Source organism: Bombina bombina, chromosome 1 (genome assembly GCF_027579735.1).
Source record: "Bombina bombina isolate aBomBom1 chromosome 1, aBomBom1.pri, whole genome shotgun sequence".
Lineage (NCBI taxonomy): Eukaryota > Metazoa > Chordata > Amphibia > Anura > Bombinatoridae > Bombina > Bombina bombina.
This window is the reverse complement of record NC_069499.1, coordinates 805,157,900-805,229,988: the sequence shown is the minus strand read 5'-3', so window position 1 is coordinate 805,229,988 and position 72,089 is coordinate 805,157,900.

Sequence of the window (72,089 nt, the reverse complement as noted above, 5' to 3'; positions counted from 1 at the left end):
AAAAAACTCGATGGAATCAATGTCTCTGACAAGACCATTTTGGTCTCGTTGGATGTTGAATCCTTATATTCTTCAATTCCCCACTCTATTGGAATTGCAACTTGTGAAAAATTTCTCAATACAAGAGGAGTGGGCTATAGCAAACATTCTAAATTTGTAAGTGAACTTTTGAAATTTGTTCTGGAAAACAATATTTTTATTTTTGAAAGCAAATACTATAAACAGAAACAAGGGACAGCAATGGGGGCTACATGCGCCCCAACCTATGCCTGTTTACACCTTGGTGGATGGGAAGATCAAATTGTTTTTGGTGAGCAATCTGACATAGTTGAGGCGCATGTAGCCCTCTGGATCAGATATGTGGATGATATCCTCCTGCTATGGGATGGCAGTGAGGAGGATCTACTTAAATTTGTTTCCCTCCTGAATAAAAATAATTTAAATATCTTCTTAACTTGTAGTTATGATTCTACTACCATCAATTTTTTGGACTTAAAAATTAGTAAGAACGAAGGTAAAATTGAAACAGAAGTGTTTCGAAAGCCGACTGCAACTAATAGCCTTCTTTTGGGAACGAGTCATCATCCTGAAAATCTTAAGAGGGGTATCCCCTATGGGCAATTTCTGCGGCTTCGCAGAATTTGCTCTAGAGATCAAACCTTTAAACAACAGGCCAAAGACATGGCGACTCGTTTCCTTGAGAGAGGCTATTCAAAAAGATGTGTAAAAAGAGCACTCTATAGAGCATCTCAGCATCAAAGAAAAGATCTCCTGTACAAAAAGAATACCAAAAGTGAGAATGTGGAAGACACTAAAATCAGATTTATTACTAAATATAATGCCCATTGGAGTAAAGTTAAAAGTATTCTTAATAATAACTGGCATTTGCTGACTAATGATTCCACATTACATCAACATGTGGGGGATTATCCCCTAATGACAGCAAGGAGACCTAACAATTTGAAAGATCTCCTTGTTAAGAGCGAATTTAACAAAGTGCCTACATCTAACTGGTTAGAACGCAATGCCCAAAAAATAGTCGGCAGTTCCCCCTGTAATCACTGTGTCTGCTGTCAATTCGTGCAGAAAACTAAGACTTTTAGCACGAATACAGGTGTCACATATAAAATCAATTCTTTCATTAATTGTTCCACAAAAGGAGTCATATATCTTCTCTATTGCTCGTGTAAATGTTTTTATGTGGGTAAAACTTTTAGAGAATTACGTTCCCGCATTACAGAACATAGAGACGATATAAAGGACTTCAATATTGACAGCCCAGTGGCGAGACATTTTGCTCAATTTCACAAATCAAAAATTGATGAACTCCACTTCATTGGAATAGAATCAGTCAAACTGAGCATGCGCGGGGGGACATTGATAAAATTCTTTTACAAAAAGAAACAAGATGGATGTATAAACTAAACACCCTATCTCCCAATGGCTTAAACGAAAAATTGGAATTTGCTTCCTTTTTAGGCTAATTCCTTATACCTTACTTTGTCTACACATCTCCATTTATTTCCATATATGTAGAGACTATGGGATCTCAAAAGTAACAAAATAAATCAAAATTGTAAATATATACTACTATGATGAGCTAAAATGCACATATTTGTTGTTAGAGTAATTTGACACACATAACATTATAATTAAGTATTGTCTTTTAAATATTGCACAATGGTGTATTGAAATAAAATAGTTTTTAGCATATTTTGTATATATGATTTGTTGCGGATGTGTGTGTGAGTGAGTATCTGAATCATTTAATTGTATATAATCAACTTCTGCTATTGAATACCTCACCTTGGTTACTTGAGAAGCCCTGAATTTAGCTGTATTTAAAAGTAACAATTGCAAAGACATTGCAACAGCGGCTAATTGTGATTGACATAAATTTCATCAAATGGAAAAGATCCTGGAAACCGGTATCCAATAAAAAGGCTGGTAATCAAGGTGTCGTTAGCACCTGGAAGAAGCTCCATGCTGCACTGACTGAAGGAGCGAAACGAGCGTTTGGACTCGTCGTGCTTGGCAGCCCTTACAGCAGATCCCCTGCTCATCGTGACTTACCCCTGATGTCTAGACACTCCATGAACAAGGCAGCTAGGAGGAGCGACCGCGTGAACAAATACAGGTAGAATATGTTATACGCATCTGTACACCGAATATTACTGTCCTAAAAGAATACAGCACCTGTGAATAAAGACGCGTGTTTCTATTGCTCCTCCTATGCTATGCCTTTTAAGCACCTATCGACTCAGTAACTCTCTGGGTTCAAGTCTGAAGTAACTGGTCTTTATACACCGGGGACTGTATAACTGCATCCATTTCTTGCATTAACGCTGCACTCATTGGATTACAAATACCTGCAAGTTCTAAACGGACTGTTTTTGGTCTATTTCCCCTGGTGCACCAGATAATAACTTTTTGGCCAGTACTTTATAACACTGCTTTGTGTGGGATCCACTGTATGAATGTGAATGTGTGTATTGTGCATTTGGTTAATAAATATTTATATTGTTTTTGACATACAAGCTTTTTGTAGTGCTTTTATTCAATTTTACAGTCGTGCTGGATTTACCTAGACTTTTGGGAATTTCTTATTGTGAAATCCCCACTTCCTTTTCTATGTTGTTTTCATATATATCTGACATAATATCATTTATATATCTTTAGTATTTGTAGCGCAGAATTTCTTTCGATATTTCTCTTGTATGTAATTTTTCTATCAGTGTCAGGGGTACACTGAATCGTATATGTTCATGCAGCTCAATACCTACACCCATCAAGTCTAAAAGAGTTCACAGGGAACATATATATCCCATATTTACATTTCTCTTAGACAGGCGCAGAAATCTATATACAAATCCTTAATATAACACAACATTTATTTTTGTGGAACAACTGAGCGCTGGTAACACTCCTTAATATATTCTAACATCCAATAATGTACACTAACATCCAGTAATGTAACCTAACATCCAATAATGCAACTTAACATCCAGTAATGTAACCAAACATCCAGTAATGTAACCAAACATCTAGTAATGTACACTTACATCCAGTAATGTAAACAAACATCCAGTAATGTAACCTAACATCTAGTAATGTACCCTAACATCCAGTAATGTAACCAAACATCCAGTAATGTAACCTAACATCTAGTAATGTACCCTAACATCTAGTAATGTAACCAAACATCCAGTAATGTACCCTAAAATCTAGTAATGTACACTAACATCTAGTAATGTACACTAACATCTAGTAATGTACCCTAACATGCAGTAATGTACCCTAACATCTAGTAATGTACACTAACATCCAGTAATGTACCCTAACATCTAGTAATGTACCCTAACATCCAGTAATGTACCCTAACATCTAGTAATGTATCCTAACATCTAGTAATGTACCCTAACATCTAGTAATATAACCTAACATCCAGTTATGTACCCTAACATCCAGTAATGTACCCTAACATCTAGTAATGTACCCTAACATCCAGTAATGTACCCTAACATCTAGTAATGAACCCTAACATCCAGTAATGTACCCTAACATCCAGTAATGTAACCAAACATCCAGTAATGTAACCTAACATCCATTAATGTAACCTAACATCCAGTAATGTACCCTAACATCCAGTAATGTACCCTAACATCTAGTAATGTACCCTAACATCCAGTAATGTACCCTAACATCCAGTAATGTAACCTAACATCCAGTAATGTAACCAAACAACCAGTAATGTAACCTAACATCCAGTAATGTACCCTAACATCTAGTAATGTAACCTAACATCTAATAATGTTCCCTAACATCTAGTAATGTACCCTAGCATCCAGTAATGTAACCTAACATCCAGTAATGTAACCAAACAACCAGTAATGTAACCTAACATCCAGTAATGTAACCTAACATCCAGTAATGTACACTAACATCCAGTAATGTACCTTAACATCTAGTAATGTACCCTAACATCCAGTAATGTAACCTAACATCCAGTAATGCAACTAAACATCCAGTAATATACCCTAACATCCAGTAATATAACCTAACATCCAGTAATGTAACCTAACATCCAGTAATGTACACTAACATCCAGTAATGTACCCTAACATCTAATAATGTACCCTAACATCCAGTAATGTACCCTAACATCCAGTAATGTACCCTAACATCCAGTAATGTAACCTAACATCTAGTAATGTAACCAAACAACCAGTAATGTAACCTAACATCCAGTAATGTACCCTAACATCTAGTAATGTACCCTAACATCTAATAATGTACCCTAACATCTAGTAATGTACCCTAACATCCAGTAATGTAACCTAACATCCAGTAATGTAACCAAACAACCAGTAATGTAACCTAACATCCAGTAATGTAACCTAACATCCAGTAATGTACACTAACATCCAGTAATGTACCTTAACATCTAGTAATGTACCCTAACATCCAGTAATGTAACCTAACATCCAGTAATGCAACTAAACATCCAGTAATGCACCCTGACATCCAGTAATGTACCCAAACATCCAGTAATGTAACCTAACATCTAGTAATATACCCTAACATCCAGTAATGTAACCAAACATCCAGTAATGTAACCTAACATCTAGTAATGTACCCTAACATCTAGTAATGTAACCAAACATCCAGTAATGTACCCTAGCATCTAGTAATGTACACTAACATCTAGTAATGTACACTAACATCTAGTAAATTACCCTAACATCTAGTAATGCACCCTAACATCCAGTAATGTACCCTAACATCTAGTAATGTACACTAACATCCAGTAATGTACCCTAACATCCAGTAATGTACCCTAACATCTAGTAATATAACCTAACATCCAGTAATGTACCCTAACATCCAGTAATGTACCCTAACATCTAGTAATGAACCCTAACATCCAGTAATGTACCCTAACATCCAGTAATATAACCAAATATTCCATTAATGTAACCTAACATCCAGTAATGTACCCTAACATCCAGTAATGTACCCTAACATCTAGTAATGTACCCTAACATCCAGTAATATAACCAACTATTCAGTAATGTACCCTAACATCTAGTAATGTACCCTAACATCCAGTAATGTAAACTAACATCCAGTAATGTACCCTAACATCCAGTAATGTAACCTAACATCCAATAATGCAACTTAACATCCAGTAAATGTACCCTAACATCCAGTAATGTAACCAAACATCCAGTAATGTAACCAAACATCCAGTAATGTAACCAAACATCTAGTAATGTACCCTAACATCCAGTAATGTAACCAAACATCCAGTAATGTAACCTAACATCTAGTAATGTACCCTAGCATCCAGTAATGTAACCAAACATCCAGTAATGTAACCTAACATCTAGTAATGTACCCTAACATCTAGTAATGTAACCAAACATCCAGTAATGTACCCTAAAATCTAGTAATGTACACTAACATCTAGTAATGTACCCTAACATCCAGTAATGTACCCTAACATCTAGTAATGTACACTAACATCCAGTATTGTACCCTAACATCTAGTAATGTACCCTAACATCCAGTAATGTACCCTAACATCTAGCAATGTACCTTAACATCTAGTAATGTACCCTAACATCTAGTAATATAACCTAACATCCAGTAATGTAACCTAACATCCAGTAATTTACCCTAACATCCAGTAATGTACCCTAACATCTAGTAATGTACCCTAACATCTAGTAATATAACCTAACATCCAGTAATGTAACCTAACATCCAGTAATATACCCTAACATCCAGTAATGTACCCTAACATCTAGTAATGTACCCTAACATCCAGTAATTTACCCTAACATCTAGTAATGAACCCTAACATTCAGTAATGTACCCTAACATCCAGTAATATAACCAAACATCCAGTAATGTAACCTAACATCCAGTAATGTACCCTAACATATAGTAATGTACCCTAACATCCAGTAATATAACCAAATATCCAGTAATGTACCCTAACATCTAGTAATGTACCCTAACATCCAGTAATGTAACCTAACATCCAGTAATTTACACTAACATCCAGTAATGTACCCTAACATCTAATAATGTACCCTAACATCCAGTAATGTACCCTAACATCCAGTAATGTAACCTAACATCCAGTAATGTAACCAAACAACCAGTAATGTAACCTAACATCCAGTAATGTACCCTAACATCTAGTAATGTACACTAACATCAAGTAATGTACCCAAACATCTAGTAATGTACCCTAACATCTAATAATGTACCCTAACATCTAGTAATGTACCCTAACATCCAGTAATGTAACCTAACATCCAGTAATGTAACCTAACATCCAGTAATGTACACTAACATCCAGTAATGTACCCTAACATTTAGTAATGTACCCTAACATCCAGTAATGTAACCTAACATCCAATAATGCAACTTAACATCCAGTAATGTACCCTAACATCCAGTAATGTAACCAAACATCCAGTAATGTAACCTAACATCTAGTAATGTACCCTAACATCCAGTAATGTAACCTAACATCTAGTAATGTAACCTAACATCTAGTAATGTACCCTAACATCTAGTAATGTAACCAAACATCCAGTAATGTACCCTAACATCTAGTAATGTACACTAACATCTATTAATGTACACTAACATCCAGTAATTTACCCTAACATCTAGTAATGTACCCTAACATCTAGTAATGTACCCTAACATCCAGTAATGTACCCTAACATCTAGTAATGTACACTAACATCCAGTAATGTACCCTAACATCTAGTAATGTACCCTAACATCCAGTAATGTACCCTAACATATAGTAATGTACCCTAACATCCAGTAATATAACCTAACATCCAGTAATGTAACCTAACTTCCAGTAATGTACCCTAACATCCAGTAATGTACCCTAACATCCAGTAATGTACCCTAACATCTAGTAATGAACCCTAACATCCAGTAATGTACCCTAACATCCAGTAATGTACCCTAACATTCAGTAATATAACCAAACATCCAGTAATGTAACCTAACATCCAGTAATGTACCCTAAACATCCAGTAATGTACCCTAACATCTAGTAATGTACCATAACATCCAGTAATATAACCAAATATCCAGTAACGTACCCTAACATCCAGTAATGTAACCTAACAACAAGTAATGTAACCTAACATCCAGTAATGTACACTAACATCCAGTAATGTACCCTAACATCTAATAATGTACCCTAACATCCAGGATTGTACCCTAACATCCAGTAATGTAACCTAACATCCAGTTATGTAACTAAACAACCAGTAATGTAACCTAACATCCAGTAATGTACCCTAACATCTAGTAATGTACACTAACATCCAGTAATGTACCCTAACATCTAGTAATGTACACTAACATCCAGTAACCTACACTAACATCCAGTAATGTACCCTAACATCCTGTAATGTACCCTAAAATCCTGTAATGTACCCTAACATCCAGTAATATAACCTAACATCCAGTAATGTACCCTAACATCCAGTAATGTAGCCTAACATCCAGTAATATAACCTAACATCCAGTAATATACCCAAACATCCAGTAATATAACCTAATATCCAGTAATGTACCCTAACATCCAGTAATGTACACTAACTTTCAGTAATGTACCCTAACATCCAGTAATGTACCCTAACATTCAGTAATGTAACCTAACATCCAGTAATGTACCCTAACATCCAGTAATGTACACTAACTTTCAGTAATGTACCATAACATCCAGTAATATAACCTAACATCCAGTAATGTACCCTAACATCCAGTAATGTTACCTAACATCCAGTAATATAACCTAACATCCAGTAATGTAACCTAACATTGAGTAATGTACACTAACATCCAGTAATATAACATAACATCCAGTAATGTACCCTAACATCCAGTAATGTAACCTAACATCCAGTAATGTAACCAAACATCCAGTAATGTACCGTAACATCCAGTAATGTAACCTAACATCCAGTAATGTCCCCTAACATCCAGTAATGTCCCCTAACATCCAATAATGTAATCTAACATCCAGTAATGTACACTAACATCCGGTAATGTACCCTAACATCCAGTAATGTACCCTAACATCCAGTAATGTACACTAACTTTCAGTAATGTACCCTAACATCCAGTAATATAACCTAACATCCAGTAATGTACCCTAACATCCAGTAATATAACCAAACATCCAGTAATGTCCCCTAACATCCAGTAATGTCCCCTAACATCCAGTAATGTAACCTAACATCCAGTAATGGACCCTAACATCCAGTAATGTACCCTAACATCCAGTAATGTACACTAACGTTCAGTAATGTACCCTAACATCCAGTAATATAACCTAACATCCAGTAATGTAACCTAACATCCATTAATGTAACCTAACATCCAGTAATATAACCTAACATCCAGTAATGTACCCTAACATCCAGTAATATACACTAACTTTCAGTAATGTACCCTAGCATCCAGTAATGTAACCTAACATCCAGTAATGTACCCTAACATCCAGTAATTTAACCTAACATTCAGTAATGTAACCTAACATCCAGTAATATAACCTAGCATCCAGTAATATAACCAAACATCCAGTAATGTAAACTAGCATCCAGTAATATAACCAAACATCCAGTAATGTAACCTAACATCCAGTAATGTAACAAACATCCAGTAATGTACCCTAACATCCAGTAATGTACCTTAACATCCAGTAATCTAACCTAACATCCAATAATGTAACCTAACATCCAGTAATGTACCCTAACATCCAGTAATGTACCCGAACATCCAGTAATGTACCCTAACATCCAGTAATGTACCTTAACATCCAGTAATCTAACCTAACATCTAGTAATGTAACCTAACATCCAGTAATGTACCCTAACATCCAGTAATGTACCCTAACATCCAGTAATGTACACTAACGTTCAGTAATGTACCCTAACATCCAGTAATGTAACGTAATATCCAGTAATGGACTCTAACATCCAGTAATGTAACCTAACATCCAGTAATGTAACCTAACATCTAGTAATGTACCCTAACATCCAGTAATGTAACCTAACATCCAGTAATGTACCCTAACATCCAGTAATCTAACCTAACATCCAGTAATGTAACCAAACATCCAATAATGTACCCTAACATCCAGTAATCTAACCTAGCATCCAGTAATGTACCCTAACATCCAGTAATGTAACCTAACATCCAGTAATCTAACCTAACATCCAGTAATGTACCCTAACATCCAGTAATCTAGCCTAACATCCAGTAATGTAACCAAACATCCAGTAATGTACACTAACTTTCAGTAATGTACCCTAACATCCAGTAATATACCCTAACATATGGTGCTTTTAAGCTCTATACCGCACAAAATACAAGCGCTTTTTTGACGTACTCGTGCACGCTTCCCCCATAGACATCAATGGGGAGAGCTGGTCAGAAAAAAATCTAACACCTGTGATCGCAGAAAGAAAAGCTCTGTAACGCAGCCCCATTGATGTCTATGGTGGAAAGAAACTAACGTTTAAACCTAACACCCTGACATAAAGCAGATGAGTTACTCAAGAATGTCATAGACAAGGGTTGCGCTTTGTCTCTAAAAGGAACATTACAATTGGGAATCAGGTGTCACCCAGTGCATTAAGAAAACCTAAGAAGCAGAGCAGCTGGCTCACATGTAAGATTCATTTTAAGTGCAGAACACATAGCCATACATTGATAAGTAAGGTGTTTCAGTCACTCTATACACAACAGGTTTTTGATTGTAACTTCTGCACTAGTTGCTGTTCAGAATATGCAGTGTATATGATAACCTTTACCTCCTGTGAAAAACAATATGTAGGGTGTACGACACGGGAGATGTGTCAGGATATGTGAACACCTAAATGACATAGAGAGAAGCAGGACGGTAAACAGGTGCATCAAAACACTTCATTTATGAACATGAAGGAGATATTAAGACATTTACCTGGATGGTCATAGATCTAATTTCCTCTAAACCCAGGGGTGGCAGCAGAATCACAGAATTATATAAAAAGGAAGCATTCTGGATCTTTAAATTACATACACGCAGGCCACATGGTATGAATATTGAGGGGGATCTAATAAACTACTGGCAATAACATGTTCTTATACAGACAGTGTCTACACAGGTTATAACAATCTCATTATAAGAATTGACAATAAACTAATGTAGCCACATTGATCCAGGACTGAGAGTTTAGAGTACAGTTGGTAATTAGCTATTAGTTAAACCAATGTATTCTAGATAGATAACAACATACACATTAATGCTAACTAGATCATACTAATGAGTAGCTCATTTTATATGTAGGATAGAATTACCTTCCTATATGCAAATGTAACATCATAAATGAACTCTAAATAGCTGCAATTGTAATATTGAGATCTATTCTTTATGTAGTGTTACATAGTATCATATAGGATAATTTTTAATTATGGTATTGGTCCTTTAATAATACGTTGGGCATATGAGTAGGGATAATAGTTAGTATATAATTCCGATGAGCAAGATAATTATAGTGTTTACCCATATGCTACATTTTGAGTAAGCTATTACTGATTAATATGTTTTAGCAAAGATATTTACACATACATTTCTGGAATAGGCATATATCTAATCAATAGAGATTATCAGTGACAGCACTATAAGTATCTGTAAGGCATACAGAGTACAAACTCTATTGGAATATTATGCACTATATATGTTTATACATGCATGTCAGAATCTGATGACAAAGAGGACAATATTACATAAATGTTCTAGCATATAATAGATATAGAGTTTCAATTTGATATGTATACCCATAGGTGTAGGGAGTGCTATTTCTTTAAATACAGGGGCAGGCACATGTCAGAACATCCAATCAGATTGTAAGGAGGTGTATAAAGCCTCCTAGGTATTAGAGACAAATAGAGTCTATGAATAAGGCCACTTGGGGCCGAAATGCGTCAGTCTAGTCTGTTCCACTTCTGTGCCATAAGGGATTAAATGCCATATCCTCCTCTGTGGGAAAAATAACCTTAAATAACTATTTACATTCTTAGTTTAATATAAACTCAACTTAATTTCTAACATAGAAATAAAACACAGACAACTTCTTGGTTATAAAACCCGCAGGTCACGTTTATTGTGGCAACACAGGAATTTGGCGGCGCTATACAAATAAATGATAATAATAACCAAACGACCAGCATGAATAAACATGGACCAGGGGGGCGGCAATCAGGTACTAGCTAATGCGTAGTAACCCATGCTAACAAGATGGGCAGTACCAGGGCGCAGGAGAGGAAGCAGAGCGTAGCTCAATACTGGAAACTTAGGGAGTTCTCTGCTTTGAAATCACACGGGCAGGGAACACCCCAGACACGCGTCTGAGGACTTCACCCCTGGCCGGAAGTGCCGTCACTCTACCTCGATCACATCCTGCCCCCGGACACTGTCCACCCGCCATCCCAGGGTGCAAACCCACCACTCTGTACCAGTAGGACCAGGATCAACAAGGTGGTAGAGCGCTGGTAGAGCGCTTCTCTCTTTGTATGCAAATTATTATGACCCTGGGGAAGTCTCCCTATGGGTGATGGGGGAAACCAGACGTGGACTCCTTGCCCAGTGTGCTTAGAGGAATGTGGCTGCACCTCACTGACGAGGCCCATAGGAGGCCGAAACGATCGTCTGGGGTTGTCATGTTCCTTGTTCAGAGGAGAATTGCTTGGTATTTCGGGGCTGGACTGACCTTACTTGGCGGGATCAGACTGATATACTTCAGGAAAGTTTTCTTCTGTGAAAAGCACACTGGTCTAAAAGAGGCTGCTTCCGGGTGGTAAATCGCCATAGAACAAGCCACTGAGCTGTTGTTCGTTCCTGGTAGAGCGCTTCTCTCTTTGTATGCAAATTATTATGACCCTGGGGAAGTCTCCCTATGGGTGATGGGGGAAACCAGACGTGGACTCCTTGCCCAGTGTGCTTAGAGGAATGTGGCTGCACCTCACTGACGAGGCCCATAGGAGGCCGAAACGATCGTCTGGGGTTGTCATGTTCCTTGTTCAGAGGAGAATTGCTTGGTATTTCGGGGCTGGACTGACCTTACTTGGCGGGATCAGACTGATATACTTCAGGAAAGTTTTCTTCTGTGAAAAGCACACTGGTCTAAAAGAGGCTGCTTCCGGGTGGTAAATCGCCATAGAACAAGCCACTGAGCTGTTGTTCGTTCCTGGTAGATCGCTTCTCTCTTTGTATGCAAATTATTATGACCCTGGGGAAGTCTCCCTATGGGTGATGGGGGAAACCAGACGTGGACTCCTTGCCCAGTGTGCTTAGAGGAATGTGGCTGCACCTCACTGACGAGGCCCATAGGAGGCCGAAACGATCGTCTGGGGTTGTCATGTTCCTTGTTCAGAGGAGAATTGCTTGGTATTTCGGGGCTGGACTGACCTTACTTGGCGGGATCAGACTGATATACTTCAGGAAAGTTTTCTTCTGTGAAAAGCACACTGGTCTAAAAGAGGCTGCTTCCGGGTGGTAAATCGCCATAGAACAAGCCACTGAGCTGTTGTTCGTTCCTGGTAGAGCGCTTCTCTCTTTGTATGCAAGGTGCAAACCATATTGAACACCTGGGGAGCTGAAACTTAACGTCCTCGGGCTTACAGAAATAGGCTGGCTAGCCCTCATCAAGCCTTGGACACCCCTAATCCTAGGGACCACCATAGGGATGGATCCCCCTAATGATTGCGGCCTAAAATAATCAACAAGGGAGGGACAGGGTGGGGAAAACTTTGAAGAAACCAGCAGAAAGAGGAATTGTGCTTCCTGTACAGGGCTTAAAAAGGGTAAGCTGGAACCCCTCCTCTCTTTCTGCAACATTGTTTCACACACACAACACAGCACTCCCACTCCTCCGTCTTGCCCTTAACCCTTATGTGCATTCCAGGCAATTTGCCTTACATTTCCTTAAGTTTTATCTCAATTGTGAGCCATGTTTTAAATCGATTTTTGGAATAAAGCAAGTTTTATGTATCATACTGGCTTTTGGACTGTTTAGTTTACCCTGACATAAACCCCACGTCTAAACACCCCTAATCTGCTACCCCCGACATTACCGCCACCTACATAATGTTAATAATCCCTAATCTGCTGCCCCTGATATCGCAGCAACCTAAATAAAGCTATTAACCCCTAATCTGCCGCTCCCGATATCACTGCCACTATACTAAAGTTATTAACTCCTATTCCCCTGCACCCCAACATCGCGCACACTATAATAAATCTATTAACCCCTATCCCGCCTCTCCCTGACATTGCCACAACTAAATAAAGCTATTAACCCCTAAACCTCTGGTCTCCCACATCACTGCCACTAAATTAACCTATTAACCCCTAAACTGCCAGCCCTCCACATCGCAAAAATCGAAATTAAACTATTAACTTCTACACCTACCCCTAACCCTAAACCTAACCCTAAACCTAACCATAACACCCTTAACTTTAACATAATTACAATAGAGCTAAATTAAACTTACAATTATTAACTAAATAAAATACCTATTTAAAACTAAATACTTACCTGTGAAATAAAACCTAAGCTAGTTACATTATAACTAATAGTTATATTGTAGCTAGTTTAGGTTATAGTTTTATTTCACAGGTAAGTTTGTATTTATTTTAGCTAGGTAGACTAGTTATTAACTATTTACTAACTACCTAGTTAAAAAAATACAAATTAACCTGTGAAATAAAACCTTAGCTACCATACACTAAAACCTAAAATCACAAAAAATAAAAAACCTACCATTAAAAAAAACCAAAACGAAATAATCCAAAAAAAAATAAAAATATTCCTATTCTAATACCCTTTAAAAAAAACAAAAAACAAAAAAACACCCCAAAATAAAAAAGCCTAATCTACAATAAACTACCAAGGGCCTTTTGGGGGCACATAAAAGGACCTTTTGTAGGGCATTGCCCTAAAGTTAACAGCTCTTTTGCTACAAACACAAACAGTATACAACCCCCCACCACCGAACTACAAAGGGCCCTTAAAAGGACCTTTTGGGGGCCCTTAAAAGGGCCTTTTGTAGGGCATTGCCCTAAAGTTAACAGCACTTTTGCTACAAAAAAACACACACCCTAACAGTATACAAACCCCCACCCCCCAAAATAAAAATAAAGTAACACCTAATCTACCCATTGCCTTGGAAAGGGCATTTGTATGGGCATTGCCCTTAAAAGGGCATTTAGCTATTTTGCTGCCCAAGCTCTAATCTAAAAATAAAAACCCACCCCAAAACGAAAAAAAAAAAAATATATTACACAAAATAACAAACAAATTATCAAAAATAATTAACATTATTCCTATTCTAATACCCATTTTTTTTTTAAAAAAAAACACCCCAAAATAAAAAACCTAATCTAGAATAAACTACCAATAGCCCTTAAAATGGCCTTTTGCAGGTCATTGCCCTAAGTTAAACAGCTTTTTTACCTGAAAAAGAAAATACAAAGACCCACTAACATTACAAACCCCCACCCCCACAAAATAAAAAAAAAACTATCTAAAAAACCTAAGCTACCCATTGCCCTGAAAAGGGAATTTGGATGGGCATTGCCCTTAAAAGGGCATTTAGCTCTTTTACAAGCCCAAACCCTAAACTAAAAAAATCCACCCAAAAAAACCTTAAACAAAAGCCTAACACTAACCCTCGACGATCCACTTACAATTTTTGAAGTCCCGCTTGAACGATCTTCATGCCGGCACCAAAGTCCTCATCTAGGCAGCGAGAAGTCTTCATCCAGATGGCCTCTTCAATCTTCATCCCGGCGGCAAACTCTGCCCCTTTGAGCACTTTTAAACAAGCCGCTCTTTTCTTTCTGATCACTATACTCATTTTCATATAATTTATTTGCTTTGAGTTCAGTCCCACAGGAGCAGCTGCAGCGTGTAGCGTGAGTTGCAGAAAACATCATTATGGTGTTCCTAGGTCCCACAGTAAGGTCTGGAAGGTGAGCTGCTCACCACTGTGTACATTTCCTGGGTGCCTGCAGTGTCAGTCAGCTGGGGAGCCAGTGAGCTTATGAACCACTGATCTGTGCAAATTAACTGGATCCCTACAGTTTCAGGTTGCTGGGGCTCAGTAAGCTGATGAACCACTGATTTGTATAAGTTAAAGGGACAGTTAACACTAATTTTTCTACCCTTTAATTTGTTCTCAATGATCCATTTTTCCTACTGGAGTGTATTAAATGGTTTACAAGTAGCTACTCTATTTTGTCATTTGAAATAGCTGGTATCCATACCTATACTGAAAGTTTCTATAGGTTATTGACAAGCTATGTAAACACAGCCAGCAGAAGAAATTACACTCCCAGTGGGATGTAGGAGAGATAAGTAACAAAATGTTAATTGCCCATTGTTGTCTGTAAGTATAGGTTTTGGTATACAGACAGAGATAACATAAGGAAGCATGTGCGTGTAAGCTCAACCCTCAACCACTGCAAGCTCAACCCATTTGAATTATTATTATTATTAGCCTTTAATAAAAAAATGTCCATATCTTAAAAAAAATAGTTTGCTTTATATAAATTGGAAATACAAAGCCTGTATCACTCTGTGTATATTCCAGATTCCTGTGTGTGTCTCAGAAGTGTTTCTGTGTGTCTGAGTTTTTTTGTGTGTGTGTGTATTTCTGTGTGTCTGTGAGTGTGTGTGCCTTTGAATGTTTTGTTTGTGTGTGCCTGAGTGTTTCTGCAGATTTTTAAGTATCCAATAATTGAACCCTTGCACCCCCTCTTCACAATTACTATTGTTTTATATACACACACTGAGGGGCCTATTTATTAATGTGCGAGCGGACATGATCCGATATTGGGGATCATGTCCGCCGCACATCGATAAATGCCGACAGCATACGCTGTTGGCATTTATCATTGTACCAGCAGTTCTTGTGAAGTATTGCACCATAAGTATAGATATAACACTCGTCTCTTCAGCCTCCTCTCTGAGTGTTCTTCATGGTTCACTGTTATTAACCCCTTCTGCTCTTACCCACAAATTATACAGCTCCAGCAGAGGAATAATGCCCACTACACCATCTACACATTTCAAATAGCTTTGTTAAGATGTCGTCTAAAAATAACAAGCAGGATCATTTAAACTCATTAATCTCAATCTCATTGTTTCATTATCTATATTCATCTTATTTTCCTTCATACTTAAAGTGACAATGTTCAAAATAAAACAATTGATACGTTCAATTGAAATTTTTATTCAAGTTATCCAAATCCAAGCCTTAGTTGATAATAAAAAACAATAAGCACAACTTAAAGGGGATGGAGATTTTACAGAAACATATACAGATATGAGTAAATAAGTATATTTTATTGGAGAACATAAACATCACATTTAAATTAATTTAGTAAAATACACTATTCAAGTCATATACAAAATATCCATAACCTTACATCAAAGGGGTTACATCTAACTCTGAGTTAAAGGGACATGCTGATCAAAATTTAAATGCACATATAAAACATATTTTGATAGAAATATATTTACAATAAACATATATTGGCAAATGTGCTTCTAGTAAAAGTTATCACTGTTTTAGTGTTAACATTTATCTCTGCATGTGCATGTGAAGCATAACTAGATATTCTCAGTGCACCAGCATTTTAAATAATGCAGCTGCTTAGACAGCCAGTGGGGTTTGTATTATGTCAGCAATTTTGCAAATTGAGTCTTTACCAGATGATACAATCAACTAAAGCTCTCGGAGCATGTGCTGAGTTTAAAATGCTGGCGCACTGACCACACCTTAATACACTCTTGAAACAGCTATAGCTTTTACTAGAAGCGTTTTTGGCAATACATTTTTATTGCAAATATGTTTCTATTCAAAAGTGAAATGCAACTGTGTGTATTCCTGTTTTGGCTGAAATTTCCCTTATTCCTTTTGGATACAGCGTATCCGTTACAGATATTAATTCTTTTTTAAGAATTTATTTTCAAAATCTCCTCTTCTACAATATTTCCTAATTTTATATATGCTCCAGTACATGAAATCTTTAATACAATTATTGTGCTTCTCCCTGAAGTGCTTATACAAATGGGTGTCCAAATTCCTCATCTCTATATTGCACAAATGTTCTTTAATCCTTTCTCTTACAAGTCTGGTGGTCTCTCCTAAATATTATTTGTTACATTATTATTATTATCATTTATTTGTATTGCGCTGACAACTTGGGTAGTGCTGTACATGAGCACTGTACAGGACCAGACTTGGAATAAAAAGCAGCCCTGGAAAATTTGGAGATCCGCCCTATTTTCTGATCACTCAGTATAATGCACACACACACCATTTTTGTCAAAAGGGAATTACGGGGCTACTCCATCCCCCAATATTTTGTTTCAGAATTATTTTATATTAGTTTGTATTAAAAAAAAAGTTTAAAATGGTTGTTATACTCACTCTAAAGCCCAATTGCATATATTAATCACCCCTTTAAATTGTATCTTTCCAGCCCCAGCTTCTGCAGCCCACCGGGAAATCTCCTGGTATCGTGGTAGGCCAATCCAGCCTTGGCACTGTAATAAATAAACTATACCCTTATCTGTACATCTAATTGTATCCCTGATTCTAACCTCTTTAGGAGGATACACATTCCTTCTTTTTGAACTAAACTGACATGTCCGAAAGCAAAAGCAAGGGAAGGAACTGTTCAGTTCCTTACTATGCAAGTTCTGTTCTATAAAGTGATTTTGAACAGTCTGTTTCATTGTTGTAATAAAAAAAGCACTAAGCAGTTGCTTAAACTTAAAATAAATCATTACAATATGTATTATTCATCCATTCAAATGGATTTTACCTTTAATTTATTTGTTTTACATTACATTTGTGCAGTGTCTATTACTTCCTGTCACAGCCTTACAAGGAGGAGGAGGCCTTGGGAGGAAGGTTAATCTTAGGTTAATGCCGTAAAACGTCTAGGCTGGTTTAGTATTAAGTGAATAGACGATAACAGTGAGTCAGATTTGCTCACACTCAGAACTGACAGAATAAAAAAGGGTTTAAAAATTATCCACTCTTTTTACACTAGGGGTAGGGACTACACTGAGAATTTCTAGGTGCTAATTTTGCAAGAAAACAAGTGAGTTGTTTGCTGTTTTTTTTTAAAGTAATCTGTTTCTTTTTATGTTTACTTTGATTGAACACATTTGTTGTTTACCAAATGAGCACTGTTTAATATCCCTTTAAATGTCAATGCCCTCTGTTGAAATTCACTTGGTGCCAAGCCACTCGGGACCTTAAAGAAGTAAACCTTAGAAGGCTATTAATCACAGTTAACTCATCATTTAAATGATTTTATTTTGTAACTGATATTGATTACTATTTTATTATATCTTATTGGCAAAACCAGCTTAGCAAAATAGTATTAATCATCAATGGAGGATCAAAAGATTAGCCTAGATTCTCTAGTGCTCAAGATGAGATAAATGTATCTACATTTTAGCTGACAGACATTTTGGAGAGCCCTCCTCTGCTCTGCTGACCATGCTCTGTTCAATTAGCATCATGTTATAACATATAAAATAGACTGTTTTTCTCTTTCTGGAGAGTTGTTTAAAATATTAATGAATATAGACCAGGCAGTGTGTTTTACATACATTTTTTTTCCTTTTGAAACAGCTACACTTTTGTCCAGCTTACAAAATATATGAGGCCTACAGTAGAGCTTTCCAAATCCTTCTTACACTCAGGACTATTATACAGAGAAGTACAATTTTGTACAGTGCCCATTGTACATTGTATAGACACTCCCCCTACAGTTAGCCTACATGCCCCAGGCCAATTTACAGTCGATACTTCCTGCTTAGCTTACACACAGCACTGCTCACCCATTGTATATACAATTCTCATCTGTCCACATGCATCTCCCTCCTGCAGCTCCCCCGTGCAAGCTTACAAGCAGCTTCTATTGCTCCCTATGTGCTGCCTACGAAAAATATATTCTGTTACTTCCCTCTGCACAATCTACTATGTTAATACTATACAGAGCACAAGCTGATGTACCAACAACTCTCTTCATGTCTGTCCTATAGAGAAAACAGCTGATTTATTAGCATTACTGTCAACTTATTGTAGACAGCCCATCCTGCATTGACGTAGGTGTCTTACTCATTTTCTGACATCGTCCCCTCCTCTCACATTCTCTCTTCATTGTCATTTCAGATCCTCATTATCTCTCCAGCCTACAATTTTCCACACTCTCTTACTGATGACTATCCCATACTTATGCCCATCTTACCTTAAAGGGACAGTCAACTCCCAAATGTTTATTGTTTAAAAAGATAGATAATCCCTTTATTACACATTTCCCAGTTTTGCACAGCCAACATGGTTATATTAAAATACCTCTTTTGACAGCCCCCTGATCACATAACTATTTATTTATTATCTATTGATTGACTTGCATTTTAGCCAATTTGTACAGTCATCCACAACCCACGGGCGTGAGCACAATGTTAATTAAATGGCCCACATGGATTAGCTGTCTCCTGTTGTGAAAAGCTAATAAAGAAGCATGTGATAAGAAGCTGTCTGTAGTGGCTTACAAACAGGCAGAAATTTAGATGTTTAAATGTTATAAAGTATATTAATATAACAACGCTGGTTGTGCAAAGCTGGGGAATGGGTAGTAAAGGTGTTATCTATCTTTTTAAACAATAACAATTTTGGTGTTGACTGTCCCTTTAAAGTAATGGTAAAGAATTCATAGTTTAAAGGGACATTAAACACTAAATAAATGCTACAGTAGATAGAATGATGGATTTAAAGAAAATATTAGTCTGTGAATAGAATGTAGATTAGCTGTTAGCTGTTTAAATATTGACAAAATAAGTGTCAAGTTTTAGTGTCTATAAAAAATGGGAGCTGCCATGTTGTAACTTAGGTTACCTTCTCTGCTTTAGCCAATTAGGGACAGCTAGCTATAAATAGGTCACTAGAGTGGAAAAGGGGACAACATAAATAATTAAAGTATATGGCAGAGTTTTTTGATATATACGATTTATCATTTTATATTAACATCTCAAACGGCTAGATTTAGAGTTTTGTCGGTAACGACCCGCGTAGCTAACGCTGGCTTTTTTCTGGCCGCTCCTTTAAAATAACTCTGGTATTGAGAGTCCATATAATGTCAGTGTTAGGCTCCAAAAAAGGAGCGTAGAGCATATTTAACGCAGCTTCAACTCTCGATACCAGAGTTGCTTACGGACGCGGCCAGCCTCAAAAACGTGCTCGTGCACGATTCCCCCATAGGAAACAATGGGGCTGTTTGAGCTGAAAAAAAACCTAACACCTGCAAAAAACCGCGTTCAGCTACTAACGCAGCCCCATTGTTTGCTATGGAGAAACACTTCCTACGTCTGCACCTAACACTCTAACATGTACCCCGAGTCTAAACACCCCTAACCTTACACTTATTAACCCCTATTCTGCCACCCCCGCTATCGCTGACCCCTGTATATTATTTTTAACACCTAATCTGCCGCTCTGTAAACCGCCGCTACTTACATTATCCCTATGTACCCCTAATCTGCTGCCCCTAACACCGCCGACCCCTATATTATATTTATTAACCCCTAATCTGCCCCCCACAACGTCGCCTCCACCTGCCTACACTTATTAACCCCTAATCTGCCGACCGGACCTGAGCGCTACTATAATAAAGTTATTAACCCCTAATCCACCTCACTAACCCTATAATAAATAGTATTTACCCCTAATCTGCCTTCCCTAACATCGCCGACACCTAACTTCAATTATTAACCCCTAATCTGCCGACTGGAGCTCACCGCTATTCTAATAAATGTATTAACCCCTAAAGCTAAGTCTAACCCTAACACTAACACCCCCCTAAATTAAATATAATTTTAATCTAACGAAATTAATTATCTCTTATTAAATAAATTATTCCTATTTAAAGCTAAATACTTACCTGTAAAATAAATCCTATTATAGCTACACTATAAATTATAATTATATTATAGCTATTTTAGGATTAATATTTATTTTACAGGCAACTTTGTATTTATTTTAACCAGGTACAATAGCTATTAAATAGTTAATAACTATTTAATAGTTACCTAGTTAAAATAATAACAAAATTACCTGTAAAATAAATCCTAACCTAAGTTACAATTAAACCTAACACTACACTATCAATACATTAATTAAATACAATATCTACAAATAACTACAATGAAATAAACTAACTAAAGAACAAAAAATAAAAAAGAACTGAGTTACAAAAAATAAAAAAATATTTACAAACATAAGGAAAATCTTACAACAATTTTAAACTAATTACACCTACTCTAAGCCCCCTAATAAAATAACAAAGCCCCCCAAAATAAAAAATGCCCTACGCTATTCTAAATTACTAAAGTTCAAAGCTCTTTTACCTTACCAGCCCTGAACAGGGCCCTTTGCGGGGCATGCCCCAAAGAATTCAGCTCTTTTGCCTGTAAAAAAAAACATACAATACCCCCCCCCAACATTACAACCCACCACCCACATACCCCTAATCTAACCCAAACGCCCCTTAAATAAACCTAACACTAAGCCCCTGAAGATCATCCTATCTTGTCTTCACCATACCAGGTTCACCGATCGGTCCTGGCTCCAAAATCTTCATCCAACCCAAGCGGGGGCTGGCGATCCATCATCCGGCGGCTGAAGAGGTCCAGAAGAGGCTCCAAAGTCTTCATCCTATCCGGGAAGAAGAGTAGATCCGGACCAGCAACCATCATCTTCCAAGCGGCATCTTCTATCTTCATCCGATGAGGACTGGCTCCATCCTGAAGACCTCCACCGCGGACCCATCTTCATCCGGCGACGTCCAACTGAAGAATGACGGTTCCTTTAAGGGACGTCATCCAAGATGGCGTCCCTCAAATTCCGATTGGCTGATAGGATTCTATCAGCCAATCGGAATTAAGGTAGGAATATTCTGATTGGCTGATGGAATCAGCCAATCAGAATCAAGTTCAATCCGATTGGCTGATCCAATTTTTTTATTTTTTGTAACTTATTTCTTTTTTATTTTTTGTACTTTAGTTAGTTTATTTCATTGTAGTTATTTGTAGGTATTGTATTTAATGAATGTATTGATAGTGTAGTGTTAGGTTTAATTGTAGGTAATTGTAGGTATTTTATTTAATTAATTTAATGATAGTATAGTGTTAGGTTTAATTGTAACTTAGGTTAGGATTTATTTTACAGGTAATTTTGTAATTATTTTAACTATTTTAGCTATTAAATAGTTCTTAACTATTTAATAGCTATTGTACCTGGTTAAAATAAATACAAAGTTACCTGTAAAATAAATATTAATCCTAAAATAGCTATAATATAATTATAATTTATATTGTAGCTATATTAGGATTTATTTTACAGGTAAGTATTTAGCTTTAAATAGGAATAATTTATTTACTAAGAGTTAATTTATTTAGTTAGATTTAAATTATATTTAAGTTAGGGGGGTGTTAGTGTTAGGGTTAGACTTAGCTTTAGGGGTTAATACATTTATTAGAATAGCGGTGAGCTCCAGTCGGCAGATTAGGGGTTAATGTTTGAAGTTAGGTGTCGGCGATGTTAGGGAGGGCAGATTAGGGGTTAATACTATTTATTATAGGGTTAGTGAGGCGGATTTGGGGTTAATAACTTTATTATGATAGCGGTGTGGTCCACTCGGCAGATTAGGGGTTAATAAGTGTAGGCAGGTGGAGGCGACGTTGTGGGCGGCAGATTAGGGGTTAATAAATATAATATAGGGGTCGGCGGTGTTAGGGGCAGCAGATTAGGGGTACATAGCTATAATGTAGGTGGCGGCTCTTTGCTGTCGGCAGATTAGGGGTTAATTATTGTAGGTAGCTGGCTGCGACGTTGTGGGGGGCAGGTTAGGGGTTAATAAATATAATATAGGGGTCGGCGGTGTTAGGGGCAGCAGATTAGGGGTACATAAGGATAACGTAGGTGGCGGTCGGCAGATTAGGGGTTAAAAAAATTTAATCGAGTGGCGGCGATGTGGGGGGACCTCGGTTTAGGGGTACATAGGTAGTTTATGGGTGTTAGTGTACTTTAGAGTACAGTAGTTAAGAGCTTTATGAACCGGCGTTAGCCCAGAAAGCTCTTAACTACTGACTTTTTTCTGCGGCTGGAGTTTTGTCGTTAGCATTCTAACGCTCACTTCAGACACGACTCTAAATACCGGAGTTAGAAAAATCCCATTGAAAAGATAGGATACGCAATTGACGTAAGGGGATCTGCGGTATGGAAAAGTCACGGCTGAAAAGTGAGCGTTAGACCCTTTTTTGAGTGACTCCAAATACCGGAGGTAGCCTAAAACCAGCGTTAGGAGCCTCTAACGCTGGTTTTCACGGCTACCGCCAAACTCCAAATCTAGGCCAAAGTGTTTAATGTCCCTTTAAATGTTGCTATGCATTATTTACCTAGTATGTAAAACTTATTTTTTTTCAAATAAAATATTTATATACCATATAAAAATGTCTCATACCCGCACTTGCTATAACAGCATCAGCCCCCTTCATTTAGTTCTCTGTAGTGTAGCGATATATAGTAAGTGATTCCACCCACTCTATACTTTCTACTAAATGCGCACATCTGTCCTCTGTCAGGCAGGAAGGCTATCAGGCAGCAAGTCCTGTCCCCTTGACTCTTTATCAGGAGCCTACCTGCATAGCTACAAATGGGCTGTGCGGCCTTTACATCGGATGTCCCGGTGTTCTGTCGAAAAAAGCTACCTTGTGAAGATTTGCTACCTCGACCTGCGCATGCTTACAATTACGTAATCACACTCCACATATGTTTGAATGGAATGAGTGGAATGCGATTATGCACAGATGCAGATAGCAAATCTCGCCAAGAGAAGTGAGTTGTTGCTTCCATTTAATGCTGTCACAGATATGCACGCATGCGCAGTTCAAGTTGTTATCTGTAATTCCCCCATGTCCACTATCTTTTTTGCCTCAGCCTGGAGGGGTTCAAGGGGGCGAACTTGAGGTGGATGCCAGAGGATCTACGATTGGAGCAGCACCACACTGATCCTCTGGTATCCACCATAGGTAAACCTCAGGGAAACATATGTGGAGTGTGATTACGTAATTGTGAGCATGCGCAGGTCGAGGTAGCAAATCTCCACAAAGTAGCTATTTTCAACAGAACACTTGCTGCAGTGTCATGAAAAAAAACAAAAAATGCAGATCTCAAGGTGGGCAGGCAGCGGGAGCAATAATAGGTAAAGTATTTCAGTAAAATAATAACAGAAAAATCTTTGGAATTTAAAAAAAAAAAAAAAAAAAAAAAAGCATTCAAATGCTTTTATTGATGAGTGTTATCAAACACTATAATTTGCATGCACCAAAATTACAAGTGTTGCGGTACGGCTATACCGCTGAAAAATTGGCCATTGTGCACGGAATATGCAGGTCTCCCGTATTACAAGTCGGGGCGGTACGGCTATACCGCTAGCATTTTACCCTTTACTCAACTCTCCATTCCGCACTCAAAAAATGGCTTTTGAGTGTGGAAATTTGAGGTCTCCCATATTACAGGTTGTGCGGTCCGGCTATTACGCTAGCGTTATAGCTTATACCTCCACGATCCATTCAGCGATAATAAAGCTATTAACCCCTAAACCGCCAACCCCCCCCGCATCACTACTACTATAATAAACCTATTTACGCCTAAACCACAGACCCCCCACATCGCTACTTCTATAATAAGCCTATTAACCCCTAAACTGCCGGCCCCCACATCACTAATACTAAATTAAAACTATTAACCCTTAAACCACCGACCCCCCACATCACAACACACTAAATTAAACTATTAACTCCTAAACCTAACACCCCCTAACTTTAAATTAAATTTACAAAATAACTACCTTTAAATAATTAAAAACTTACCTGTGAAATAAAAAAAAAACTAAGCTTAAACTATAAATTAACCTAACATTACTATATTAAAAAAATAAATAAACGAAAAATAAAAAACCTAACATTACAAAAAAACAAACACTAATATTACAAAAAATAAAAAACATTATCCAAAATAATACAAATTAAACCTAATTTAATACCCCTATAAAAACAAAAAAGCCACCCCAAAATAAAAACACCCCCTAATCTATCAATAAACTACCAATAGCCCTTAAAATGGCCTTTTGTAGGGCATTGCCATAAGTTAAACAGCTCTTTTACCTACAAAAATTACAAAGCCCCCCTAACAGTAAAACCCCCACACAACCAAGCCCCCAAAATAAAAAAAAACATGTCTAAAGAAAAACTAAAACCTAAGCTACCTATTGCCCCTAAAGGGGCATTTGTATGGGCATTGCCCGTAAAAGGGCAATCAGCTCTTTTGCGCCCATCTAAAAAAAAAAACAGCCAAAAAAAAAACCTAACACTAACCCTAGCAAATCTACTCACAGTTCCTGAAGTCCAGACATCCATCTTCATCCAGGCAGTGAGAAGTCTTCATCCAGGCGGTGACATCTTCATCCATCGCAGGGGCATCTTCTATCTTCATCCCGTGGCATTATTTTTTAATGGGCTCTTACTTAACTCATCCTCCACCTTTTAGGTGGCACACTGTAATCATTCCAATCAAATATGATCGGGATGATTGACACCCCCTGCTAGCGGCCGATTTGTCTTGAATGTGTAGGGGGCGGCATTGCACAAGCATTTCACCAGAAATGCTTGTGCAATGATAAATACTGACAGCGTATTATGTCGGCATTTAGCAATGTCAGGTGGACATGATTCGCTACAGCGAATTATGTCCCCCCGACACTTGATAAATCGGCCCCATTGTGTACAATTAAAAATAAAAAATACTTCTGTTTTAAAATGTATCTTTTTCTTTTGGTATTCTTTGTTGAAACTTTCCTTTCTATGAGAGCATACTGAGGTAGGCTGAAAAGTGTGCACATATTCTATGTACTGTATGTATAACATTATTTTAAATATTGTTGCAAACCAGATCTAGAGATATATAATCTGATTCTGTTGGGGAGAATTGTAGTTGGTTCGGATGTGGAATTCCACTTATTGTTCACATTTTGAACTGGAAGAAAATGTAATTTACCCTTATTCACCTATCTCAATTGTCCACTGTAATCCCAAATCCCTCCCCAAATCAATTAAAAATCTAAAATCTATATATAATTTAGTGACAGCCTGGCGTAAGATCTGCTCACTATTAGCAATTAATTATAAAATTTCTAACCACTTACTGATTAGGGGTAATCTGGAATTTCCAGCAGGAATTCACTCTTCAGTATTTAATAGATGGGCACTGATTTAGCTCAATTTATAGACTTATCGACTAAAGCTGTTAAAACATTTTCTGATCTGAAAGAGGAATTTGTCCTGCAAAACAAAGATTTATTTGCCAACCTACAGATTAGACATTATATTTCTGAAATTTTATTTTCATATGGGTGGGACTGGGGTTGGGACATATTAGATTCGGACATATTAGTTGGGACATATTAGATTCATGGATTTCAAAGATCTTTTTTCTATATCCCCATGGTTCAAAATGCTCTCCTCAGTTAAACGAGATGACAATCTAGGTAGTATTGCCTCTAAATGGCAAAATATAATTGAAGATGTAGATGCTAATTTTATTGGGACTTCTATCATGAAAGTTTATGATGTGACACTATCAGCATCTTTGAGAGAGTCACATTTGAAGGTATTACTTATGACATATTACACACCTAAGATGGGCTTTAAATGGCATAATGTAAATTTCAATAAATACCCCAAATGTCAGTTACAGGGGGCAGATCTATTACTTACATATGCTTTTGGAAATGCCCCAAACATTTCTGAATTAATAGAATTTACTAAAAAACAATGTATTATTGAACAGAAAGATACAGAGATACAGTATTGCAAATTCATTTGTTTTCTAGGAAATGGTACATTTTTATTAGAAACTTGACAAAAGAGGAACAAGATATTATTATACGTCCATTCAAGAACTCAGACCCTAAGGGGTCGATTTATCAAAGACTTTGCAAGCCTTTTGACCCCCTACAACTGCAGGTTCTCACAAGAGAACCTGCACGCTGTATTTAACAAGCAGCTGCTTTTTTGTTTCAATCTCCCCGGTATCGTCCGATGGGGGAGATTGACAGCTCCTGCCCGGTAGTGATTGGCTGTGCACGGGCAGGGGGCAGGATTGCACGGGAGCGCAAAATAGCACTCATGTGCAATGCTGAATTCCGCCAGGGGAATTCAGCCCGCCCACAGCTTGATAAATCGACCTCATAGTGCTTCTTCGGACTTGGGAATTCTGGAGAGATGGGGAGGCAAGGAATGATGGGAGGAAATAGGAGTGCCCCTCCCTCCCTTTTTTTCCCTTTCTCTATCTTTTTCTTTTTGTTGTTGTTTTTCTCGATGAGTTTAGGTTAGTTATGTATCTTGTACAAACCAATATCCATTTATGAGTAAATATTATCGGTGTAAAGAAGGCTTACATACAGCCTTTTATTGGACATTATTTGAACTTACTGTTATTACAAGAATGTTGTTGTATTCTTTTTTCCCTATTTCTCCTTTTTTTTGTTTTTTTGTACCCTGTCTGATTAAAAAAATAAACATTTAAAAAAAAAAAAAAATACTTCCATTATAAAATGTATCTTTTTCTGATGGTATTCTTTGATGAAACTTTCTTTTCTGTGAGAGCATACTGAGGTAGGCTGAAAAGTAAGCACATATCCTGTGTATTGTATGTATAACATTGGTTTAAATATTGTTGCAAACCAGGGGCTGAACTACCATTGGTGCAGTAGGTATAGTGTGACCAGGGCCAAGTAATGGAGGGGGCCCATAGAAGCCAGTCTCTACATAGGTATGTGCAGAATGTGTACAATCCTAATGCAGGGGAGCCTTTTATTAGTGCAGAATGCAGGTCTGTCTATCTATCTATCTATCTATCTATCTATCTATCTATCTATCTATCTATCTATCTATCTATCTACCTAGCCTTAAAATAATTATACAGAGCAGCATGTATAGTATTACTGTTTAAAACAACTGAGTTAGATTTGGGGGGGGGGCTTGTTCAAGACACGTGCACGCTTCTGAGCCTACCTCGTGGTAGGTGTACTGTCACGGAAAGGTGCTAACCTTTAACAGAGGATAGCAAGAGAAAAAAGATAAATGTGATAAATAAGAGCTGTCTGAATTTAGGTTTAATTTTAAATTCCATTCCCCTTCACTTTTATTGATCTCCCGTCTTCAATAAAATTCCTCCTTCCCCATTTACATACACTCCCCAGCTTTTACACACTTCCTCTTCCACGTTCTCAGTGTGTGACAATACAATATACTAGCGTGTCCTGCAAAGTGGCATACACAGACAAACATACAGATACAGTCACATACAGAAAGTTACTCACACAGTCAAACTGTCATTCAAAGTCACAAACAGCTATACCTACTCACAGTAATACACACACACAGCCGTAACATCGTGTACACAAGTCACACACAAACACATTTTCACTGAGCTACACAATCTCACTGATATACACACATACACAATCACACTGTCACACGCACATACAAATTCAACCATATAAACACAGTTATATACATACACACTCTCACTGTTGCATAAAGTGACACACGTACACACAATTTTAAACACAAACACCTATACACACGACCACTCATATACACACTTTGGCCTCTATTTATCAAGCTGTCAACCAAAAATACGCTGGAATTCCGCAGCGTATTTGTGGCGAGCCTGATTCGCCGTAGTTATCAATACCTATAGACCAGCAAAAGTAGAATATAGTGATGTAACATATGATCCGCCGGACTCAGTCCGACACAGATCGATGGTTACATCACTACAGATGTTCCGAACGCAAGTTCGGCACAATATGACTACTTTTGGAAGTTATAAAAAAACTAGCAGGTACGCTCGCCACTATTCCGGCCCAGCGTACCTGGTTTTCAATCCGCCACCCTGGAGGCAGTGGATGCCATAGGAATCAATGGGAGTCTGACAGCAGCGAAAGCTCATGTTCGCTGCTGCCCGATATCCCATTGATTCCTATGGGAACATCTACACCTAACACCCTAACATGTACCCTGAGTCTAAACACCCCTAATCTGCCCCCCCTACACCTCCGCCACCTACATTATATTTATTAACCCCTAAACCGCCGCTCCCTGAGCCCGCCGCAACTAAATAAAGTGTTTATCCCCTAAACCGCCGCTCCCGGACCCCGCCGCAACTCTAATAAATGTATTAACCCCTAAACCTCCCCTCATGGAGCCCACCGCCACCTACATTATACCTATTAACCCCTAATCTGCCGCCCCCTATACCGCCGCCACCTACATAAAGTTATTAACCCCTATCCTGCCGATCCCGGACCCCGCCACAACTAAATACATTGTTTAACCCCTAAACTGCCGCTCCCGGAGCCCACCGCAACCTACATTATATTTATTAACCCCTAATCTGCCCCCCCTACACCGCCGCCACTATAATAAACATAATAGCCCCTAAGTCTAACCCTAAACCTAACACCCTTAAATATAATTTAAATAAATCTAAATAAATATTCCTATCATTAACTAAATAATTCCTATTTAAAACTAAATACTTACCTATAAAATAAACCCTACGTTAGCTACAATATAACTAATAGTTACATTGTAGCTAGTTTAGGGTTTATTTTTATTTTACAGGCAACTTTGTATTTATTTTAACTAGGTACAATAGTTATTAAATAGTTATTAACTATTTAATAACTACCTAGCTAAAATCAATAAAAATTTACATGTAAAATAAATCCTAACCTAAGTTACAATTACACCTAACACTACACTATAATTAAATTAATTAAATAAATTAACTACAATGAAATACAATTAATTAAAATTAAATAAAATTAACTAAAGTTCAAAAAACCCCCACTAAATTACAGAAAATAATAAAATAATTACAATTTTCTTAAACTAATTACACCTAATCTAATCCCCCTAATAAAATAAAAAAGCCCCCCAAAATAATAAAAATCCCTACCCTATACTAAATTACAAATAGCCCTTAAAAGGGCTTTTTTTTGCGGGGCATTGCCCCAAAGTAATCAGCTCTATTACCTGTAAAAAAAATAACAATCCCCCCCCAACATTACAACCCACCACCTACACACCCAACCCTACTCTAAAACCCACCCAATCCCCCCTTAATAAAACCTAACACTAACCCCTTGAAGATCACCCTACCTTGAGAAGTCTTCACCCAACCGGGCAGAAGAGGTCCTCCAGACGGGCAGAAGTCTTCATCCGGGCGGCATCTTCTATTTTCATCCATCCGACAAGGAGCAGCTCCATCTTGAAGACATCCGACGCGGAGCATCCATCCAGACCGACAACTACCCGACGAATGACGGTTCCTTTAAATGACATCATCCAAGATGGCGTCCTTTGAATTAGGTAGGAAAAATCCTATTGGCTGATGCAATCAGCCATTAGGATTGAGCTCGCATTCTATTGGCTGATTGGAACAGCCAATAGAATGCAAGCTCAATCCTATTGGCTGATTGCATCAGCCAATAGGATTTTCCCTACCTTAATTCCGATTGGCTGATAGAATTCTATCAGCCAATTGGAATTCAAGGGACGCCTTCCAGACCGACCATCCATCCAGACCGACGACTACCCGACGAATGATGGTTCCTTTAAATGACGTCATCCAAGATGGCGTCCCTTGAATTCCAATTGGCTGATAGAATTCTATCAGCCAATAGGATTGAGCTCGCATTCTATTGGCTGATTGGAACAACTATTTGGGAGTAATAAATTTAATGTAGGTGGCGACGGTGTAGGGGGGTCAGATTAGGGGTTAATAAATTTAATGTAGATGGCGGCGGGGTCTGTGAGCGGCGGGTTAGGGGTTAAACATTTTATTTAGTTGCGGCGTGGTCTGGGAGCGGTGGTTTAGGGGTTAAACATTTTATTTAGTTGCGGCGGGGTCCGGGAGCGGCGGTTTAGGGGTTAATACATATAATTTAGGTGGTGGTGGGCTGTGGGAGCGGCGGTTTAGAGGTTAAACACTTTATTTAGGTGCGGCGGAGTCCGGGAGTGGCGGTTTAGGGGTTAAACACTTTATTAGAGTTGCGGTGGGCTCCAGGAGCGGCGGTTTAGAGGTTAATAACTTTATTTAGGTGCGGTGGGCTCCGGGAGCGGCGGTATAGGGGGTAAAACAGTATAGTATAGTGTGGGTGCTTAGTGACAGGGTACCAAGAAAGCTGCGAATAAGCCGAAGAGCAGCGAGATCGATGACTGTTAGTTAACAACAGTCCACTGCTCATCGCTCCGTACTTGGTGCGTAGCTTTTTGACAGCTTTCTTGATAATTTTGGCGAGCGTATTTCAGGTCCACGGCAGCGATGTTAGGCGAGCGTATTGGTGCCGTCGAATGCAAGAAAGTCGACGGCTTGATAACTAGAGTCCCTGGTTTCTCACACATGCACGCACACATACAAAGTACTGCTGTCTGTACTGTAAATCTTTCTCTCTTTCTGTTTCACACACACACAGAGTCAAATACAGTCACACATACGACAATAACAAACACATATACAAAGGCCCAGTCACATACATAGTCCCACACACACATACACAATTTAACCACACACAAATACACATTTCCACACAGCTCCACACAAAAACACATTCCTTCAAAGTCACTCAAATGACACGTATTTGCACACATAAAATCATATGCAAAATCATGCAGGGTTAGCAATACTTGACACACATGCAATGAGAAAACGTTTTGTTATGTGCTCGTCTAGACTCCTGGTGGCAATGGCATGTAGCAACATCAGAGGACCCAGCCAGGACATGTGATGGAGAAAAGGACATGATATTGTAAGAAAACACAATCCGTTGAAACTTCTAGAAGGAGAGACAAGGTCCAGAATTAAATTATGACATGCTCAAAGGAGAGGAAAAATAATTAGCATTAATCCATAGCAGTCATATTTAGAAGTAAATGTGTACTAATGCAATGCATCCTGGGTATTAGTCTTAGCTCAGCTCTGCAGTTTGTAATGTAATCATTCACATAAAGACATGAAAGTGTAAGCACAGCATAGGTTAAACTTCAGTCTCCATTTTCATTTAGGGGTGACACCTATCTTGGACAAAAGATTTGGCTAAATAGCATAAATAATTATAATGCTACACTTATCAATGCAACAGGCTTTACTACAAGAACACTCAACAAATATATTAATCAATTTATCAGGATAGCTTGCACGGCTACTGGAAACAGGGAGCCCCTGTGTGGGATGAAGTTGTTAATAAAAATAGATATTTCTACAATATACATGAGCAGGCAGCTTATATGCAAGACACTCAAGTAACTTTTCAAAATACATGGTTTTATTGGATCATGTATAAGGCACAACAATAACACATTCTCATATATATGTCTGAGATAGCTAGGGGGTAACCGAGGGCTGCATTTACTTTCAGGGTGTCCGACAGGAGAGCATCAAAGAAACAAGCATGTTTTCTTCCTTTCTCTTTTCTACTCTTCTTACTTCATCTCTTTCTTATTATCTATTTGTAATCAATTCTATGTTAACATTACTTGCATAAGTAGCTCATTACATAATTTAAATTCTGGGTTATAACTTATTGTTAGATCACTTTATATATAATGTATGATTTATATCACTGCTTCTTATAATTACATGATTATATTGTATCTAATTCAAAATACTCAGAGACATTGAGCAACTATATGTTTACCAAATATTTTTCCTTGTAACGCTGTCATTTTCGCATTCACAAATATATATATGGTTTGATTTCAACATTTCAACATAAATAATTATAATGCATAACTCGGAAACTAAAGATAATAGAACTGATTTTAAATGAGAACTGATTTTAAATTATAATCCCATGTACATATAAGAAGTTTCACCACAACATGGTACTTACTTATATGTTTGTTTTTTATTCTTTTTTTTAGCTACATTGAGTTGAACCTTTTATCAAATTTGCTTTGTTCAAATGGTATTCTGTGTTGAAGAGATATCTATGTAGGCGTCTGCAGGACAGGTCATTTCTAAATATTGCTTCCCTTGAATAAGGGTTAGAATAAGTTTATAAATTTAGAAAAGCCGCTTAGATTATCAACTGTCGTGGAGACTAAACGAACATAACATAACAACTAGCTAAACTAATTGTGAAGAGATACAATTGAGTATAGAAGAATTAGCTCCACGATAAGAGTATATGTTAACTAGGGATGGGCGAATGTTTCGCAACATTCGAAAAAACGGCACGAATTTTAACACATTCGTTCGTTCGAATCGAATTTCGAATGTTTACATAACATTCTAACATTCGATTTTTGAATGTTCGGTTTCGAATTTTACGATTACATTCGAAAATATTCTTTTCGAACAATTCAAATTTAGATTGTAATAGTATTTCTAATGCTTTTTCTTTAAATGTAATATTCGAATTATGCAATATTCGAATTCGAAAAATTCGAATTTAGATTGTAATAGTATTTCTAATGCTTTTTCTTTAAATGTAATATTAGAATTATGCAATATTCTATATGGAAACATTCAAAATGATATATTTGTATCTATTATGTATCAATTTACTAGATTCCCGCCCTACCACATGAACTATTGAACTTCTGAATAGTATTTGTTAAATAGAATGTTAAATTCGAAATTTCGAATGTGGACATTCGATATAATTATAAACATTCGAATTCGAAAGTGACATTCGAAAACTGTAAATAACGTTCGATTTTTGAATTTTTAAGAATATTCGTTCTTATCGACATTCGGATTTAGAATTCGAATTTCGGTAATAACATTCGTTCTACATTCGAAATTCGAAAATTTACACATTCGCCCATCCCTGATGTTAACTCAGCAAGACTGATTAGGGATTTTTTAGAGAAATATTATTCCATTACATTCACACATTTCTATCTTTATTAGGGAATATAAATCACAACAAGGAATAATCATTCATACAATAGCTTAAAGTGAATGTAAATTTTGATGCTAAAGTGCCCGGTTTTTAAAAATTTGATTAAAAACAGGGGCACTTTAATTCATCAAAATTTACATTTCACTCCTGTTGTGAAAAAAAGAAAATGTATGCTTACCTGATAAATTTATTTCTTTTTTGATACGATGAGAAAATGTATGCTTACCTGATAAATGTATTTCTTTTTTGACACGATGAGTCCAGGGATCATCTCAATTACTAATGGGATATTCACCTCCTGGTCAGCAGGAGGCGGCAAAGAGCACCACAGCAGAGCTGTTAAATAGCTCCTCCCTTCCCTCCCACTCCAGTCATTCGACCGAATTTAGGAAGAGAAAGGAAAAGCAGAGGTGTTTGAAGTTTACAATAACCCACAACCTATCTTAAAAGAACAGGGCGGGCTGTGGACTCATTGTGTCAAAAAAGAAATAAATTTATCAGGAAAGCATAAATGTTCTTTTCTTTTTTAAGACACAATGGGCGCGATCCGATATCGATCGAAGTTTGCGGCGCAAGCGAGGGAACCGGCGTCGCCCGCAGTTTCAGCTCGCAACTCGAGCCATCCCATATAGGTCGCCGTCAGATGCTAACGTGCCGTAAGTCTCACAAACCAGCAATGTCCAGAAATCTGCGTAAGTACGAATTTCTGGCGTCGCCAGTGACTTGCGCCACGTTAGAAACTGCCGGCGCCTATAAAACCTGACTAAAGTTTAAAACACCCGCACTGTCTAACACGCCTCCCTAACATAGCCCGCACTGTCTAACACGCCTCCCTAACATAGCCCGCACTGTCTAACACGCCTCCCTAACATAGCCCGCACTGTCTAACCCTCTATCCGCTATCCCCCCTCACTAGCCTAACAATAAAAATGCTATTAACCTCTAAACCGCCGCTCCTTTACCCCGCCGCAACCTAATAAAATTATTAACCCCTAAACCGCCGCTCCCGTACCCCGCCGCCAGCTATATTATATCTATAACCCCCTAAAGTGAGCCCCTAACACCGCCGCCATCTATATTAAAATTATTAACCCCTAATGTAAGCCCCTTACACCGCCGCCATCTCTATTAAAATGATTAACCCCTAATTTAATCTACCTACCCCGCCGCCAGCTATATTATCTATATTAACCCTAAGTATATTATAGTTAATATAGGTATTACATTATATATATTAACTATATTAACCCTAATTATATTAGGGTTAATATAGTTAATATAGTTACTATAGTATTTATATTAACTATATTAACTCTATCTAACCCTAACTAAATTTATATTAAATTAATCTAATTCATTTATAAACTAAAATATTCCTATTTAAATCTAAATACTTACCTATAAAATAAACCCTAAGATAGCTACAATATAATTAATAATTACATTGTAGCTATGTTAGGGTTAATATTTATTTTACAGGTAAATTGTTAATTATTTTAACTAGGTATAATAGATATTAAATAGTTATTAACTATTTAATATCTACCTAGTTAAAATAATTACCCAATTACCTGTAAAATAAATCCTAACCTAAGTTACAAATACACCTACACTATCAATAAATTTAATAAACTACTAACATCTATCTAAAAATACAATTAAATTAACTAAACTAAATTACAAAAAAAAACAAACACTAAATTACAAAAAATAAAAAAAAGATTACAAGATATTTAAGCTAATTACACCTATTCTAAGCCCCCTAATAAAATAATAAACCCCCAAAATAAAAAAAATTCCCTGCCCTATTCTAAATTCAACAAATTTCAAAGCTCTTTACCTTACCAGCCCTTAAAAGGGCCTTTTGTGGGGCATGCCCCAAAGAATTCAGCTCTTTTGCATACAACAAATACAATACCCCCCCCCATTACAACCCACCACCCACATACCCCTATTGTAAACCCACCCAAACCCCCCTTAAAAAAGCCTAACACTACCCCCCTGAAGATCTCCCTACCTTGTCTTCACCACACCGGGCCGAACTCCTGATCCGATCCGGGCGATGTCTTCCTCCAAGCGGCAAAGAAGAATTCTTCCTCCGGCGATGTCTTCCTCCAAGCGGCAAAGAAGAATTCTTCCTCCGGCGACGTCTTCCTCCAAGCGGCAGCAAAGTCTTCATTCTTCCGGCGGCATCTTCAATCTTCTTTCTTCGCTCCGCCGCCGCGGAGCATCCATCCCGGCCGACTGCTGAACTTGGAATGATGTACCTTTAAATGACGTCATCCAAGATGGCGTCCGCCGAATTCCGATTGGCTGATAGGATTCTATCAGCCAATCGGAATTAAGTTAAAAAAATCTGATTGGCTGATTGAATCAGCCAATCAGATTCAAGTTCAATCCGATTGGCTGATCCAATCAGCCAATCAGATTGAGCTCGCATTCTATTGGCTGTTCCGATCAGCCAATAGAATGCGAGCTCAATCTGATTGGCTGATTGGATCAGCCAATCGGATTGAACTTGAATCTGATTGGCTGATTCAATCAGCCAATCAGATTTTTTTAACTTAATTCCGATTGGCTGATAGAATCCTATCAGCCAATCGGAATTCGGCGGACGCCATCTTGGATGACGTCATTTAAAGGTACATCATTCCAAGTTCAGCAGTCGGCCGGGATGGATGCTCCGCGGCGGCGGAGCGAAGAAAGAAGATTGAAGATGCCGCCGGAAGAATGAAGACTTTGCTGCCGCTTGGAGGAAGACGTCGCCGGAGGAAGAATTCTTCTTTGCCGCTTGGAGGAAGACATCGCCGGAGGAAGAATTCTTCTTTGCCGCTTGGAGGAAGACATCGCCCGGATCGGATCAGGAGTTCGGCCCGGTGTGGTGAAGACAAGGTAGGGAGATCTTCAGGGGGGTAGTGTTAGGCTTTTTTAAGGGGGGTTTGGGTGGGTTTAGAATAGGGGTATGTGGGTGGTGGGTTGTAATGGGGGGGGGGGGGTATTGTATTTGTTGTATGCAAAAGAGCTGAATTCTTTGGGGCATGCCCCACAAAAGGCCCTTTTAAGGGCTGGTAAGGTAAAGAGCTTTGAAATTTGTTGAATTTAGAATAGGGCAGGGAATTTTTTTATTTTGGGGGTTTATTATTTTATTAGGGGGCTTAGAATAGGTGTAATTAGCTTAAAAATCTTGTAATCTTTTTTTTATTTTTTGTAATTTAGTGGTTTTTTTTTTTTGTAATTTAGTTTAGTTAATTTAATTGTATTTTTAGATAGATGTTTGTAGTTTATTAAATTTATTGATAGTGTAGGTGTATTTGTAACTTAGGTTAGGATTTATTTTACAGGTAATTGGGTAATTATTTTAACTAGGTAGATATTAAATAGTTAATAACTATTTAATATCTATTATACCTAGTTAAAATAATTAACTATTTACCTGTAAAATAAATATTAACCCTAACATAGCTACAATGTAATTATTAATTATATTGTAGCTATCTTAGGGTTTATTTTATAGGTAAGTATTTAGATTTAAATAGGTATATTTTAGTTTATAAATTAATTAGATTAATTTAATATAAATGTAGTTAGGGTTAGATAGAGTTAATATAGTTAATATAAATACTATAGTAACTATATTAACCCTAATATAATTAGGGTTAATATAGTTAATATATATAATGTAATAACTATATTAACTATAATATACTTAGGGTTAATATAGATAATATAGTTGGCGGCGGGGTAGGTAGATTAAATTAGGGGTTAATCATTTTAATAGAGATGGCGGCGGTGTAAGGGGCTTACATTAGGGGTTAATAATATTAATATAGCTGGCGGCGGTATAGGGGGATTAGATTAGGGGTTAATAATTTTTATATAGCTGGCGGCGGGGTAGGTAGATTAAATTAGGGGTTAATAATTTTTATATAGGTGGCGGCGGTGTAAGGGGTCAGATTACGGGATAGATAAGGTAGATGGCGGCGGTTTTAGGGGCTCACAGTAGGGGGTTAGTTTATGTAGATGGCGGCGGGGTCCGGGAGCGGCGTTTTAGGGGGTAATAACTTTATTAGGGATTTCGGGGGGGGGGGGGTCGCGGTTGACAGGGAGATAGACATTACGCATGCGTTAGGTGTTAGGTTTATTTTAGCAGATCGCGGTTGACAGGGAGATAGACATTGCGCATGCGTTAGGTTTATTTTCTAGTTAGTTTAGGGAGTTACGGGGCTCCAATAGTCAGCGTAAGGCTTCTTACGGCTGCTTTTTGTGGCGAGGTGAAAATGGAGTAAGTTTTCTCCATTTTCGCCACGTAAGTCCTTACGCTGCATATTGGATACCAAACTGCGCGGGTTTGGTATACCTGCCTATGGCCCAAAAAACTGCGTGCGACGGCAGAAATATACGGGCGTAACTTCTAGGTTACGCCGTATATGTGATACCAAATCCGCGCAAATATTGGCGTCGCCGGCTTTTGCGGGCGACGCTTTATATCGGATTGACCCCAATGAGTGCACGGATCATCTCAATTACTAATGGGATCCAATACCCAAGCTAGAGTACACAGATGATACGGGAGGGACAAGACAGGGCATCTAAATGGAAGGCACCACTGCTTGAAGAACTTTTCTCTTATGTTTGCCCTGCAACATTGGAAAGGCAGACAATGCATCAGAAATTGTAGAAGACATGAGAGAAGCTATGTCTTTTAAAGTAACTCAAGCGGGCGCTAGAGCACAGGTGCAGGGTACTGCTTGTGCGGGCGGTACACTTTGGGACGTTTGGGGAGAAAGCTGCGGCATAACTTGATCCTCGTCAATAGACCCTGGGGCAACATCAGCCTTAGAAAAATTTTGCTCTGAAAAAATATAATTCTTTAAACTTAAAGTCCTCTGAATACACGTGGGACAGAAAGGAATTGGTGGTTCCACATTAGCTTCCAAACACAAGGAGCAAGAAACATCCTGCAAAGCCCCTTGGTCCATATTTGTCCACAATTGGTCTTTTTATGCAATAAAAACAATATGTCAAAAAAACGTTACTGTCTCTTTAAATTTAAAGAGACAACTATTTTACTTTACTGCTATAAACGATAATTTTCTGTCATAAATGATCTTAGATACAAAATAAAAACACCTCTGCACCTCCTAAGCTGTGCTGAGGTGCTCCTACCTGACCAGCAATAACAGGGGCTAGAGAGTTTAAACAGCACATACACCACACTGTCCGGAGCACTGCAGAGGCTAAAAGCGTCAAAGATAAGTCTCCCTAACCGGTGTTAGAAACGCATGTTCAATTTCACAGACCATGCGCTTCTACACTGCTCCTCAGGAAATGTTGTTTTTACTGACTAACTTCCAGACTGATGCGCAGAGTGAAATGGCGCGAGTTGGAAGCTCCGCCCATCGTGGGCGTGTATCAACAAAACGAAAATTTTTAACTTCTTGCTAGTTTGTAAAAAGACCTCTAATAAGTGAACAAACCACCAGAGCGAAAGGGTCCCCAGTCCCAGTACCTGCACCTAACGCTGTCCCTTATCTCTCCTAACCAGGAGAGTAATTTGTGTCCCATATTAAGTGTCCTCTTTTTTATTACACTTAACTCTGATTATAAGAAATGGTGTGCTAGCTCTTTCCTGGGTCCCCCCAGAAATAATAAAGTAGCCCTTACCTTAACTTCTGCCTGACAGCTAGGCAGCTCACAGGTTTAAGAGGTCCTCTCCCTCCCATTGACCTGTGGAAAAAAGGCATGCTGAGTAATCCTTTTACCTCAGACTAAAGCATACAGGGCAGCAATACATGGGAGGCGCAGTGAGAATTATGTCCCACAAGTTCCCATTGCTCTAAAGCCACCAAAGCCCTACTGAAGAGACTAATATGGACTACGGCTACACCCTAGAACAAAGCAGCACAATCTTGTACTACTTTAAAAATAATAAACTCTTGATTGAAGAATCTAAAACTAACACCTCACTTTGCCACTTCCTATCACTAACGCAGGCAAAGAGAATGACTGGGGTGGGAGGGAAGGGAGGAGCTATTTAACAGCTCTGCTGTGGTGCTCTTTGCCGCCTCCTGCTGACCAGGAGGTGAATATCCCATTAATAATTGAGATGATCCGTGGACTCATTATGTCTTAAAAAAGAAATACTTACCTATTAAACTTGACAGCAGCTCCAGCTTCCTCCGGTCGTTGCAAGCCATTTCTGATGTCAGAAATGATGGATAGGTCATCCTCCAATCACGGCTTCCCCCCTGGGGGAATCAGTGTCTGATTCAACACCGTGATTGGAGGAAGCCGGATTCCTCATTTTACACCCAGGAAGAGGCTTTGCGACGGGCGGAGGAAGCTGGAGCAGCTGTCAAGATTAAAAGGTAAGTTTTTTTTCACAACAGGAGTGAAATGTAAATTTTGATGAATTAAAGTGCCCCTGTTTTTAATCGAATTTTTAAAAAACGGGCACTTTAGCATCAAAATTTACATTCAATTTAAGCTAAGTTAAAAACACTTTAACCAGGTTTCTATTATATATATGGTTACCCGAGAGATAATTATAGATAATAAGTATTAGCCAACAGTATGAGTTTAGAAATAAACTAAGCCCTGTTAGGCTGAGGTGATTAACAAAAGTGTTGGTAATGGTAAACTATTTTTCAACCATGGTAAGTTAAAATAAAAGACAAGGAGACACAGAGCTGCTCCTGCTGGACAATCTATAATTATCTCTCTGGTAACTATATATATAATACAAACCTGGCTAAAGTGTTTTTAACTTATCTTAAGCTATTGTATGAATGATTATTCCTTGCTGTGACTTATATTCCCTAATAAAGATAGAAATGTGTGAATGTAATGGAATAATATTTTTCTAAAAAATCCCTAATCAGTCTTGCTGAGTTAACATATGCTCTTATCGTGGAGCTAATTCTTCTATACTCAATTGTATCTCTTCACAATTCGTTTAGCTAGTTGTTATATTTTAGTCTGAATAGGCATAACCAAATTCACATACTTTATTGGAAATTATAACTATAACTTAAACCATCACCCTTATAGACCCGCAAAGCCTTAGGAACCCCATACCCCATACCCTAAAAGATCACCCTGTCTCTTTCTTACACCTTAAGGGAAATCACCTGCCCTTCAAAACCCAGGCTGTGAGGGCTGTGAAATAGACAGTAAATACAACTGAGGCATTCACCTAGCCACCCAAATGCAGCAAAATAACATTTCTTTTGGGCTCATCAGAAGTCCCAAACCAACTGACCCCACTTCCACTGCACTCAAACCTCCTCCTCCCAATAGACCTACTCAAACCTACAAAGCGGGCTCATCCTGAGAACGCCTCTGTTTTTTATCTGGACTGCCAAAAATCTTGAAGCAGAAATCTGCCCCTGGAAGGAAATACTTGAACTCTAATTCATATCCCTGGGACACAATGTACACCCCCTAGGGATCATGATCACAAAAACCAAAACTGATTGAAAAAGGAGAACCTGACCCCTTACGGATCAGGTGTATGCCCCTCATGCTGTCTTTAATTCAACAGCAAGCTACTTGGGCTATTTTCCCCTATCTTAAGCCAGATAGGGACTCCAAAAAGGTTTAAACTGCTTATACTTGGGAAAAGGAGTGGAAGGATTTTCCTAGCAATCTTGAAAGGAACAAAATTATCTCATACTTCCTTTACGCTATTCTGTATTTAAAGGAGTCTACTAACTAAAAACCCTTCTCGTATCCCTGCGAGAGGGGTGTCTGTCCAAAAGAAACAGAAAAAGCATCAAACTAGAACGCTGCCGTACTGGAAACAGTAGCCATACCAACCGTAGGCTTACAATCTAAACCCTCCAGCTTCTAACCATAGGGTCCCTCCACGCGATAGCATCTCCCTCTAAGTTATAGAGAAAAAGGGGGGAACCTATAGCCCTATCTGGTACAGGAATATACTTCCTCCAAGAAGGGCACATCACAATAATAGTATAACCTACTGGTGACAGGGTCACCCAGAGTAGCTAAAACCTCCTCTAAGTAGCAAATGAAGGTATTTAAGCTAAAACATAAGGAAAATAAACTCAGGATCAGATAAAGGTATTACCTCATCAGAGACTGAGAATTCCTTATGCGATACTACAGAATCAACTTCCTAACAGGGAAGAAACATTCAGAATACCTACAACTGAATCAATAACACGATTCTGAGAGAAAATGTCCTCTTGCACTTTTTCCCTACAGCATGGGAAAAACAGATCATGTATTAAATACAAGGTAACTCCAAGTGGAGTGTGAGAGGAAACGCAGGGCACTGCATGTGGGCTATACATTTTTAGGGACACCTTAGGAGAAATTTGTGGCAAATCTTGACCATTGTCAATAGACTCCTCAGCAGCATGTGCCTTAGGAGGAGTAGGCTCAGAACAAATCTATCTTTATCAATTAAAGATCTCTCAATAAATGAGAATAGAAATTGATTGGTAGTATCACACTGGCATCCAAGTCTAAAACAAGAGACCCCTAGCAGGGCCTCCTGGTCCATCCTGAGTCATAAAGGATGAATTACTTAAACAAACAGCTGGAATTTTTGAATAAAAATTAACACATAAAAAACGTTACTGTCTCTTTAAATTTGAAAATGTAACTTTTTATTTTTCTGTGCAGAAGTCAGTTTGATTAACACGCAAATATTGCAGAACCTATCTACACCTCAGTTTAATCTTGCTGAGGTGCCATCTGACCATCAGAAAAATACATTTTACACCTTGTTTATTTTCTTGAAATTGTACTTGATATAATATTATACATAAACAAATCCGGAACGCAGCACTTTTAATAGCGCTGGCTGGACCCGCATTGTGAAAGAAAACACTAAAGACTGTGTTAGATGCTCTGCCTTCCGATATCAGAATTGAGGTAGAGAGCGCAGTCTAAAACAGCCTCAAACGTAGCTTCGCCCCTCGTGGGCATGATAACACTCCATTTCCCGGCACCATTATGACTGTGCCTTGAGATAGAGGATAGTGCAGCCCAAAACGGTGCCAAAAGTAGCTCCGCCCATCGTGGGTGTAACAATAATCAATCTCCCGGTCGCCATTAATATGTAAAGATAGGCCACCAGGAGCTAACTCAACCCCTTTATTTTGCAAACTCTGTTGAGAACTTGGGGACAAATTGTGCTACCGCATGTTAGATAGCTATATAGCCCATATGAGTGACCCAAACAACCACCTCCTGAGTCCTTTTTATTTTGCTCACCCAAGTGATTGAGGCCCCCAGAGTACAAGCCACATCTAGTCTCCTTAGCCCCAGTGCCTGCTAACAATGTGCTGTCACAGGGTCCCCTCCCTTTATATATGTAGGAGTTATGTCCCAATAAAGTGCTCCACTTCCTCTGAGATCTCCCAGACCCAGAATAAAAAGTCAGCACTTACCTTTAAAATCTGCCCGACAGCAGGGCAGCTCAGCAGGTTTGAGAGGTCCTCTCCCTCACATAGCCCTGTGGAAAAAGGATAAAGCCTGAGTAATCTTGCTTATTCTGTCGGGATAATGGCAGCATGACTGTATGGGAGGCGCAGTGAGAATTATGTCCCACAAGTTCCCATTGCTCTAAAGTCACCAATGCTCTACTGAAGAGACTGATATGGACTACGGCTACACCCTAGAACAAAGCAGCACAATCTTGCACTACTTTAAAAATAATAAACTCTTGATTGAAGAATCTTTTCTAACACCTCACTTTACCACTTCCTATCACTAACGTAGGCAAAAAGAATGACTGGAGTGGGAGGGAAGGGAGGAGCTATTTAACAGCTTTGCTGTGGTGCTCTTTGCCGCCTCCTGCTGACCAGGAGGTGAATATCCCATTAGTAATTAAGATGATCCGTGGACTCATTGTGTGTCATAAAAAAGAAAAAGAGGGGGGAGAAAGAAAATAAGAGGGGGAAAGAGAGAGAGCAAAAGAGAGTGGAAGAGAGAGAGCAAAAGAGAGGAGGAGATAGAGCAAAAGAAGAGATGGGGGAGAGAAAGGGGGGAGAGTGGGGGGAGAGAGAGCAAAAGAGAGGGGGAGAGAGAGCAATAGAGAGGGGAGAGAGAGAAAAAGAGAGGGGGGAGAAAGAGCAAAATAGAGGTGGGAGAGAGAGCAATAGAGAGCGGGAGAGAGGGATGGAGAGAGAGAGCAAAAGAGAGAGAGAGAGACAGAGCAAAAGAGAGGGGGGAGAGACCAAAAGAGAGGGGGGAGAGAGAGACCAAAAGAGAGGGATGGAGAGAAAGAGAAAAAGAGAGGGATGGAGAGAGAGAGCAAAAAAAGGGGAGAGAGACAGAGCAAAAGAGAGGGGAGAGAGAGAGAGCGCAAAAGAGAAGGGGGAGAGAGAGCGCAAATGAGAAGGGGGAAATAGAGAGCGCAAAAGAGAGGGGGAGAGAGAGAGCAAAAGAGAGGGGGAGAGAGCGTGCAAAAGAGGGGGGAGAGAGAGCACAAAAGAGAGAGAGAACGCAAAAGAGAGGAGGGAGAGAGAGAGCGTAAAAGAGAGGGGGAGAGAGAGTGCAAAAGAGAGGGGGAGAGAGCGCAAAAGAGAGGGGGGAGAGAAAGCAAAAGAAAGGGAGAGAGAGAGAGGGAGCAAAAGAGAGGGGGGACAGAGAGAGCAAAAGAGAGGGGGGAGAGAGCACAAAAGAGAGGGAGAGAGAGCAAAAAAAAGGGGGGAGAGAGAGAGCAAAAGAGAGAGGGGAGAGAGAGAGCAAAAGAGAGGGGAGAGACAGAGCGCAAAAGAGAGGGGGGAGAGAGGAAAAGAGAGGGGGGAGAGAGAGAGCAAAAGAGAGAGGGGAGAGAGAGAGCAAAAGAGAGGGGGGAGAGAGAGAGCAAAAGAGAGGTGGAGCGAGAGAGAGCGCAAAATAGAGGGGGAGAGAGCACAAAAGAGAGGGGGAGAGAGCACAAAAGAGAGGGGGAGAGAGAGAACAAGGGGTGGGACCGCTGTACTGCTAAAAATGGCCCGTGTGAACAGGCTTTAGGACTAGTTAAATTATAATTAGACAGGACAATAAGAGTATTGTACATTCTCTGATTGACTATGAAGAGTTACTTGTCCAGTAGGTGTTGCTTTCACCCTATTTAGGGATATACTGATGTGGTCCTTTGATATAGAATAAAGAAATAGGAATCACGATTTTGAAGAGCCTAAGTGAAGAAAGAGCCTGTGTGCTCCAAAACTCTGTAGTTTTTTTTTTTGTAATAAAATATTAAAATATTTGAAGCGTAATGCCTCTGCCAATAAAGTTTTGAATCAGGGAGGATAAAATAAAACTAATTCATAGCAATGCAATACATATACTGTTCAATATTAAAGTAATTGTAAAGTTTAAAGGGACACTGAACCCAATTTTTTTTTTCTTTCGTGATTCAGATAGAGCATACAATTTTAAGCAACTTTCTAATTTACTCCAATTATCAATTTTTCTTCGTTCTCTTGCTATCTTTATTTGAAAAAGAAGGCATCTAAGTTTTTTGGTTCAGGTTCCTGGACAGCACTTTTTTTATTGGTGGATGCATTTATCCACCAATCAGCAAGGACAACCAAGGTTGTTCATCCAAAAATGGGCCGGCATCTAAACTTACATTCTTGCATTTAAAATAAAGATACCAAGAGAATGAAGACAATTTGATAATAGGAGTAAATTAGAAAGTTGCTTAAAAATTCATGCTTTATCTGAATCACAATAGAAAAAATTTGGGTTCAGTGTCCCTTTAAGGAATTAGTGCCCGGTATCTAAAAATAATCTTAAAAACTGGGGCACTTTAATTCATTAAACTTTACAACGCTTCTTTTTTAAAAATACTTACCATTGCATTATGGTAAACATAACTCTGATCCTCCGCCCGCATCTCCTATTGTATTTAACATATCGATGACGAATCTGGCAACAATTGGAGGAAGCCGGATTCGTCATTGATATGCTAACTACAGTAGGAGATGTGAGCATAGGTTCAGCACCCTGGATAGCGCTTGCTGATTGGTGGCTACATTTAACCACCAATCAGCAAGTGCTACCCAGGTGCTCAACCTAAAATGAGCCAGCTCCCTAGCCTTCATTCCTGCTTTTACAATAAAGATACCAAGAGAACAAAGAAAAAATGATAAAAGGATTAAATTATAAAGTTGTAAAATTACATGTTCTATCTGAATAATGAAAGAAAAAATTGGGTTTAGTATCCCTTTAAGCTACGCTCCTTGTGTTCCACCTGCTAGTAAACCATGGTATGAATTTCTGTACGTAACTGAAACCCCAAGGATCCTCTTTTACACTATATATACTGCATCTTGCATTCTCCCGGAAGGAATTCACTACATTCTAGAAATCTGCTCCAGAAAAGGAACAGTCAAAGTACCAGCCGCAATTTCTCCTGCCAATAGGACTGACTGAGCCCCTCATTACCACTATGACCTGTGCCATTATGCTTTTTATCATTATGGGGAAGTTTTTGCTTAGTTTGTACTGTGCACCATATTTTTTTTATTACAAATACTGACATGCACACATATTGGAGAAGACAATTGTGATCAACTGTTAGATTGTCATGAGCTGAAACTAACACTGTGCTACATTTAAATTCCACATAGCCAGTTCTTCTGAACATTTGTACCAAGTGTGAACAGTCTGCTCTTGGTTTTTGTTGCTCAATTATAGTTTGGTGTTGTAGCCCTGGAAGGGTTCAGTGTGAGGTCAAATTGCCTCTGGATATAAGTAGCTCTAGGACAGCAGAGAAAGTATGGCCTAGATTTAGAGTTGGGCGGTAGCCGTCAAAACCAGCGTTAGAGGCTCCTAACGCTGGTTTTTAACGCCCTCTGGTATTTGGAGTCAGTCATTAAAGGGTCTAACGCTCACTTTCCAGCCGCGACTTTTCCATACCGCAGATCCCCTTACGTCAATTGCGTATCCTATCTTTTCAATGGGATCTTTCTAACGCCGGTATTTAGAGTCGTGTCTGGAGTGAGCGTTAGAAATCTAACGACAAAACTCCAGCCGCAGAAAAAAGTCAGTAGTTAAGAGCTTTCTGGGCTAACGCCGGTTTATAAAGCTCTTAACTACTGTGCTCTAAAGTACACTAACACCCATAAACTACCTATGTACCCCTAAACCGAGGTCCCCCCACATCGCCGCCACTCTATTAAAATTTTTTAACCCCTAATCTGCCGACCGCCACCTACGTTATCCTTATGTACCCCTAATCTGCTGCCCCTAACACCGCCGACCCCTATATTATATTTATTAACCCCTAATCTGCCCCCCTCAACGTCGCCTCCACCTGCCTACACTTATTAACCCCTAATCTGCCGAGCGGACCGCAGCGCTACTATAATAAAGTTATTAACCCCTAATCCGCCTCACTCCCGCCTCAATAACCCTATAATAAATAGTATTAACCTCCCTAACATCGCCGACACCTAACTTCAAACATTAACCCCTAATCTGCCGACCGGACCTCACCGCTATTCTAATAAATTTTTTAACCCCTAAAGCTAATTCTAACCCTAACCCTAACACCCCCCTAAGTTAAATATAATTTTATTCTAACTAAATAAATTAACTCTTATTAAATAAATTATTCCTATTTGAAGCTAAATACTTACCTGTAAAATAAATCCTAATATAGCTACAATATAAATTATAATTATATTGTAGCTATTTTAGGATTAATATTTATTTTACAGGCAACTTTGTATTTATTTTAACCAGGTACAATAGCTATTAAATAGTTAATAACTATTTAATAGTTACCTAGTTAAAATAATTACAAAATCACCTGTAAAATAAATCCTAACCTAAGTTACAATTAAACCTAACACTACACTATCAAAAAATTAATTAAATAAAATACCTAAAATTATCTACAATTAAACCTAACACTACACTATCAATAAATTAATTAAATACAATATCTACAAATAAATACAATGAAATAAACTAACTAAAGTACAAAAAATAAAAAAGAACTAAGTTACAAAAAATAAAAAAATATTTACAAACATTAGAAAAATATTACAACAATTTTAAACTAATTACACCTACTCTAAGCCCCCTAATAAAATAACAAAGACCACCAAAATAAAAAAATGCCCTACCCTATTCTAAATTACAAAAGTTCAAAGCTCTTTTACCTTACCAGCCCTTAAAAGGGCCCTTTGCGGGTCATGCCCCAAAAAATTTAGCTCTTTTGCCTGTAAAAAAAAACATACAATACCCCCCCCAACATTACAACCCACCACCCACATACCCCTAATCTAACCCAAACCCCCCTTAAATAAACCTAACACTAAATCAGCCAATCAGATTGAGCTCGCATTCTATTGGCTGATCGGAACAGCCAATAGAATGCAAGCTCAATCTGATTGGCTGATTGGATCAGCCAATCGGATTGAACTTGATTCTGATTGGCTGATTCCATCAGCCAATCAGAATTTTCCTAACTTAATTCCGATTGGCTGATAGAATCCTATCAGCCAATCGGAATTCAAGGGACGCCATCTTGGATGACGTCCCTTAAAGGAACCGTCATTCGTCGGAAAGTCGTCGGTGAAGATGGATGTTCCGCGTCGGCGGGATGAACATGGATCCGGAAGAAAGAAGATTGAAGATGCCGCTTGATAGAAGACTTCAGCCGGATCATGGACCTCTTCAGCTCCCGCTTGGATGAAGACTTCAGTCGGATCATGGACCTCTTCAGCTCCCGCTTGGATGAAGACTTCAGTCGGATCATGGACATCTTCAGCCCCCCGCTTGGGCTTGGATCAAGACATCGGAGGAGCTCTTCTGGATCGATCGGTGAACCCGGCGTGGTGAAGATAAGGTAGGAAGATCTTCAGGGGCTTAGTGTTAGGTTTATTTAAGGGGGGTTTGGGTTAGATTAGGGGTATGTGGGTGGTGGGTTGTAATGTTGGGGGGGTATTGTATGTTTTTTTTTACAGGCAAAAGAGCTGAATTTTTTGGGGCATGCCCCGCAAAGGGCCCTTTTAAGGGCTGGTAAGGTAAAAGAGCTTTGAACTTTTGTAATTTAGAATAGGGTAGGGCATTTTTTTATTTTGGGGGTCTTTGTTATTTTATTAGGGGGCTTAGAGTAGGTGTAATTAGTTTAAAATTGTTGTAATATTTTTCTAATGTTTGTAAATATTTTTTTATTTTTTGTAACTTAGTTCTTTTTTATTTTTTGTACTTTAGTTAGTTTATTTAATTGTATTTATTTGTAGGAATTGTATTTATTTAATTTATTGATAGTGTAGTGTTAGGTTTAATTGTAACTTAGGTTAGGATTTATTTTACAGGTAATTTTGTTATTATTTTAACTAGGTAACTATTAAATAGTTATTAACTATTTAATAGCTATTGTACCTGGTTAAAATAATTACAAAGTTGCCTGTAAAATAAATATTAATCCTAAAATAGCTACAATGTAATTATAATTTATATTGTAGCTATATTAGGCCTAGATTTGGAGTTTGGCGGTAGCCGTGAAAACCAGCGTTAGAGGCTCCTAACGCTGGTTTTAGGCTACCTCCGGTATTTGGAGTCACTCAAAATAGGGTCTAACGCTCACTTTCCAGCCGCGACTTTTCCATACCGCAGATCCCCTTACGTAAATTGCGTATCCTATCTTTTCAATGGGATTTTTATAACTCCGGTATTTAGAGTCATGTCTGAAGTGAGCGTTAGACATCTAACGACAAAACTCCAGCCGCAGGAAAAAAGTCAGTAGTTAAGAGCTTTCTGGGCTAACGCCGGTTTATAAAGCTCTTAACTACTGTGCTCTAAAGTACACTAACACCCATAAACTACCTATGTACCCCTAAACCGAGGTCCCCCCACATCGCCGACACTCGAAAAAATTTTTTAACCCCTAATCTGCCGACCGCCACCTACGTTATACTTATGTACCCCTAATCTGCTGCCCCTAACACCGCCGACCCCTGTATTATATTTATTAACCCCTAACCTCCCCCCCACAACGTAGCCTCCACCTGCCTACACTTATTAACCCCTAATCTGCCGACCGCAAAGCACCGCCACCTACGTTATCCTTATGTACCCCTAATCTGCTGCCCCTAACACCGCCGACCCCTATATTATATTTATTAACCCCTAATCTGCCCCCCTCAACGTTGCCTCCACCTGCCTACACTTATTAACCCCTAATCTGCCGACCGGACCTGAGCGCTACTATAATAAAGTTATTAACCCCTAATCCGCCTCACTAACCCTATAATAAATAGTATTAACTCCTAATCTGCCCTCCCTAACATCGCCGACACCTAACTTCAATTATTAACCCCTAATCTGCCGACTGGAGCACACCGCTATTCTAATAAATGTATTAACCCCTAAAGCTAAGTTTAACCCTAACACTAACACCCCCCTAAATTAAATATAATTTAAATCTAACGAAATTAATTATCTCTTATTAAATAAATTATTCCTATTTAAAGCTAAATACTTACCTGTAAAATAAATCCTAATATAGCTACAATATAAATTATAATTATATTATAGCTATTTTAGGATTAATATTTATTTTACAGGTAACTTTGTATTTATTTTAACCATGTACAATAGCTATTAAATAGTTAATAACTATTTAATAGCTAAAATAGTTAAAATAATTACAAATTTACCTGTAAAAGAAATCCTAACCTAAGTTACAATTAAACCTAACACTAGACTATCAATAAATTAATTAAATAAACTACCTACAATTATCTACAATTAACCTAACACTACACTATCAATAAATTAATTAAATACAATTGCTACAAATAAATACAATTAAATAAACTAGCTAAAGTACAAAAAATAAAAAAGAACTAAGTTACAAAAAATAAAAAAATATTTACAAACATAAGAAAAATATTACAACAATTTTAAACTAATTACACCTACTCTAAGCCCCCTAATAAAATAACAAAGCCCCCCAAAATAAAAAAATGCCCTACCCTATTCTAAATTACTAAAGTTCAAAGCTCTTTTACCTTACCAGCCCTTAAAAGGGCCCTTTGCGGGGCATGCCCCAAGAAATTCAGCTCTTTTGCCTGTAAAAAAAACCATACAATACCCAAGCCCCCCAACATTACAACCCACCACCCACATACCCCTAATCTAACCCAAACCCCCCTTAAATAAACCTAACACTAAGCCCCTAAAGATCATCCTACCTTGTCTTCACCTCACCGGGTATCACACCGATCCGTCCAGAAGAGCTCCTCCGATGTCCTGATCCAAGCCCAAGCGGGGGGCTGAAGAGGTCCATGATCCGGCTGAAGTCTTCATCCAAGCGGGGCAGAAGAGGTCTTCCATCCGATTGAAGTCTTCATTCAAGCGGCATCCATCCGGAGCGAAGCGGCAGCATCCTGAAGACCTCCACCGCGGAACATCCATCCTGGCCGACGACTGAACGACGAATGACGGTTCCTTTGAATGACGTCATCCAAGATGGCGTCCCTCGAATTCCGATTGGCTGATAGGATTCTATCAGCCAATCGGAATTACGGTAGGAATATTCTGATTGGCTGATGGAATCAGTTAATCAGAATCAAGTTCAATCCGATTGGCTGATCCGATCAGCCAATCAGATTGAGCTCGCATTCTATTGGCTGTTCCGATCAGCCAATAGACTGCAAGCTCAATCTGGTTGGCTGATTGGATCAGCCAATCGGATTGAACTTGATTCTGATTGGCTGATTCCATCAGCCAATCAGAATATTCCTACCTTAATTCCGATTGGCTGATAGAATCCTATCAGCCAATCGGAATTCGAGGGACGCCATCTTGGATGATGTAATTTAAAGGAACCGTCATTCGTCGTTCAGTCGTCGGCCAGGATGGATGTTCCGCGGTGGAGGTCTTCAGGATCCTGCCGCTCTGCTCCGGATGGATGACCATAGAAGATCCCGCTTGGATGAAGACTTCAATCGGATGGAAGACCTCTTCTGCCCCGCTTGGATGAAGACTTCAGCCGGATCATGGACCTCTTCAGCCCCCCGCTTGGGCTTGGATCAGGACATCGGAGGAGCTCTTCTGGACAGATCGGTGAACCCGGTAAGGTGAAGACAAGGTAGGAAGATCTTCAGGGGCTTAGTGTTAGTTTTATTTAAGGGGGGTTTGGGTTAGATTAGGGGTATGTGGGTGGTGGGTTTTAATGTTGGGGGGGGTATTGTCTGTTTTTTTTTACAGGCAAAAGAGCTGAATTTCTTGGGGCATGCCCCGCAAAGGGCCCTGTTCAGGGCTGGTAAGGTAAAAGAGCTTTGAACTTTAGTAATTTAGAATAGGGTAGGGCATTTTTTATTTTGGGGGGCTTTGTTGTTTTATTAGGGGGCTTAGAGTAGGTGTAATTAGTTTAAAATTGTTGTAATATTTTTCTTATGTTTGTAAATATTTTTTTATTTTTTGTAACTTAGTTCTTTTTTATTTTTTGTACTTTAGCTAGTTTATTTAATTGTATTTATTTGTAGCAATTGTATTTAATTAATTTATTGATAGTGTAGTGTTAGGTTAATTGTAGATAATTGTAGGTAGTTTATTTAATTAATTTATTGATAGTCTAGTGTTAGGTTTAATTGTAACTTAGGTTAGGATTTCTTTTACAGGTAAATTTGTAATTATTTTAACTATTTTAGCTATTAAATAGTTCTTAACTATTTAATAGCTATTGTACATGGTTAAAATAAATACAAAGTTACCTGTAAAATAAATATTAATCCTAAAATAGCTATAATATAATTATAATTTATATTGTAGCTATATTAGGATTTATTTTACAGGTAAGTATTTAGCTTTAAATAGGAATAATTTTTTTAATAAGAGTTAATTAATTTCGTTAGATTTAAATTATATTTAACTTAGGGGGGTGTTAGTATTAGGGTTAGACTTAGCTTTAGGGGTTAATACATTTATTAGAATAGCGGCGAGATTCGGTCGGCAGATTAGGGGTTAATAATTGAAGTTAGGTGTCGGCGATGTTAGGGAGGGCAGATTAGGGGTTAATACTATTTATTATAGGGTTAGTGAGGCGGATTAGGGGTTAATAACTTTATTATAGTAGCGCTCAGATCCGGTCGGCAGATTAGGGGTTAATAAGTGTAGGCAGGTGGAGGCGACATTGAGGGGGGCAGATTAGGGGTTAATAAATATAATATAGGGGTCGGCGATGTTAGGGCAGCAGATTAGCGGTACATAGGGATAATGTAAGTAGCGGCGGTTTACGGAGCGGCAGATTAGGGGTTAATAATAATATGCAGGGGTCAGCGATAGCGGGGGCGGCAGATTAGGGGTTAATAAGTGTAAGGTTAGGGGTGTTTAGACTCGGGGTACATGTTAGAGTGTTAAGTGCAGACGTAGGAAGGGTTACCGCATAGCAAACAATGGGGCTGCGTTAGGAGCTGAACGCAGCTTTTTTGCAGGTGTTTGGTTTTTTTTCAGCTCAAACAGCCCCATTGTTTCCTATGGGGGAATCGTGCACGAGCACGTTTTTGAGGCTGGCCGCGTCCGTAAGCAACTCTGGTATCGAGAGTTGAAGCTGCGTTAAAAATGCTCTACGCTCCTTTTTTGGAGCCTAACGCAGCCTTTATGTGGACTCTCAATACCAGAGTTATTTTTATGGTGCGGCCAGAAAAAAGCCGGCGTTAGTTTTTCGGGTCGTTACCGACAAAACTCCAAATCTAGCGGTTAGGGTTTATTTTACAGGTAAGTATTTAGCTTTAAATAGGAATAAGTTATTTAATAAGAGTTAATTTATTTCGTTAGAATAAAATTATATTTAACTTAGGGGGGTGTTAGGGTTAGGGTTAGAATTAGCTTTAGGGGTTAAAAAATTTATTAGAGTAGGGGTGAGCTCCGATCGGCAGATTAGGGGTTAATACTTGAAGTTAGGTGTCGGCAATGTTAGGGAGGGTAGATTAGGGGTTAATACTATTTCTTATAGGGTTATTGAGGCGGGAGTGAGGCGGATTAGGGGTTAATACATTTATTATAGTAGCGCTCAGGTCCGGTCGGCAGATTAGGGGTTAATAAGTGTAGTTAGGTGGAGGCGACGTTGGGGGCGGCAGATTAGGGGTTAATAAATATAATATAGGGGTCGGCGGTGTTAGGGGCAGCAGATTAGGGGTACATAGGGATAATGTAAGTATCGGCGGTTTACGGAGCGGCAGATTAGGGGTTAAAAAAAATATGCAGGTGTCAGCAATAGCGGGGGCGGCAGATTAGAGGTTAATAAGTGTAAGGTTAGGGGTGTTTAGACTCGGGGTACATGTTAGAGTGTTAGGTGCAGACGTAGGAAGTGTTTCCCCAACGCTGCTTTTTTGCAGGTGTTAGGTTTTTTTTCAGCTCAAACTGCCCCATTGTTTCCTATGGGGGAATCGTGCACGAGCACGTTTTTGAGGCTGGCCGCGTCCGTAAGCACCGCTGGTATCTAGAGTTGCAGTGGAGTTAAATTATGCTCTATGCTCCCTTTTTGGAGCCTAACGCACTGAAAACCCTGCCATTCTGTGAACTCTAAATACCAGCGGTATTTAAAAGGTGCGGCCAGAAAAAAGCACGCTTAGCTAACGCACCCCCTTGGCCGCAAAACTCCAAATCTAGGCATATGAAAGCAAATACAAGGAAGATTTTTTTTAACTCTTGCCTGCAACAAATTGATGTATATTTCAACCTTTCTGTTTTTCAATCATACATAAAAAACGTTTTAGTCCTTTAAAAATATTTTGTGCTTGAAAATAGTTCGTCTGAAATCTGCATTTTTTTCTAAAATAATCTGGATACTCATTCCTTTCTTTAATCTCTATTATAATGACCTGCTCAGGGACATTGAGCGCTCTGATACAAAAGAATAGCAACATTAGTATTGTTTTCTATGAATTTTTCCTTATTTTAACATAACTTTTTCTTTTTAATATACCATAGGTACTGCCATTTCAGTACCTAAGGATAAACATTTATGCCTAAACACAAGCTATGAATACAGAGAGGTACCCGTGTGATGTAACTGGCACTTTGTGTTTACATATGAGCGCTGGTACTGTGTACTGGAACTATTTCCTCAAAACTTATGAACTGAATATTAGTTGCTGCATCAGTGGCGTATTTAGGTTTTGTGCTGCCCTAGGCACTCAAGATTCTGCTGCCCCCCCCAGCACACACAGGTTTTAAGCCTTTTTTCACATTCATATTTTTTTGGTCAAGGTGTAAAATAATTAATTTTTTATTTTATTCATAACAATTCCAAAGTAAATGTAAAGGGAGCTAAGGAAGGGAGGGAGATAAGGGAGGGAGGGAAGCAGAGAAGGAAGGAAGGGAGAGATGGAGGGAGAGAGAGAAGGGAGGGAGAGAGAGAAGGAAGGGAGAGAGAGAAGGGAGTGAGAGAGAGAGAAGGGAGGGAGAGAGAAGGGAGGGAGAGAGAGAGAAGGGAGGGAGGGAGAGAGAAGGGAGGGATAGAGAGAGAGGGGAGGGAGAGAGAGAAGGGAGGGAGAGAGAGAAGGGAGGGAGGGAGAGAGAGAGAGAGAGAGAGAGGGGAGAGAGAGAGAGAAGGGAGGGAGAGAGAGAGAAGGGAGAGAGAGAAGGGAGGGAAAGAGAGAGAAGGGAGGGAGAGAGAGAAGAGGGAGAGAGAAAGAAGGGAGAGAGAGAGAGAAGGGAGAGAGAGAGAGAGAGAGAGAGAGAGAGAAAAGGGAGAGAGAGAGAAGGGAGGGAGAGAGAGAGGAGGGAGAGAGAGAGAAGGGAGAGAGAGAGAGAGAGAGAAAAGGGAGAGAGAGAAGGGAGGGAGAGAGAGAGGAGGGAGGGAGAGAGAGAGGAGGGAGAGAGAGAGAAGGGAGAGAGAGAGAGAGAGAGAGAGAGAGAGAGAGAGAGAGAGAGAGAGAGAGAGAGAGAGAGAGAGAGAGAGAGAGAGAAGGGAGGGAGAGAGAAAAAGAGAGAGATAGAAAGAGAGAAGGGAGAGGGAGGGAGAGAGAGAGAGAAGGGAGGGAGAGAGAGAAGGGAGAGAGAAGAGAGAGAGAGAGAGAGAGAGAGAGAGAGAGAGAGAATGGAGGGAGAGAAGGGAGGGAGGGAGAGAAGGGAGGGAGGGATAGAAGGGAGGGAGGGAGAGAAGGGAAGGAGAGAGAGAAGGGAGGGAGAGAGAGAAGGGAGGGAGAGAGAAGGGAGGGAAAGAGAGAGAAGGGAGGGAGAGAGAGAGAGGAGAGAGAGAATGGAGGGAGAGAGAGAGAAGGGAGGGAGAGAGAATTGAGGGAGAGAGAATGGAGGAAGAGAGAGAAGGGAGGGAGGGAGGAAGGAAGAGAGAGAGAGAAGGGAGGGAGAGAAGGGAGGGAGAGAAGGGAGGGAGAGAATGGAGGGAGGGAGAGAAGGGAGGGAGGGAGAGAAGGGAGGGATGGAGAGAAGGGAGGGAGAGAAGGGAGGGAGGGAGAGAAGGGAGGGAGGGAGAGAAGGGATGGAGAGGAGGGAGGGAGGGAGAGGAAGGCAGGAGGGTGAGATAACTAAAACAACCAGTGAAGGGACACAGCATATTTTTTATTACTAAATAAAGAGATACAACAAAAAAGAAAAAAAAAGTGTCTGCAGCATTAGTTAAATGCAATGTCCCTGTATTTTTTTTTTTAAATAGAGGAAGGCTATATATATAATATATCTGTCACTGCACAGTCAATTTCTAGCTGGAAATCAGTACATATGGACTTTCTGCCTTAATGGGGATTTGTGCACTAAAAAGAGGCTTGCAGCTGCATACTTATTTATATTATATATATATATATATATATATATATATATATATATATATATATATATATATATATATATATATATATATATATATATATATAATGCTACATGCAAGCCTTTTTTTTACTGCAAATCCCTTTTAAGGCAGAAAGTCCATATGTACTGATTTCCAGCTAGAAATTGACTCTGCCGCGGTATACAAACCTTACCACAGACAGATATTTGTGTAATAGCAGGTACTGTAAGGGCTATCGGCTATGTATTTAAATATGCCCCACAACCAGGCATGGCTTATCAGGAAGGAGAGTAACTTGTCACTTAGGTCCAGGAGCTTAACTAGTACGGTACGGCTCTATCATTTTCAAGGTGCAGGGTCCCATCTTGTTAATATTCCCTTCCCCTCAGCATTATCTGCTAACTTACCGGACTGGTACTGACTGTAGTTTATTTATGCACGCTGCCATGAATCAGCACAGCGTGAAAAATGTAGCCGGTCGGTCTCACAGAAGTCAGGTATGTAATCACACTGGAAGTCACAGCGCTATAAGAAAAAATAAGTGGCTCCCGGTCCCGCCTCCATCAAAGAGAAGAAGATGAAGTAAAAACTATATACAGTTAAAATGAAGCGTTTATTCAAGTACAGTCTGTACTTGAATAAACACTTCATTTTAACTGTATATAGTTTCTTCTTCTCTTTGCTGGAGGCGGGACCGGGGGCCACTTATTTTTTTCTTATAGCGCTGCGACTTCCAGTGTGATTACATACCTGACTTCTGTGAGACTGGCCGGCTACATTTTTCACGCTGTGCCGATTCATGGCAGCATGGTGATGTTGTGGCGTGCGCGTGCATAAAGTAAATTAACTGACTTGCTGCAGCGCAGCCACTAATTTGTGTTGAGTGAGAGACTGAGTCACTGAGTAGAGTCTAAACAATAAAAGCATTGGTGTCAGTGGGGGACACTTACCAAATATGTGTCTCAGTCTCTTCAGTTCAGTCTTTTTAATGTGCGCACCGCAAGCGCGTCTGGCCCGGGATAATCTATCATAAGCCTTATGTATATGATAATTATGATTGTGAATGGTGCTTTCCGCCCTCCCAAATCTGCCGCCCCTCTCAAAGCTGCCGCCCTAGGCACGGGCCTTGTTGGCCTAGGCCATGATACGCCCCTGTGCTGCATCTTTGTTTAATAAAATAATAAAAATGTTTTTATATATATATATATATATATATATATATATATATACATATATATATATATATATATATATATATATATATATATATATTATATATATATATATATATATATATATATATATATATATATATATATATATATATATATATACTGAGCTCATTGAAAGCCCAATTTAAAGTGAATGTAAACGTTCTTGAATTAGTGCCCAGTTTTTAAAAATACTATTAAAAACAGGAGCACTTGCATTCATGAAAGTTTACATTACATCCCCCACCCGCCCTAGAGCGTCCATCTCATGAGGCCACGCCGTGATTAGAGGAAGCCGGTTTCGTCATTGCTGTGTAATTACAGCATGAGAAGCAGACGGGGTATGGACGATCCAGCGTCGCTGAAGAGAAAGGTAAGTATTTGTAAAAATACGCTGCAATAAAGACCGTTGCTCCATAACCTGTCCGCCTTCTCTGAGGAGGCGGACAAACATCGCCGGAAATCAACCTGATCGAATGCGATTGGGTTGATTGACACCCCCTGCTAGCGGCCGACTGGCCACAAATCTGCAGGGGGCGGTATTGCATTCTTGTGAACTGCTGGTGCAATGATAAATGCTGGCAGTGTATGCTGTCGGCATTTATCGATGTGCGGCGGACATGATCCGCAATATCGGATCATCTCCACTCGCACCTTCTTAAATATGCCCTATAATGTCAAAAATATATATTGGTATATCTGTATACTTGTGCATGCATGTCTATTTCAATAGTAAGCTCATAGGACTTGGCTAAATTAGAGGTTCATCTGTGTGATAAATTAAGCTAGCGGGGTAAATTGTTTGTAATGTCTTACTGTTGGGGTGAAAGATTAATAGGTGTAGGCAAGACTATATTGAAACAGATACTCTATCTTTAAAGAAATACCAAGCTGTTAAGCCTAGGTGAACTTTAAGGCCTCTAGTTATCAACGTGTCTACTTACCTGCCTTCGCCGGCCCCAATACGCCCACCTAAGCTCGCCTCACATCACCGCCGCGGACCTGAATACGTTCGCCAAAGTTATCAAAAAAGCTATCAAAAAGCTGCGCACCAAGTACGGGGTGATGAGCAGTGGACTGTGATAGTTATCACTCATCCGATCTCGCTGCTCTTCGGCTTTTTCCCAGCTTTATTGATAAGCTGTCACCAAGCACCCACACTATACTATACTGTTCTACCCCCTATATCGCCGCCCCCCGGAGCCCCCCGCAACTAAATAAAGTTATTAACCCCTAAACTGCCACTCCTAGACCCCGCCGCAACTATAATAAATATATTAACCCCTAAACCGCCGCTCACGGACCCCTCCGTCACCTACATAATACCTATTAACCCCTATCCTGCCCCCCCTATACCGCCGCCACCTATAATAAAGTTATTAACCCCTATCCTGCGGATCCCGGACCCCGCCGCAAATAAATAAATTGTTTAACCCCTAAACCGCTGCTCCCGGACCCCGTCGCCACCTATATTAAACTTATTAACCCCTAATCTGCCCCCCCTACACCGTCGCCACCTATAATAAATTTATTAACCCCTATCCTGCCCCCCCTACACCGCCACAACCTATAATAAAATCATTAACCCCTAAACCTAAGTCTAACACTAACCCTAACACCCCCCTAACTTAAATATTAATTAAAAAATCTAAATAAATATTACTCTTATTAAATTAATTATTCCTATTTAATCGGAATTCGAGGGACACCATCTTGGATGACGTCCCTTAAAGGAACCTTCATTCGTCGTTAGTCGTCGGTCTGGAAGGATGCTCCGCGCCGGAGGTCTTGAAGATGAAGCCGCTCCTCGTCGGATGGATGAAGATAGAAGATGCCGCTTGGATGAAGATGTCTGCCGGTCCGGATGTCCTCTTCTGCCCGGATAGGATGAAGACTTCTGCCGGTCTGGATGTCCTCTTCTGGCCCATCGGATGAAGACTACTGGACGGATCGGATGACCACTGGTGCCTGGCTGGGTGAAGATGTCTCAAGGTAGGGTGATCTTCAGGGGGGTAGTGTTAGGTTTATTTAAGGGGGGTTTGGGTTAGAGAAGGGGTTTGTGGGTGGTGTTTTTTTTTTTTTTGCAGGTGTTTGTAAAAAATTATTAATTACATTGTAGCTATCTTAGGGTTTATTTTACAGGTATTTAGTTTTAAATAGGAATAATTAATTTAATAAGAGTAATATTTATTTAGATTTATTTAATTAATATTTAAGTTAGGGGGGTGTTAGGGTTAGTGTTAGACTTAGGTTTAGGGGTTAATAATTTTATTATAGGTTGCGGCGGTGTAGGGGGGCAGGATAGGGGTTAATAAATTTATTATAAGTGGCGACGGTGTAGGGGGGGCAGATTAGGGGTTAATAAGTTTAATATAGGTGGCGGCGGGGTCCGGGAGTGGCGGTTTAGGGGTTAAACAATTTATTTAGTTGCGGCAGGGTCCGGGATCTACAGGATAGGGGTTAATAACTTTATTATAGGTGGCGGCGGTATAGGGGGGCAGGATAGGGGTTAATAGGTATTATGTAGGTGACGGAGGGGTCCGGGAGCGGCGGTTTAGGGGTTAATCAGTTTATTATAGTTGCGGCGGGGTCCGGGAGCGGCGGTTTAAGGGGTAATACATTTATTTAGTTGCGGCGGTGTAGGGGGGGCAGATTAGGGGTGTTTAGACTTGGCGTACATGTTAGGGTGTTAGGTGCAGGAATCAATGGGATGTCGGGCAGCAGCGAACATGAACTTTCGCTATGGTCAGACTCCCATTGATTCCTATGGGATCCGCCGCCTCCAGGGCGGCAGATTGGAAACCAGGTACGCTGGGCCGGAAAAGTGTTGAGCGTACATGCTAGTTTTTTGATAACTAGCAAAAGTAGTCAGATTGTGCCAAACTTGTTTTCGGAACATCTGGAGTGACGTAAGAATCAATCTGTGTCGGACTGAGTCCGGCGGATCGAAGCTTACGTCACTATATTCTACTTTTGCCGGTGTGTAGGGCTTGATAACTAAGGCGAATCAGCCTCGCCACAAATACGCTGCGGAATTCCAGCGTATTTGAGGTTGACGGCTTGATAACTAGAGGCCTAAGTGAAACATTGCAATTTTAAAATATTAGACATATTAAATAACAAAAAGTAGTAGGAGTAACTTAATAACATTCAAAGCATACATCCCATCTAGAGAATCCCATCTATCAGACTGAACAAACAGTTATTAGTTAGAGATAGGGAGGTGAGCATATAAAAGTAAATCTATAAACATCTATAAAGTAGACACTTAACATTGAAAGTACACATCTACCAAATTCACACCCCAAAATTGGGCATCAGACATTACAATAACGGCAACATGTATAAAGCTGAAGCTTACTAATGGCAGAATAAACAATATTGTGTTAGACATCACTAGTACAGGTGTAGTAAGGTGACTATCCTATGGTGTGACTCAGCTATTTTATATACAATTTTCTGTGATATGGTAAGAGTCTATTTCTAAGGAAAAAAACATAATTTATGCTTACCTGATAAATGTATTTCTCTTGTGGTGTATCCAGTCCACGGATCATCCATTACTTGTGGGATATTCTCATTCCCAACAGGAAGTTGCAAGAGGACACCCACAGCAGAGCTGTCTATATTGCTCCTCCCCTCACTACCATATCCAGTCATTCGACCGAAAACAAGCAGAGAAAGGAGAAACCACAGGGTGCAGTGGTGACTGTAGTTTAAAATTAAAAAATACCTGCCTTAAAATGACAGGGCGGGCCATGGACTGGATACACCACAAGAGAAATAAATTTATCAGGTAAGCATAAATTATGTTTTCTCTTGTAAGGTGTATCCAGTCCACGGATTATCCATTACTTGTGGGATACCAATACCAAAGCTAAAGTACACGGATGAAGGGAGAGACAAGGTAGGTACTTAAATGGAAGGTACCACTGCCTGTAAAACCTTTCTCCCAAAAATAGCCTCCGAAGAAGCAAAAGTATCAAATTTGTAGAATTTTGAAAAAGTATGAAGCGAAGACCAAGTCGCCACCTTGCAAATCTGTTCAACAGAAGCCTCATTTTTAAAGGCTCATGTGGAAGCCACAGCTCTAGTAGAATGAGCTGTAATCCTTTCTGGAGGCTGCTGGCCAGCAGTCTCATAGGCTAAGCGGATTATGCTTCTTAGCCAAAAAGAAAGAGAGGTTGCCAAAGCCTTTTAACCTCTCCTCTGTCCAGAGTAGACAACAAACAAAGCAGATGTTTGACGAAAATCTTTAGTAGCTTGTAAGTAAAACTTTAAAGCACAAACCACATCCAGATTGTGTAATAGACGCTCCTTCTTTGAAGAAGGATTAAAACACAAAGACGGAACAACAATCTCTTGATTGATATTCTTATTAGATACCACCTTAGGTAAAAACCCAGGTTTGGTACGCAGAACTACCTTATCTGCATGGAAGATCAGATAAGGAGAATCACATTGTAAGGCAGATAACTCGGAAACTCTACGAGCCAAGGAAATAGCTACCAAAAAAAGAACTTTCCAAGATAAAAGTTTGATATCTATGGAATGAAGAGGTTCAAACGGAACCCCCTGAAGAACTTTAAGAACCAAATTTAAGCTCCAAGGTAGAGCAACAGGTTTAAACACAGGCTTGATTCTAACTAAAGCCTGACAAAATGCCTGAACGTCTGGGGCATCCGCCAGACGCTTGTGCAAAAGAATAGATAGCGCAGAAATCTGTCCCTTTAAGGAACTAGCTGACAATCCTTTCTCCAATCCTTCTTGGAGAAAAGATAATATCCTGGGAATCCTGACCTTACTCCATGAGTAGCCCTTAGATTCACACCAATAAAGATATTTACGCCATATTTTATGATAGATTTTCCTGGTGACAGGCTTCCGTGCCTGAATCAAGGTATCAATGACTGACTCGGAGAAACCACGCTTTGATAAAATCAAACATTCAATCTCCAGGCAGTCAGCCTCAGAGAATTAGATTTGGATGGTTGAAAGGACCTTGAAGTAGAAGGTCCTGTCTCAGCGGCAGAGTCCCTGGTGGAAAGGATGACATGTCCACCAGATCTGCATACCAAGTCCTGCGTGGCCACGCAGGCGCTATCAAGATCACCAATGCTCTCTCCTGCTTGACTTTGGCAATCAGACGAGGGAGCAGAGGAAATGGTGGAAACACATAAGCCAGGTTGAAGGACCAAGGCGCTGCTAGAGCATCTATCAGCGTTGCCTTGGGGTCCATGGACCTGGATCCGTAACAAGGAAGCTTGGCGTTCTGGCGAGACGCCATGAGATCCAGTTCTGTTTCGCCCCAACGAAGAACCAATTGTGTAAACATCTCCGGATGGAGTTCCAACTCCCCAGGATGAAAAGTCTGACGACTTAGAAAATCCGCCTCCCAGTTCTCTACACCTGGGATATGGATAGCTGATAGGTGGCAAGAGTGAATCTCTGCCCAGCGAATTATCTTTGAGACTTCTAACATCGCTAGGGAACTCCTTGTTCCCTCTTGATGGTTGATGTAAACCACAGTCGTGATGTTGTCCGACTGAAATCTGATGAACCTCATTGTCGCTAGATGAGGCCAAGCCTGAAGAGCATTGAATATCGCTCTTAGTTCCAGAATGTTTATTGGAAGGAGTGACTCCTCCTGAGTCCACAATCCCTGAGCCTTCAGGGAATTCCAGACTGCACCCCAACCTAGAAGGCTGGCATCTGTCATTACAATTGTCCAATCTGGCCTGCGAAAGGTCATACCTTTGGACAGATGGGCCCGAGATAGCCACCAGAGAAGAGAATCCCTGGTCTCTTGGTCCAGATTCAGTAAAGGGGACAAATCTGTGTATTCCCCATTCCACTGACTGAGCATGCATAGTTGCAGCGGTCTGAGATGTAGGCATGCAAACGGCACTATGTCCATTGCCGCTACCATTAAGCCGATTACTTCCATGCACAGAGCCACCGAAGGGCGAGGAATGGAATAAAGAACACAGCAGGAATTTAGAAGTTTTCATAACCTGGACTCCGTCAGGTAAATTTTCATTTCAACAGAATCTATCAGAGTCCCTAGGAAGGAAACTCTTGTAAGGGGGGATAGAGAACTCTTTTTCTCGTTCACCTTCCACCCATGCGACCTCAGAAATGCCAACACTATGTCCATATGAGACTTGGCAATTTGGAAGTTTGACGCCTGAATCAGGATGTCGTCTAAATAAGGGGCCACTGCTATGCCCCGTGGCCTTAGGACCACCAGAAGCGACCCCAGAACCTTCTTAAAAATTCTTGGGGCTGTAGCTAACCCAAAGGGAAGAGCTACAAACTGGTAGTGCCTGTCTAGGAAGGCAAACCTGAGAAACCGATGATGATCTTTGTGTATCGGAATGTGCAGATAAGCATCCTTTAAATCCACTGTAGTCATGTATTGACCCTCCTGGATCATAGGTAGGATGGTACGAATAGTCTCCATCTTGAATGATGGAACTCTGAGAAATTTGTTTAAGATCTTTAGATCCAAAATTGGTCTGAAGGTTCCCTCTTTTTTGGGAACCACAAACATATTTGAGTAAAATCCCTGTCCCTGTTCCTCCTTTGGGACTGGATGGATCACTCCCATAACTAGGAGGTCTTATACACAGTGTAAGAATGCCTCTCTCTTTATCTGGTTTGCAGATAACTGTAAAAGGTGAAATCTCCCTTTTGGGGGGGAAGCCTTGAAGTCCAGAATATATCCCTGGGATATATTTTCCAACGCCCAGGGATCCTGGACATCTCTTGCCCACGCCTGGGCGAAGAGCGAAAGTCTGCCCCCTACTAGATCCGTTACCGGATAGGGGGCCATTCCTTCATGCTGTCTTAGAGGCAGCAGCAGGTTTTTTGGCCTGCTTACCCTTGTTCCAGGTCTGGTTAGGTCTCCAGACCGTCTTGGACTGAGCAAAAGTTCCCTCTTGTTTTGCATTAGAGGAAGTTGATGCCGCACTTGCCTTGAAGTTTCGAAAGGCACGAAAATTAGACTGTTTGGCCCTTGGTTTGGACCTATCCTCAGGAAGGGCATGACCTTTTCCTCCAGTGATATCAGCAATAATCTCCTTCAAACCAGGCCCGAATAGGGTCTGCCCCTTGAAGGGAATGTTAAGCAGCTTCGATTTTGAAGTAACGTCAGCTGACCATGATTTAAGCCATAGCGCTCTTTGCGCCTGGATAGTAAAACCAGAATTCTTAGCCGTTAGTTTAGTCAAATGAACAATGGCATCAGAAACAAAAGAATTGGCCAGCTTAAGTGCTCTAAGCTTGTCAAGTATTTCATCCAATGGAGTCGCTACCTGTAAAGCCTCTTCCAGAGACTCAAACCAGAACGCAGCAGCAGCAGTGACAGGCGCAATGCATGCAAGGGGCTGTAGGATAAAACCTTGTTGAATAAACATTTTCTTAAGGTAACACTCTAACTTTTTATCCATTGGATCTAAGAAAGCACAACTGTCCTCGACAGGGATAGTAGTACGCTTTGCTAGAGTAGAAACTGCTCCCTCCACCTTAGGAACTGTCTGCCATAAGTCCTGTGTGGTGGCGTCTATTGGAAACATTTTTCTAAAAACAGGAGGGGGAGAGAATGGCACACCTGGTCTATCCCATTCCTTAGTAATAATTTCTGTAAACCTTTTAGGTATTGGAAAAACATCAGTACACACCTGCACTGCATAGTATTTATCCAGTCTACACAATTTCTCTGGCACTGCAATTGTTTCACAGTCATTCAGAGCAGCTAAAACCTCCCTGAGTAACACGCGGAGGTGTTCAAGCTTAAATTTAAATGTAGAAATATCAGAATCAGGTTGCATCATCTTCCCTGAGTCAGAAATATCACCCACAGAAAGAAGCTCTCCTTCTTCAGCTTTTGCATATTGTGAGGCAGTATCAGACATAGTTCTTAAAGCGTCAGTATGCTCTGTTTTTCGTCTAACTCCAGAGCTATCTCGCTTTCCTCTAAATACAGGTAGTCTGGCTAATACCGCTGACAGTGTATTATCCATGACTGCTGCCATGTCTTGTAAACTAAACGCTATGGGCGCCCTGGATGTACTTGGCGCCATTTGAGTGTGAGTCCCTTGAGCGGGAGTCAAAGGATCTGACACATGGTGATAAATTTTTTAAAGACAGAATATGATCTTTATTGCTTAAAGTGAAATCATTACATTTGGTACACATTCTAAGAGGGGGCTCCACCATGGCTTTTAAACATAATGAACAAGGAGTTTCCTCTACGTCAGACATGTTTATACAGACTAGCAATGAGACTAGCAAGCTTGGAAAACACTTTAATTCAAGTTAACAAGCAAATATAAAAACCGGTACTGTGCCTTTAAGAGAAACAAATGTTGTCCGAATTTGAAAAACAGTGAAAAAAGGCAGTAAATCAAACGAAATGTTTACAGTGTGTATAATAAGCTAACAGAGCATTGCACCCACTTGCAAATGGATGATTAACCCCTTAGTTAAAAAACCGGATCAAAAAAACGATATAGACGTTTTTTAACAGTCACACCAAACTGCCACAGCCTTACTGTGAGCCTACCTTCCCCAACAAACGATTTTGGAAGCCTAAAAGCCCTTTAGAGATGTCCTGTAGCATTCAGGGAACTCCTGGATGCAGGGGCGAAACTACAGGGGGTGCAGAGGTTCGCAGGTGCGACTGGGCCCCTAAGGGTGGGGGCCCAGTTAAAAAAAAAAAAAAAAATTTATAATTTTTTTTTTTTTTACAATTTTTTTTTTTTATAAAAAACGTTAACCTACCACTGCCTGCACTGATATCATGTGAGTGTGACATGACTACAGGGGTTAGTTTTTCTGTTTTACCCATTGGTGTTTATGTGTTTGTGTATGGTGTGTGTGTGTGTGTATGTATGTGACTGTGTGTGTATTTATGCATGTAGTATGTGTGTTTGTGTATGTTTGTGGAAGCAGCAAATTACAGACCTTGTTACTACAGCATGGGGGGGGGCAGGGGGTTAACAGTGTCACTATACAGTACCACTATATACAGTATGGGGGAGTGGACCATGTCACTGACTACTGTGGTCACTTTATAAAGTACTGGGCAGGTAGAGTCAAGCCAGCCATCTTACCGGCAGATTACAGACTGTGCCACTAACTTACTATATACAGTACTAGGGGGTTAAATAGTGTCACTATATATATATATATATATATATATATATATATATATATATATACAGTAATAGGGGGTCAGACCATCTCACAGACTGTGGGCACAGGGTACCTCCTTTTGCAGACATGTAATCTGATTCACATTTTTTTCTGTGTTAAATGTAAAAATATATATATATATATATGTATTAAATTCACATTTTTTGGAGGGGGGAGGGGTCGTGGGGGGGGCCCTTCTTAGATTCTTGAACCTGGGCCCTGTGGTTTCTAGTTACGCCTCTGCCTGGATGTCTCAGTCTGTAATAGTTAATGCACAAAAAAGCACTAAACTAGGCCCCTCCCACTCATAGTAACACAGTGGAAAGCCTCAGGGAACTGTTTCTAGGCAAATTTAAGCCAGCCATGTGGAAAAAAACTAGGCCCCAATAAAGTTTTATCACCAAAGTATATATAAAAACGTTTAAACATGCCAGCAAACGTTTTATATTGTAAATATAAAAGAGTTTTACCTCAGAAAGTAAGCATGATACCAGTCGCTATTAAATCACCGTATTCAGGCTTACCTTACATAAATTTGGTATCAGCAGCATTTTCTAGCCTTCATTTCATCTTCTAGAAAAATATTAACTGCACATACCTCATAGCAGGATAACCTGCATGCCATTCCCCCGCTGAAGTTATCTCTCTCTTCAGACATGTGTGAGAACAGCAATGGATCTTAGTTACAACCTGCTAAGATCATAGAAATCCCAGGCAGATTCTTCTTTTTTCCTGCCTGGAACAAAATAGCACAAGTCCGGTACTATTTAAAAATAATAAACGCTTGATTGAAGCAAAATAACAGCTACATTTCACCACTTATCTCTTACTACCTCCATGCTTGTTGAGAGTTGCAAGAGAATGACTGGATATGGTAGTGAGGGGAGGAGCTATATAGACAGCTCTGCTGTGGGTGTCCTCTTGCAACTTCCTGTTGGGAATGAGAATATCCCACAAGTAATGGATGATCCGTGGACTGGATACACCTTACAAGAGAAATAATGTCCTATCTCTTAAAGTATCAATATACCGATTTAACCAGCCTCTCAGACCCTATTAGTGCCCTAGAAGCTGTGCCAAATCAAGAAAGATTATTGTAAATCATGTTTGCCTTGTACAGAAAACCTAATTCTCTATGTTATAGTGTTGCTATCTCTTACAGCAGAAAGGGGAGAGTGAGGATTCTAATGGTATATGTATTTTACAGTGAGAGCTTCTGCTTTAGGGTGTAATAATAGGCTTTCCTTTGGGGGAAGTGGTCCAATAAAGTGTGTTAATCCCTGAATTGACTACATCATTGCTACCATAGCCAGTGGGACTCCTAAACAGAGAGGTGGTTTATACTTCTCAGCCAAGAGATCCATAGAACATAATTTGCAAATTGCACCTAATATCAAAAACAGGGAGATGTCTTACTGCCTCTGCCACAGGCAATAATATTGAATATACATAGAGCTGAGATTGCTTATTAATTATTATATGGTGAGAAGCACAAAAGTATCAATGCCATTTGTATAGTGTTTCGTAGCCTGGCAAGTAATAACATTTTGTAAAGTAATCTCACTTGGTCAATATCTTAGCAATAGGATTCTTAAGTTAAACCCATCTGACGTTACTTGCCAATATAACTGGGTGTCAAATAGAAAGCCCCCTTCTGACTGAGATATTTGTAAATGTTATTTACTGAAGCAGATTAGACAACATAAGTTAGAGGAGAACGTTTATAAGTGTACAGCTGTCTCTAGCATATTGTCCCATAATTAGAGTGAACATTGTAAGGGTTTTAGCATTGTTAACATTAATGATAAATGTGCAGATATTAAACATGTGGAATCTCATTAAGGATCCTAGAAATAAGCACACAGTCAGTTACCATCTCCGACCTGCCTCATGTTAGCAAAGATGTAAAGCAGTGGAGTCCTCGGTGGGGAAATAGTAGTTTGGCGTCAGTATTCTCCCACAGGATAGTTTTAGTAGAGTATTAGCTCCAGGGTCCCACAACAAAATTAATGCTGTCAGCGCTGAGCGATACTGTCTTCGCCATGCAGTAGTAGTATAATCCTTTGCTGTGGAGCTATGATCACTGAGCTGATGTGAGTCCTGGTATCGTGGTTCAGTAGCGTTGATGTGGGGACTCAGGATAGGCCCCTTACCTAGTTGTCCTGTTTTCATCCTCGCATCCTAGCGTCCAAGCATCTTCTGCTAATGTGGGGTATTCTATAGCATGGGCTCTGATCAGGGCCTCCACTAGAAATGTTGGAGCCCCTGACTTAACCATTGATCAGGCCCCCCCACTTTGACATGTGCAATTTTTAACCAAGTGACTAAAACATATATGCACTTTATTCTTAAGTATAGTCAAGCTTGGAAATGTTGTAAAGGTAGTAACACACAAACACAGAAACACACAGACACACTCATACACTGAAACACACACTCACACATAAGGATTCACATATAGACACTCTAGCAGACACGCAAAGAAACACACAAACACACACAGACACCCAAACAGACACTCAGCACTTGTTTACATTGACCTGACAAGTAATGAGGTAGACTACAGATTTGTCAAAAAAGGACATTTACAAAACAAAATATGGAGTTCTGATTATCTTTTTGTCAAGGAAGATGCCAAGTAAATGATGACAACAGCATGCAGTGGCTGAAAGGAAGGGCCCTGAACTGCCTAAACAATAATTGAAAGGTTACATGGTGGATTGGTGAATAATGTGAATAATCAGTAGTAAGGTCAAAATGTCCTAAAAAGGAACAAACAATGGACACACACACACAAACTCAAACACAAACTTGCACATAAACCCAAGGAAACACTGACAGAGACAGCCTCAGAAAACACACAAAGACACACACACACAGGGACACACACAGAAAACACACAAAGACATACACACACACACGCTCACAGAGACATCCACAGAAAACACAGACATACATACATACACACACACACCCACCATCACAGAGACATCCACAGAAAACACACAAAGACATACACACCCACCCTCACAGAGGCATCCAGAGAAAATAAACAAAGACATACATACACACACCCTCACAGAGACACCCATAGAAAAAGCACAAAGACATACGCACACACCCTCACAGACATCTACAGAAAATGCACAAAGACATTCACACCCACCCTCACAGAGAGACCCACAGAAAAAAAATACATACACACTCATAGAGACACAAACAAAAGCACAAAGACATAAACACAGACACGGACAGAAAAACTCACAGGAGGTAAAATTTCTGCACATTGCATCCCCTAAATCAACAGTGTGTGACATGCATGATAAAAAAATTGCAGAAATTAATAGATCACATTTTTAAAGGATCATATTTGTAAATGTGCAAACAAAAATAATTCTGTGAATTCAAAATTGTACATTAATGATCTGGGTAGATGGTTAGATGAAGAAAAGTACTTTTGAAAGGTTGACATATGTTTGTTTCTTCCCCATTTTCCCCAACTAAGAGCACCACTTCAAATCTGGTGTACAAATGTTCCCATCTGTCAGCTGTACTTATGGATTTGAAAATGCTCTATATGGTATTGATGGAACCATAAGCTGTGGTACTCAGTCTCATACCATTAGATCTGGTTAAATGCAGGATTTAGGCTTGTTTGTATGTATTTCAAAATTAAGTCAGCTGTAGTGTAAACTGAACAGTGTTAAGTTAACCTGTCTCATTTCAAACACTGAGCAGTCTTAGTCTGAGAGTATAACATTTTATGCAGATGTAAAAATCTTAGATAAAATGGCTCCTTGCATCTGGAAAGTCCTTGCATAAAGGGGCAGTAAACTGGAATGTAATTAAAATATATATATTAAAGGAACAGTAAACACCAGAATTTTTGTTGTTTAAAAAGGTAGATAATCCCTTTATTACCAATTCCTCAATTTTGCATAACCAACACAGTTATAATAATATACTTTTCACCTCTGTGATTACCTTGTATCTATGCCTCTGCAAACTGCCACCTTATTTCAGTTCTATTGACAGACTTGCACTTTTAGCCAATCATTGCTGACTCCTAGGAGCTTCACTTGCCTGAGCTCAATGTTATCTATATGAAACACATGAACTAACGCCCTCTAGTGGTAAAAACTGTCAAAATGCTTTCAGATTAGAGGCAGTCTTCAAGGTCTAAGAAATTAGCACATGAACCTCCTAGATTTAGCTTTCAACTAAGAATACCCAGAGAACAAAGCAAAATGGCGGCCCTGGCTCAGATATAGAGCTTAGTGCTGTATGAAATAGAGGCCCTTGGCTGGATCGGTAGGCGGAAAGGGCCAAGTGCCATTGTCTCTAACAAAATCTTATGCTGAGTTAGGCGCTTCTGCTCATCACGCAGCCCCGGAGGCTCTGGGGTAATACTGAGTGTGGTCGATTTCTCTTTTGATGGAGTCAACTAAAATGCTAGTATATGCAGCTTAATCTAGCTGTTTTGCCTAGGTACCCTGAGGGGGTGTAGGCGAAGGCCCATGTCACAGAAAGTTCCTCTCTGTTATCTTTACCATTCTGAATTTGCAGGTGTGGATCACTCAACTCAATTTTATTTAAGTAATTGTATGTATAGCAGAGCAGTGCTGTATGTAGCATCAAGGACACAGCTCCCCATCTGTGATAAGTGCGTCACATATTAAGGTCCAGGTGTATTGTAAATAGAATGCTAGCACATTAACCGGTGGCAGAAAAAGTTCTCAAGTCAGTGCTTCTGTTTTTTAATAGTATTTTTAAAAAACGGGCACTA